The following is a 69,003-nucleotide window of genomic DNA, read 5'->3' on the forward strand; positions in this document are numbered from 1 at the left end:
CACGTCTGGGGGCCTAACCTTGACAATGAGTCATGCGATAGGGTGCGCGGACGCCCAAGCGGCGCAGATCTGCGAAGGCGGACCTGGAGGGATAAGCCCTAAGTCCGGCAACGGCCATCCTATGGTCCGAACTCCTCCCCCAGCAGTGCTTGGATAAGCCACAAACTCACCAGGGCCTCAGGGATTGGTGGGTGGCAAGGTCTAGTCCTTCTCAGTAGGAGACGATGTTCAGCTGTAGGTATCTTGGCGGTGAGACCCTAGTTAGGGTCTCGGGTGGGTTAAACCACTGAGCCTAGGGCTTGCTGATTAGAAGGTCGGCGGTTCGAATCCCTGTGGCAGGGTGAGCTCCCATTGCTTGGTCGCAGCTCCTGCCAACCTAGCAGTTTGAAAGCACATCAAAATGCAAGTAAATAGGAACCGCTACAGCGGGAAGGTAAACGGCGTTTCCATGTGCTGCTCTGGTTTGCTGGCCACATGACCTGGAAGCTGTACCAATAGAGTGAGATGAGCGCCGCAACCCCAGAGTCGGTCACGACTGGACCAAAGTAAAATCAAGGCGGTTGCTCAATTCCGCACACACTACAAACAGTTACTTAAACTCAAGAAACTACTCTTTGCCAAAGAACAATGGACCGAATTGGACGCTGCTACTAGACGCCGAGATGATAAGAAATTTTGGCAACTAATAAACTCGGGCTTAACCTCCCCTGCCCCCCCTGCAACAACATTCCTGCAGATAGCTGGCATACGCCGTGCCTCTTCCAAATAAAAACCCAATCCCTCTGGTTTGCTGCAGCTCCTCTCTCACCATATGGGATCCGGTCTCCTCAAAGAAATGCTTCCAGCTGATTGGTTTGCTAAAGGGTGGAAAATCACCCGGGGAAGACATGCTACCACCCGAGGTTTTTCTATCAAACCAACTTTGGTGGGCAACTACACTAGCCTCTCTCTTTACCACCATAAACTCTTCACTTACGCTTCCGACAAATTGGAAAAAGAGCACAATCATTCCTATCTATAAAAAGGGGAACCCGCAAGATCCTTCTAACTATAGGCCTATCAGCCTACTGGACATAACCTACAAGATCTACTCTAGATTCCTTCTCGAGAAGCTGTCCAGCTGGGCTGATGAAATAGGGCTTTTCCACCCAGAACAAGCGGGCTTTCGCAAAGGCCATAACACCTCAGGCCACTGTCTGGTTCTCCAATCATTGATTGATAAATACCAAACCAAGTATAACTCCAAATTATATGTAGCCTTCATTGATTTGTCCTCCGCCTTTGACTCTATTGACAGATCCAGACTCTGGCAGAAGCTTAGCTCAACTACTATAGACAAAAGGCTCTTATGCCTGCTAATGGAAATTCACTCAGACATATCGGCCAGAGTGAAATTTGGACCACACGGCGCTCTATCACGCCCCTTTCCACTAGCCAGAGGTGTCAAACAAGGCTGCCTTTTGGCTCCCTTTTTGTTCAATTTTTATATAAACGATATTGTACCAGCTATAAAAGCCCTTAACCAACCTGCCCCGTCTTTGAATCAGGCTAAAGTCCCCATCTTACTCTATGTGGACGATATGGCAGTCCTCTCGTTAACAAAGTTAGGACTTAACAACATGTTGAAAGGGCTTATGCAATATTGTGAGGAAAACTCATTGAAAATCAATTACTCCAAAACCAAAATCATACCCTTTGGCACACGGAAATGGAGTCCTTTGTGGACTCTCGAGGGCAACACCATAGAACAATGCCCAGTTTTTAAATACTTGGGCATTACTTTCCATCATAGGCTATCGTGGTCAGCTCACCTAAACACGATCATTTTGGCCGGCCGCCAAACCATGGAGGCCGTGGTAAAAATTTTCTATGCCAAAGGAGGCCAGCTGGTGGCGCCAATAAGAAAGGTCTACATCAGCAAAATCCCTCCAATGTTGCTATACGGGGTGGAAATATGGGGGTGGAATTTGAAAGCACTCCAACGCCTGGAGACCCTGCAAAACCTCCTGGTAAGAAAGATCTTGGGTCTCCCCAACGGGACCATCCCCGCCCAATTAAGAATGGAACTGGGACTGCCATCTATTGTGGCAAGAGCTCACACCAGGATAATCACTTATTATAAATCTCTTGCAGAAGCCCCCAACTTGCTTCTTGCCAAACAAGCCTTTCTAGCCTTTACTGGCAGCCACATTAGGTCAAAAGGCATGGAGGCCATCTGTGAACGCTATTCCCTCCCAACTTTCTCCGCTCTGATCGCTTGGGACAATGATAAAATCCGTAAATGGATTCTAGATAGGGACGAAGCATTGGACCTGGCCCTATCTAATGCGGCCAACCTATCCACATGGTATCGTGTGAAGGCAGTAAGAACTATGGCTCACTATTTGAGCGACCTGACGAACCCTTCACAAAGAAGGGCCTTCACACTTGCCCGCTTCCATTCCATTCCCACAGCATTTTTACAGGGTATATTTTCCAACACTCCCCCCGATCTCCGACTCTGCCCGTGCAACAAGGGAAAGATAGAGGATTTTATCCATTTTTTCTTTCACTGCCCCTTATATGACGCAATAAGACCAAGGCTCCTCACACTAATCCCTTCGCTTATCGCCTTGGAAGATGACCGCATGAAATTTCTATTGGTGGACGCTAACCCCAGGGTTACCCGTGGAGTGGCCATCTATATCTTGCAGGCCCTGAAACTCAGAGCTCTCTCGACTGGCTAACTTTCTCTAGACGCGGATTTCACTAAACATTCCCCAGTGCACAAAACACACATGATGCATCCTAGTTTTTACCAAATTCTGTTTTATATTGCATGTTTTTATATGCAATGTTTTGTAAGTGTTTTATATGTTCTGTATAATAGCGGTAGGTTACCGCTATTAATTTATTATTATTATTATTATTATTATTATTATTATTATTATATTATTATTAATGTTTTATGTGTTATGTGCTATGGCCAACCGGCTAATGCAATAAAATTTTGATTGATTGACATGTAGCAGGGGACCTACATTTTGGGGGCCCTGAATCTTGAACGGTCTTGGGGAGGCCCTTGCAAGCAGCAACCAAGTCTGGGTAACCCCTGTTCTCTTCTTCAATGCTGCTTGTCCATGACAGATCACGGCACCTTTACAACATCTGTGCTACTGACTCTCAAACTTTGGGATTGTTGAAATATATGCAACAAAAAAATTAATCAATTTGAGTCGTTTGACTCAAATTGGGTCTACTAGACCCCAAGTTTTAAAGCAGTGTGGAATAAAGTCGCTTCTGAGGCCTCTCCAGGATTAGGGGCCCTGAAGCTTAAGCTCCATTAGTTTCAGAGTAGACCCCCGCCCGCCCGCCTACATGATTACAGCAGACTAAGGGGAACCAGGAGATCTGGGACAAGCCCCTGGTCACTGCTAAAGAAGAGCAAGTCAGAATCAAACACTAACCAAAGATGCAGAAACATGCCAGAGCCCAGGAAACCCCCACTGCTTAAACAAGGCTCAGCTGGAGGCTCAGGCCAAAGACTTCTCTATGCCTTCCGACCCGGAAGGATCCAACGGCCTGCTTCCCATTGCCTCTCCCTAGGCGCCACTGTCAGCTTCCTCCCATGGACAGCTTGGGGCAGCTGCTAGAGACTAGACGAGGAGGAGAGGCTGCAGCTGCCCGATGGGGCACCAACTCTGAGGGGCAGGCAGAGGGCAGGGCATCCCCAGGTGGGAAGGAAGGGGGAGTGGAATGCAAGGAGTCTTGATTATTATTATTATTATTATTATTATTATTATTATTATTATTATTATTATTATTTAAAAAATGCTTTGTGCATCCATGTCTAACCTTGTCCCCTTCTAAAATTTATTGTTACAGGTAGGTAGCCGTGTTGGTCTGCCGGTATCTGAAGAAGTGTGCATGCACACGAAAGCTCACACCAATAACAAACTTAGTTGGTCTCTAAGGTGCTACTGGAAGGAATTTTTTTGGTAAAAATTTATTGGTGTGCATTTTTCTTCTTGCAAATCTACTAAAGAATAAAGTGAAATAAAATCAGGATTAAGGGGTTTTCTCAAGAGAGAGGAGGGTGTGTGAGCTGTGTCCCATTGGTGTAGTGGTGGCGGCGCTTGCCCTTATTCTGATAGGGAATGCTCTGTGGGTGGGGGACAAAAAATGGGTGTGTCAAATAGGGTCAGTTGGGGGGGATGAGAAATGTCCCTATTTTCTTCTGAAGAACATAGGAGGGTACCTGCACCTGGCACCTTCAGCTCCAGAGGATGCTGAATATGCCCCCCCTTACCCTGGCCTTTTGTCACTTGAGGTCTCTTGTTTTTAGGACCCACCTTGCTTTTATTATTCCAGGTTGTTTTGGACAAATTTCCAATGTTGTGACCTGCTCTGGGACCTTAAGGTGAAGGGAGGGGAGCAAATAACACAGTGTTTCTCCAAAAATAAGACACCGTCTTATATTTATTTTTCCTCAAAAAAAAACCACACTATGGCTTATTTTCAGGGGATGTCTTATTTTTTTCCTCCTCCTCCTCCTCCTGCCACAGCTGGCATTGCTGCTACGCCTATCACTATGTCTTATTTTCAGGGTATGGCTTATATTCCTTTAATACTTAAAAATCCTGCTACGGCTTATTTTATGGCTACGTCTTATTTTTGGAGAAACAGGGTATCATTTATTACCGTATTTTTATTTAATTACCTTCTGTGTTGCTTTTGATGCTTCCTGGCCATGGGAATTGCTTATGGAATCTGTTACATCAGTTTCGATCGTCACAGATAGCAAAGCCAATTAACGTTTTAGCTGAACTGCAGCAGGGCGGAAATAGCAGAGATTGCAACCAACTCAGGATGGGGCCGAAATCACAGCCTCCTTAACATCCCTGCTGCCTAGTAGTTGACTCAGAAGCTGCCAGCAGGGGGCTTCCTAAGCTTATTGAAAGTCTAAGTGCACCATGCTGACTGGATTGCCACTATCTAAACACTTGTGGACACTCTTGGAAAACTAATAAATAGGCGAGACAGGATTTGCCTCTGCCTGATGGTTCTCCTCCAGCAAAGTTGCTGTTCTCATCCGTGGTATGTAGTTCTTGCCTATTTATCCATGCTTTCCACCAGTTTTCCTGAAATCTACTCCCTATCCGCTGCATTCTGCACTTCCTTTAATCTTGCTGTTGTGTCAGTCTTCAGGCTAGTGGGTTGTTCCCATTAGGTACAAGCCTAACACCAGCAGCAGTCCAGCCCCCATTCTGGCCCTTGTAGTGGAAAGAATAGTACAGTATAGATGCTTTGATATGCAAAGGTAAAGGACCCCTGGATGCAGCGGTGCAGCTAGCCACTTGGGTGCCTGGAACTGGGGTGGGTGGGTATCCTGCAGCCAGGGGGGGGTGATCCACGCCCATGGGGGCAGGGTGAGTGTTTTGTTGTAGAAAATTATGGGGGGGGGGGAGAATCAGGACACCATTATTAATGAACAGAGAGGGGTGACCGAATTTGACAACTGCAATACCCAGAATCCTGTTCAATGCCATCTTCCCCGTCTCCGCTCTGCTTCAAAGACCCTCACCCCTCCCGCTTGGACTCAGCCCTGCCTTGAGGAAGGCTTAAGGATCAGCATATGCACACATTTCCAGATGACTAGCAACTTGGAAGGACAGATCGTGAAGCTGAGGCTCCAAGACTTTGGCCACCTCATGAGAAGAGAAGAATCCTTGGAAAAGACCCTGATGTTGGGAAAGATGGAGGGCACTAGGAGAAGGGGACGACAGAGGACGAGATGGTTGGACAGTGTTCTCGAAGCTACGAACATGAGTTTGACCAAACTGCGGGAAGCAGTGCAAGACAGGAGTGCCTGGCGTGCTATGGTCCATGGGGTCACGAAGAGTCGGACACGACTAAACGACTAAACAACAACAACAAGCAACTTGGGAGCCATAATTCCCTGTCAATGGTATCTCATTCACAATGGAAGACTCCTCTGAACAAAAGACAGTGATCAACTCTTACAAAACTCTTACAAAAATGTTAATTTCTCTTTGTATTTAGGAATTCACACCTGGGAGGGGTGATAGGAGGACTAGGAGAGGTGTCAAAAGTGCTCAGATTTCTACCTTGAACCCTCCTTTTTTGTGAGGTATTGATTACATAGCTGTGATGTAGGAATGATGTATTGGGGGCGTTTCTTGGTGATGGGGAAACTGATAAAAGTGGAGGTTCTCTTTTGTTCTGGGTTCCTTCCTTGTTCTCCTGCGTGAGGGGAAGGACCCTGATGCAACAGCAAATAAAGGCTTTGCTTCTCAAACTTCTCTGGTTGGCCTCTGTTATATATTCTCCGACCGATGGAGAACCCAATAAGGCTCTTGTGTACCCCATAAGGGAATAAGAGCAGATTTTTGCTTAGAAGAGATTCCAGCGCTTGGAGCCTCTCCACTGCCTCCCTCAGGGCAGCTGAGGGAGAGGCAGTAGACAGACGCAAGTCGCACACTGCCGTTTCAGGCAGCACAGAACCTGCAGGCACTTAAGCCACCACGCCACTCCCAAAAAGTTTTGTGAGCCCAATTTCAAAAAAATTAACTCATTTTGTAAAAAAAAAAAAACCCAGTGATGACACCGGGGGCAGACCACAACCCCCACCCCCCACCCCTTCCTCCGCCACTGCCTGGACAGTTGAGTCGATCCATTCAAAGGCGACTATGGGGTTGCACCGCTCATCTCGCTTTCAGGCAGAGGGAGCCAGTGTTTGTCCACAGACAGCTTTCCAGGTCACGTGGCCAGCAGGACTAAACTGCTTCTGGTGCAACGGAACACCGTGACGGAAACCAGAGTGCACGGAAATGCCATTGACCTTCCCGCCGCAGGAGTACCTATTTATCTACTTGCACTGGCGTGCTTTTGAACTGCTAGGTTGGCAGGAGCTGGGACAGAGCTATATATTTGACTTTCTTCAGAAATGTTTGAGTCTGGATTGTTTTATTGATTTAATATGCTGTAAACTGCTTTGAGATTTTTCTTTAAAATATAAAGGGGTATGGAAATGAAATGAAAAATAATAAACATTTTCTCCACCTGCATTACGTTTGGCGGCCTGGAGGCAAACTGGACTCAAAAGAAAAAAAATCCTTCCAGTAAGAATCCTTGGAAAAGACCCTGATGTTGGGAAAGATGGAGGGCACTAGGAGAAGGGGACGACAGAGGACGAGATGGTTGGACAGTGTTCTCGAAGCTACAAACATGAGTTTGACCAAACTGCGGGAGGCAGTGCAAGACAGGAGTGCCTGGCGTGCTTTGGTCCATGGGGTCACGAAGAGTCGGACACGACTAAACGACTAAACAACAACAACAGCACCTTAAGAGACCAACTAAGTTTGTTATTGGTATGAGCTTTAATGTGCATGCATACTTCTTCAGACACCATAGGATAAGTGGATTGTAGAGGGTTCTTAATTCTAAGACCCTTAGGTATAATGCCCAGGTTCTTGCATTTAGTCAGAAAGATGTCATCTGTACCTGTGGAAGTTTCTTGGTATCTGAAGAAGTGTGGTATCTGAAGAAGTGTGCATACCAATGACAAACTTAGTTGGTCTCTAAGGTGCTACTGGAAGGAATTTTTTTATTTTGTTTCATCTATGGCAGACCAACACAGCTACCTACCTGTAACTGGACTCAAAAGGCCTCAGAACAAGCAAAAGCCTATGATTAAAAAGAGTGAGGTGAGGAAATTTAAAATCAGAGATACAGAAGCAAATTCTAAAATTGCTTATTTTAGGAGCTCTTGGTGTGATTGAAGATCTTTCCCCACTCCAACCCCTTCTAAGATGTTTCCCTATGAGTTCTTTGATGCTTAGTCAGGGAGCTACTCTTGTCACACTACTGTACAGTCATACCTCATGTTGCATCCGCTTCAGGTTACGTGTTTTCGTGTTGCGTCCTGCAGCAACCCAGAAGTACCAGAACAGGTTACTTCCGGGTTTTGCCACTCGCGCAGAAGCGCTAAATCGCACCATGCGCGTGCGCAGACGCGGCGCTTTGGCTTCTGTCAGTTCCATGTTACGGACGGGCCTCCGGAAGGGATCCCGTCCGTAACACGAGGTTCCACTGTACTCCAAACATTTGTAAGGTTTGTTTTTTGTAGGAGTTACTTTATGTCTAGAGAGGTGACTACTCCGAATGAAGCTCTTTCCACACTGCAAACATTTAAAAGGTTTTATGATGCCATAAAATCGTAGTTTTCGCGTGGTTCTGGAAATTGTGAATTGTGTGGGTTCGCCTTTAAGTGCAAACTGGATCAAGTATCTTCTTGCTAAATCAGGCATCCAGCACTGATAATTCCCCGGACCAAAATAAAGCTGACTCGTGTAGTAGCTGAAGAAATCCACAACACACTATTTGCATTCGATTTCAATCACATTAGGCATCAAACAAATGAAGGTGAAGACAGAAATGGAAAGCTAGCCCCCATTTGTTTTCTTTGCAACATCCACTGGCAAAGGGAGAGGGAAGAAATCCAGCGTCTTACCCTCCCGCCGTCCCATTTCACTAGAGAGACTGCCAGGTTTCAAAGGGTCCTGACCTAGAGGAAAGCCCCCAAGCCCCCAAAGGAGCAAGCTCTTTCTCACCACAAACAGCAATGGAAAGAGGCGGGGGGTGACCTTTTGCAGTTAATAACACACCAGATTATCATCATCATCACCATCATCATCATTTCTTTATTATTATTGGACCATCTTCTGTCGGCAGCGGAGCAAAGCAAGCTTCAGAGGCAGAACTCCTAATGGGGCAGAATGTCGCTCGCTAGACCCTTCAGTCAGAGCATCATTACATCGCTTCCCCAAAAACCAGAAAATGGGTGAGCGGAGGCCATTCTGTCAAGATGGAAACAGACTCCTTTTGTAGCAAAGGAGCAACTTAGTGGGCAGGAGAGAGCGCTCCTTACCAGAGAGGCATGAGTTAAAATACAACACTTCCTTAGATGGGCCTTGGCCATACTGCTCTCCATCTTCCTCTCAGGGCTGGCTGTTTCAAATATTAAAACATTTGCTGCTCCGAAATCCCAGCTGAGAGCAAATGGGATGAATCAATACAAAAGCAGTTGCACCTTTCTGTGCCGGCTGCCCAAGGCCTCGCCCTGTCGGCCTCCAGGAACACAATTCCTCTGCTATTTCAATCCTAAACTGGGCCAACAAGAGTCCAGCCCAACCCCATTCCCCATGCTGAGATTATTTTATCGGAGCCCAAAGATTATCTCAGGAACCTTCCACAAGCACACAGCAGGCTTCAACAGCCAACAAACCCCCTGAAGGGTCAGCAGTCCAGTCAGGAGGGGCCTAATCCGGCCTTCCACAATGGCCTCCTCAGCCTCACCAACGGCAAGAGGCAGGGGTTGCTGAGGGCCTGGTGGCCAAGACACAGATTCTTGCAAAGAGGTTTTCTTCCGGAGCCACACCCTTCAGCCCAGGGCATGATGGCAGAGGAGCTAAGGCAGCGCCACATGCACCGAGGTGTCCGGCGTGAGCGACAGGCTCATCGGTGAGCCGGGCAGGGGCTCCCCGGGGGTCTCCGTGGTGGGGCCCGTGGTCTCGGCCTTCGGCCTCTGCTGCCACACATGTGTGTAAGAGGAGCTGGCCCCCTTTTTGGCCCAATAGCTGGCAGAACGGTCCATGGCCTCCTGGAGGCGGGCCCAGGCGCGGAAGTCATTGCTCTGGACGGCCTCGCACAGGAGCTGGGCGTGCTCCCGCAGCTGGGCCAGCTCCCACTGGGTGCTGTTGTTCTGCCGGATCAGCTCCTTGGTCCTCAACGTGATGCCCAGCAGGCCTGACTTCCGTAGGACCTGCACCGTGTTGTGGAAGCGGCGCTGCTTGCCCGAGCTGCTGCAGCCCAGCTTTTTGGAGGCTCTGGAGATCATCCTGCCCTCAGCCAAGTCCAGTCCTGTGGAGGACGATACCGTGTTCTGGGAAAGCGCCTCCGGGCAGAGGAGGGTGGAGGCGAGCTGGCCAGAGGAAGCGGGGGGCGCTTCCTTGCGCTGCTTCTCCCTGCTGCCTTTCGGGGTGGCGGCTTCAGACGACGACACCCAGGCCTCCTCCAGGCAGAAGCGTTTGTTCTTGCTGGCCCCTCCTGCCGGGGTGGACCCTCCTCCTCCTCCCCCTTCCAGGCCCTTGACCTGTGGGTCACAACCCGGGTGAGGAGCAATTTTGGGGTATGTGCTGAGGATGGGGAGGTAGGCAGCCTCCTTGGCGGGAGACTTCTGGCCAGGAAACAGCGGCTTCAAGGGTCCTGACGGCGGCTGGATCAAGAGAACGTGGGTGGGGGAGCCTTGGGTGCTGCTGAGAGGGTGCTGGCTGTTCCAGGCTAAGAGCTGGGTGGTGGGGGACGCTGCGTGGGGCTGCGAGGAGGAAGAGCAAAGAACCAAAAGTCAGGAAAAGGCCACCGGGTGGGTGAAACTCCACCCCTCCCCATAATCCACTGGGGGGGGGTCCCATGACTTGCACACCCCTCGGGGCAGGAACCTTCCCTCCTGTACTTTGCAAAGCGGACCACGACAATGAGTGGGTCACGCCTGGGAGTGAAAAGGGGCTACCTGTTTGAGGATAACGTTTTTGACGATGTAAACGGGGGTGAGGCCAGGGAAGGCTCCGCCCGCAAGCCCCCCATGCGCTTTCTGCGCCGCCCGCTGCAACGCGCCCCCCTGGCGCAATGGGTAGGCTGGCTGGTCCTCCGCGTCTGTCTGCTCCACGGCGCTCAGGTGCTCCGAGCTCTCATCTGCCAAAGAGGGATGGGGGAGAGGAGGGGTTAAGGCAGTCAGGAAGGAAAAAGCAGGGCAATCATTAAAACCTCGGCAGCAGCCAGCAGCCCTTCCCCATTTCCTCATCCAGGAGCCCCTGACCCCTGTCTGCTGAGAAGCCCCTGCACTAACCCCCAAGGAGGACGGCTTTGCAAGAGATTAGACGGGTGCCTCTCCTCCGATCTAAACCGGGCAGAAACGTATCTGAGAACCAGTGTGGTGCAGTGGTTAGAGTGCCGGACTAGGACCTGAGAGACCAGGGTTCGAATCCCCACTTGGCCATGAAGTCTCGGGTCAGTCACTGCCTCTTAGCCCAACCCACCTTGCAAGGTTGTTGTTGTTGTGGGGACTGAATGGGGAACCATGTGCACAACCTTGGGCTCCACGGTGGGGAGGATGCGATGTAAATGTCAGAAAGAAATAAAAATAAAATCCAGTGCTACATTATAAGGGGAGTCGACAGACCAGAATGCCAAATCTAAGACACTGACAGTTCACATCGCCATTTACCCCGTGAGCAACTCCTGTGGCCCATGTGGAATTGCTCTAACTTAAGGAGACGGCCAATCTAAGAGCGTCTTAAGTATGAAACTCTCTCTTGAGCAGAGGTTATCCCTGCGAATATCATTACACCAGCCAAATCCAACCTCCGAGACTGGAGAGAACCGCTCTTCTTAGCAATGCACCAAGCTGCGAAAGGAAACCTGTGATTTGCAGGGTGAACTTGCTCAACAACCTAGTTGACCCACAAGATAGGTATTTTTTAAAAAAATAAAAATAAACTTCAACCGGTTGCAGCTGCACTTGTGTGGTTTATGCAAAACATGTTGGTCAGACAACAAAAGCTTTGGAAAGGGTGCAACGCAGGGGACCCATGAATAGCACCCACAATTGCAGATCATGGTGCTTGGTGTCAGGCCTTTGAAATCAATCTCTGAAGTTGCTTGCTCTCTCTTTTTCTCAAAAGTGGCACTTTCTCAGGTCGGTGCTGCAGGATGACAGGGAAATCCTTCGCCCCCTTATCAAGTAAATATGAACCAACATTCCCCTCTCAAATTATTCAGCTTCCTCTCCTTAGAAGCAGGCCATCGAGCAACCAAACCATTATTTCCAGGGCGACATTCATTCTGGGGCCTGTCTCTGGCTGCCCCCTTTCCGCACGTGCTCAGGCTGAGACGTGCGGGTGGGAGCCACATACAAATGCAGTTTAGAACTCCCTGCCTCACGATATCAGGCAGGTGGCTTCACGGTGCACTTTTCGGCACCTGCTAAAAACCTTCTCACTTGGGCAAGCCTACCCAGATGAGAGTTCCAATCTGTTTTTACCGTTATTTTAACTTTTTGAAAAGTTTTTAAATTGTTGTTGCGTTACTTTTTCTTGGTGACAAGTGTGTTACAATCTTTTCTTGTAAACCTCTTTAAGGTTTGTTTGTATTTTTACTCTAGAGCGGTGTAAAAAAATTATAAATAAAACGTCGGCCAAAGAGGATGCTGCCATGCTCGAGTAGCCAGTCTCTCTGCCTCTGGGCTGCAAGGAGCTAGACAAGGAGGCCTCTCGGATGCCAGAGCTAAAGCAGCAAGGGGAGGGGAGGGCCTCCTTTTCTGCTCACACTGCAGCCCCATGGTCCGGCTCTCAGCCTGACAGCAAGGGGGCAGCTGCTGGGAGGGTCTGTACCTGAAAATCCAGAGTCCTTCTCCCCTTCACTCGCAGGGGGGCGAGGCCTCCTACCAGAGCCTCTCATCATCGTGGGTTTGGACTGTCCCATGTGGCCCTCAGAGTTGGAGCTCTCTGCCTTCAGGGACCCAGACAAGGTGGTCTTTTCCTTCCCAAGCTTAGAAGGGTGCACAAGCGGAGAGGTCTTGTCTGAAGGCATGGTTGAGACTCTCCTGGGTTCCTGAGGGGCAGAGAGACAAAAGCAGGATGTTAGTGGAACAGGAGAACTTAGAATCGTAGAACTGTTGAGTTCGAAGGGACCCCGAGGGTCATCCAGTCCAACCCCCTTGCAATGCAGGAATCTGAGCTAAAGCATCCATGACGACCACCCAACCTCTGCTTAGAAACCTCCAATGAAGTAGAGGCCACAACCTCTCGAGGGAGTCTTTAAGGGATCTGCAGATTCACTAACCGTGGGGAAACCACCTGCTTTATTCATTAAAGAAGAAGAAACTAGGTGTGGAAAACTCAAGAAGAGCTGTGAGCCTGGATCAGGCCAAAGGGGGCCCATCTAGTCCAGCATCCTGTTCTCACAGTGGCCAATCAGATGCCCTTTATGGGAAGCCAGCAAGCAGGATCCGAGCACAAAAGTGGTCCCCTCCTGTGGTTTCCAGCAACTGGTCTTCAGAAGCTTTGCTGCCTCCGACCGTGACGGCAGAGCAGAGCCATGCTAGCTAGTAGCCATCGATAGCCCTCTCCTCCTCCATGAATTTGTCCAATCCTCTTTTAAAGTCATCTACAGGTGAAACTCGGAAAATTAGAATATCGTCGAAAAGTGAATTTATTATTACAGTAACGCAATTTAAAAGGTGAAACCAATATATGAGATAGATGCATGACATGCAAAGCAAGATTATGTCAAGCCTTTATTGGTTGTAATTGTAATTATTTGTCATTAGGCAGGTCAATTATAAATGGAATGTAATTAATTAAATGTAATAGCGATATTTATTTTTGCTTATTTTTGTATTGTTGTAACTATTTGTTTTATTACCATGGAATTTCCAAAAGAAAGCATTTGTAAAAAATAAAAAATAAAAAGTTGCATTACTGAAATAAATGCACTTTTAGACGATATTCTAATTTTCCGAGTTTCACCTGTAGGTTGGTGGCCCTCGCTGCCTCCTGCAGGAGGGAGTTCCATAGTTTAACTTTGCGAGGAGGTGACGGAGGAGGAGCAGGTCAATGCAGTGCTTGGCACTTAAAAGCTGGAAGCATGCATGTGCTCCCAGGACCAAACACTCCTCGAATCACAGAACGGTGTCATCAGGAAGGAACCCAAGGGTCATCCAGTCCAACCCCTTTGCACACAGAAGATTTGAATGATGGGGGAAGTGACCATGCTGGATCCCTTTCACACACACACCCCATTTTTTCCCCTACTGACAGGTTTCATTTTGTACGGAGGAGCAAGCTGTCATGAAAGGCCTTCCAGAAACAGGCTCCATCACTTCCTTCTCTGCTGTTTTGGGAGAAAGAGGTCAGAGAGAGAAATCGATAGTGGCTTCTGCAGCTGCCAAGAAAGTGTAGCAGGAGGCGAAGGGGGGGGGGGAAATATAGTCCGGCCCCCCACAAGGTCTGAAGAACAGTGGACCGGCCCCCTGCTGAAAAAGTTTGCTGACCCCTGAGCTAGGATGATGGGAGTAGGACCTGAGAGAGACCAGGCATCAAATCCCCAACTCGGCCATATGCTCAATGGACTGTCACTTGCTCTCACCCTGACCTACCTCGCAGGGTTGTCGGTTTTGAGATGGTTTAAAGGGAAAGGGGGAGGAGAACCACGCGAATGGCAAGTAAATAATCATGGCTCGCTCAACCAGCCCTTTGCCTGCTCTCCAGGGTGAGCACGGCAACCTGGTTTCAGCCGGAGCACTCTGCGCAAAGTTCCACCTTGCCAGCACCAGCGAGGGAGGGAGGGAGGGAGGGGCAGCGGAGCACATGGCCCACAATGTGTCTGCCGCCTCCTCCTCCTCCACCACCTCTTGCCTTGCCATGTGCTCAAGGACAGGGGGAAGGAAGGGCCAGGCGGCAGAAAACCAAAAGCGGGAGCAGGCTGCTCTGCCCTGCGCCTCCTGCACCGAAGGCAGGGAGGGCTGGCTATTACATAACAAGGAGGAGGCAGCTGCTGCTGCTTCTGCAGAGCCTCGCACCCAGAGCTGGGCGGATGCTTTCTGGGACTTGGCCACACAGCCTCCCCCGGAAGGAAAGAGGAAACAAGTGTCTTGCTTGCATAGGGAAGCGGCAGCTCCATAAGAAGGGCCCGGCTGATGATCAGGCCAGCGGCCCACCTAATCCGACGTCCTGCTCTTGCAGTGGCTGACCGGATGCCCCTAATGGGAATGAAACCTGCAAGAAGGATCTGGGCCCAAGAGGGGTTGCCAGTTACAATCTAAGCAGGAGAAAGTTCCTGGCTAGCAATGTGAAATGAAGGGTTCCTCTGGGATTTGGGGAGGGGGGGGGTCATGGGCATGTTTTAATTTCAACCTGTCGCAAGGGGTCTGTTTCTTTTCTCTTTTTTCACTTTGCTATGCCATCGTACATGGGCACCCACTTCTGTGGATCCTGAATTTGTCCCTTGCACCCTTCTGCTCTGCGCCACGTTCGGACACCTGACACTCTCTCTTTTTTTCCCTGCAGACATTTAACACCAGAAACCCCAACTTGCTTTGTGTTATAGACATGTGGAATTCTAGAGTTGGAAGGGACCTCCGAGGGGCATCTAGTCCAGCCCCCTGCAATGCAGAAATCACAGCTAAAGCATCCGCGGCAGATGGCACACACACACCCCTCACCTCCGCTTAAAAACCTCCACGCTTCCAAGGTACCGTAGTCTGTCTCACTCCTGAACCGCTCTCACAGTCAGGAAGTTTTTACTAATGTTCCGTTGGAATCTCCTTTAATCCTTCGGTTTCAGAGGATGCAAACACATGCGAGCGTTCACACATTCGGCACCTGTAAGAAGGGGATTTGCGCAGACACCGAGTGAATACGCAGGGGATCTTGCTCACAAGCCTTGCACACCTAAGAGAGGCAGTGCCACATAGTGGTCAGAGCGCTGGACTCTTGACCTCTTGACCAGGGTTCAAATCCCACTCGGCCATGACTAATTTGTTTAAGTATTTTGTCTTTTGTATGCTTCAATGTGTGGTTGTTTGCTTTCACTGCTTTACCTTTTTTTAAACTGGTTTGAGGTTTTGTTTTTTGTTTTTTTAAAACAAGCTTCATGGAACAAAGAAGAAAAATAAATAAATTTAGCTGAGTCACTGGGCGACCTTGGGCCACAGTCCCTGCCTCCCAGTCTAACCTACCTCACAGGGTTGTTGTGGGGAGGAAACCCATGTTTTACCACCTTGAGCCCCTTGTAGAAAAAGGTGGGGTAGAAACCCAATCAATAAATACAGTGGTACCTCTGGTTAAGAACTTAATTCGTTCTGGAGGTCCGTTCTTAACCTGAAACTGTTCTTAACCCGAGGTACCACTTTAGCTAATGGGGCCTCCTGCTGCCGCCGCGCCACCAGCACACAATTTCTGTTCTCGCCCTGAAGCAAAGTTCTTAACCCGAGGTACTATTTCTGGGTTAGCGGGGTCTGAAACCTGAAGCGTCTGTAACCTGAAGCGTCTGTAACCCAGCTACCACTGTAAAGAGAATTTCAGTGAGGAAGAAGTAGAAGGGAAAGAAGACACTTCCCCACCACAGATGGCAAATCACAAAACTGCAGGGGGGTTGGAAGGGGACCCCCAACGGCCATCTAGTCCAACCCCCTGCCATGCAGGAATCGCAGGGTTCACGCTGGACTCGAGTTGCATGCAATCCTGGCACTGGTAGCTGGTAGGACAACTTTCACAAGCGCACGTCAAAACTGCTTCTAAGTGGCACCTGCGTTAAATCTGCCTACATCCATCCAGCCCCCCCCTGCAGTGTTGCACCAACTTAATTAATTAATTAATTAATCAATCTGTTTGGCCAAAGATACAACAACAACAACAACAACAACCACAACAACAACAACAGAAAGAAAGCATTACACAGTTAAAATAACTATGCATTCTCTCAAATAAAAAATTGCTCTCCTGAAGGATTTATTTTTTCGAGCTCCTTATGGCCTACAAAGTCCTACACCGCTTAGGTCCAGGCTACCTGAAAGACCCTATTCCCACATAAGAACCTGCCCAGGTTTGGGGATCTTCGTGGGAGGCCGTTCTCTCAGTCCCCACACCCTCTCCGGTCCCCTTGGTGGGAACGCAGGATACGGCCTTCTTGGTGGTGACTGCTCCCAGGCATCCTCGCAATTCCCTTTCAAAAGAAGTCAGACCGGCTCCCTCCTCATTGTCCTCTTTTATTCTCTTTTATTCCAAGAGGTCTTTGGGAACGGACTGGTTTGAGTGAAAGGGCTGGTGCTGTGCTGTTTTTCAGGTGGCTTTTAGAAGACACCTGAAGACAGCCCTGTTCAGGGAAGTGATTAAAGGGGCAGAATATAAATATTAAAATTATCATCATTAAGCATTGTTGTTGTTGTTGTTGTTGTTGTTTCTTGCAATTATATTTTAATAGATTCAAATCATTGTAGACTTGGAAAGGGACCCCAAGGGCCAACTAGTCCAACCCCTTGCAATGCCACTTCCATATATTTTATATGTGCATATTATTTATATATGAAACACAGTTTTAATTGTATTAGTGTTTAATTGTTTTTTATGATTTTTATTCTATCTCTCTGTTTTTAGCTGCTCTTATTTTATTCCCTGTCAGGGAAAAAGTGAGGTATGTATGTATGAATAAATACAGGTGAAACTTGGAAAACTTGGAAAACTAAAATATCGTCGAAAAGTGCATTTATTTCAGTAATGCAACTTAAAAGGTGAAACCAATATATGAGATAGATGCATGACATGCAAAGCAAGATACGTCAAGCCTTTATTTGTTGTAATTGTAATTATTTGTCATTAGGCGGGTCAATTATAAATGGAATGTAATTAATTAAATATAATAGCGATCTTTTTCTTTGTTTATTTTTGTATTATTGTAACTATTTGTCTTATTACTGTGGAATTTCCAAAAGAAAGCATTTGTAAAAATTAAAAAATAAATAAATAAGTTGCATTACTGAAATAAATGCACTTTTCGACAATATTATAATTTTCCGAGTTTCACCTGTAAATAAATAAAATGGAGGAAAGTGAATCAAGTACCCTGTCAGCTGGGAGAATTAAATCTTTGAGCAAGGCTCCACTTGAGTCCTTATAGATGGGGGAAGCCCTGTTTAGGGAAGTTTTTAATGACTGATGTTTTAATGTATTTTTTTTTAATCTTTTGTTGGAAGCTGCCCAGAGTGCCTGGGGAAACCCAGCCAGATGGGCGGGGTATAAATAATAAATATATAAGCAAACAACTAAATCCTCAGGCACTTTATCCCACCCCATTTCCTGCAGAATTCAACCATGATATGGACTTTTGATCAAGTGGGGAGAATGCTGCTTCCTCCTCCTCCTCCTCCCTCCAGTCCACATGCTTCCTCATGCCACAGCAGCCAGGCAGCAGGCAAGGGTTCCTCCTCCAGCCAGAGTCAGCTGGCCAGCCATGTGCTTTTGTTTACACCCCGCCCAGACTGGGGGGAGGGGAGAGAGGCAGGCTCAACTACTACGTTTCCCAAGCAGAGCCAAAGATTACGCAATGGTGTACAGCGCGTTCCCAGCACACGGAGACCCACACGCACCTCACGCATAGGCGTGCGTCCCTGTGTCCCCCCCCCCCCCGTTCCTTGGGGGGAGGGAGGGAGGCTGCACTTTGTGGGGCTCAGCCTGGCCTGTGACCAAGGGGGCTCAGCCTCTGCCCCACCCCCCTGCCTCCGTGCCACAGTTATAATTTTATGGATACGGCCAGAGTGGAGGCGTGTCTCAGAATTGCAGAGCTGGGAAGGGACTCCCAAGAGTCATCTAGTCCAACCCCTTTGCAATGCAGGAAAGCGGCAGCGGGTTTAGGCAGCTGTGTGCGCTCGGGAAACCCACCCTCGTCCAAAACCACCAGGGCAGACCTCCCAGACGAGTTCCACCTCTTCTGCCTCACACACACATACACACCCTACCTTAAAAAGCAAAATTCACCCGCTGCCCTATTTCACCAAGCCAAGGGTTCCCATACTCTCAGCCCCTGTGGCGTTCTGGGAACTGTTATAAGAATTTTGAGGTCATATCTATATATATATAATAATTGTTCATAAAACATGTACATGAATGTACAGGCACATGTCTGAAGCAGCACAGGAAGACAGGCCTTTCTGACACCATTTTGACTCTCTCTCTGACCAGGTGTTCCTCTGCAAGGAAGAAGTGGGGTGGGGGGAACCTTCTCATTGTCTCAGGAATTAAAGTGATAATCCCTGGCATCCTGATACCTGACTGCCAGACAAAAGGGTGTGATTAACTTGGCTGGGAAACAGGGAAATGTAAATATCTCTCAATTTTGTTGATTAGGTTTTGGGGGGCAGGGGGCAGGGTCCAGACTGCTCAGATTACTGCCACCAGACCTCCCCTTTCATGATGTACCTATGATGAATCTAGGGAGGGGGGTCTTGGGCTACACCCCTTCTGTGACATATGGATGATGCTTCTGGGGGGTGGGCTGAAACCAATTTCAAATTTCTTTTTAAGGGCAAGACATCTTTGTTTGGGGTTCCTTCCTTGTTCTCCTGTGTGAGAGGAAGGACCCTGTTGCAACAGCAAAAATAAAAGTGCCTTGCTTCGTACGTCCTGGTTTGGTCTCTGTTATTTGGTGGGCAGGAGACGCTTAAATTCGTCTGCTTGCCTGGATCCTTGAGCTCTCCCTGGGTCAAGATCCATTTCTCTGGGTTCATAGGAACCAGCTTAAATTTTACAACAATTTGGCGACCACTTCGGGGACCCAGTTTTGCCTTGAGCTCCGGGTTCACTGAGGAAGGGGAGCCCAGCGCGCCCTTGCCTCTTTTGCAGGGGGGTAAACCAACCTCAGGACCCGAGGCACTTGGTAGTAATTGAGAGTCCAAGCGGGACCCCCAGGACGAAGCAACGTTTAAAGGGACAAGGCTGTTTTTTTTTCAGGAACCAGTTGGAAGCTGGAGACAACGGGATTCGACTGAAAGGATCGGTCGTGAGTATTAAAAGGGGACACCTTGGGTGAGCTAAGAACCACAGCAACTAAAAATCTATTTCTCCACTTGGACTATCCTTTTCTACTCTCCTCTTTGGACCTTAGTTGCAGCAAGGCTGCCAGGCACAGTTACAAGGTAGAACTGAGGTCCAGGGCAACAGTCTTTACGTTAAACGCAGAGCTCAGAAAGACTGTCCCAGCTCCCTTCTGCCAAACTGAGCAGAAGTCTGAGCAAACTGTCGCTTTTCTACCAATCTGGGAATCTGGCTATCCCAGCTCTGTTTCCTATTCCTCTGCTCTTAATCTTCGGGTGAAGACGCCCCCCTGCCATGGCGACCTTTGTTAGGTATGACCCATGACCAGAGATTGCAAGTGCGCCCGTTCCTTTCCTACTACTCTGTATCTCTGTATTCCTCAGTTCCGACCTGACATTGCGTAGGCAAGCGTTCAGTAGGATATGAGTCTAGTGTGTAAGAGGCAGGGAAGTTGCTGTGGAACCCTCAGGCAATTGATGACCAGTGGGAGGGTTCCAATAGGGTTTTAGCTGCACCAGGCCGCCTAGTAGTTAGTGCACGCGAACGGCAGGCAGGAACACCACTAGGACGTGGGGGTGAGTCATAGACTCGGGAAGTTAAGAGTGTCCAGGAACAGGGTCGGGGACCCGAACTGCAGTATAAAAAGGCTTAAGTAAAATGGGTGCAACCCACTCTAAGGAATTCCTTTCCCAGACTCCCAACCGAGGCAAAGCACAACTGAGGCTTGGCTCCGGTAAGGACTTTGAGGATGAAAGTCCACTCCAATTCGTTCTCTTAAATTGGCACGAAATCCCCGGGGCGGACAAGCTTGAAGGGAACCAATTGCAAAAACTTTGTAAGAAAAAAACACTGGGTCCGCTTTACTATGGACCACCCAGATGAGGGGAAATGGCTACCAGGAGGTTCCTTTAACATACAGTCAATCTCCGCTTTAAAATTAACCCTGGTGAACTCTGAATGAGAAAAGTTTTGTGAGGAATCCTACAAAGTATGTTATGGTATAAAATTATATATGTTTGCATGTTACATGTTGTCTGTGTTGTCTGTGAAGTGTATGTGCGTCTGATCCTTGTGTCTGCTATAGTTCATTGTTCCCCTTAAAGTAAATGAGAGATATAATCCAGGTTTAGGAAATTAGGGGTTTGTGTAAAATTTGGCCATGACACCCACAGACTGCCTTTTTTAAAGCATGCATAGTTTAAAATAATATAATAATAAGGCAAGCTTGCTTAAATAATCTTATGTAAGGGCTTGATCAACCCAAAAACAATGGCAAATATTTAAAAGAGTGGAGGTAGTGTGTAAAGGTTTGTTTTAAAGAGGCTGTAGAAGGCCATTTTTTCCTCTCCAAAAGTAAAAAGAGGGGGCAGGATGAAGGAAAATAAGAGTAGTAAGTTTGAAAATGCTTGCTCAATGCTTTGAAAATATTTTGAAACTTGAAAATGTTCACTTCATGAGGTGTGCAAATGTTTGTTATTGAGAGAGGCTCTAAAAGGGAGTCTTCCTCCAAGTGACTAGAGGAATATTGACTAAAGGAAAATTGAACAGCTATTCCTATAAAGGTGAATTGTTTGTCAAAAGTAGAGCTTCCTTAGCCAGGAATTGTCTATCTGAGTCTAGTTTTAACTTCAATTGTGTTGGGCTCCTGATATCACCTCTTAAGGAAAAAAACTCATCTGCTAAAGGGTTCTATATAAAGTTGGTATTTTCATTCAAATCTTGTGAATCCTGTATCTTAGAGGGTTAGACTAAATGACCTCAGGGTCCCTTCTAACCCCCATTTTAGAGCTATGTGAAAGGCAATGTGTCTGATGTGGTGATGGGTTGAAATTCAGCCCAGCTCTGCTTTCTGGCAAGGAAAGATTATTGGTTTTCAGAGTTGGAACAAGAGTGTAATTGTTGTTTTTGTGGAGTGATTATATAAGTTTTTATCACTTTCTCTATTAAGGGTTAAAGTTTAAGCACATATGAAAGTCTTGAACAATTCCCCATTTGACTCAAATGTATGTGTATCCTAAGGGCAGTGATAGTGTTGAGATCCCCATATTTCAGAAGGGGTGGACTAGATTACTCAAGATCCCTTCCAACCCTTTCCAAACTTGCAAAAAGGAGGGAGAGAAAATGTGTTTGTAAGCACTGAAAAGTGAGTTTCTGTGTAAAATCTAACCCTATTTTAAAATCTACTCTTTCCCCTTCCCTTCCTTTATTCAGATGGTAATTTTGTCAAGAGGTGCAGCACTTTAAAAAATGGTACAATAGACTGCCGAATCATGAACTCTGTACATGCACAGAGGCTATGTCAGCTTGAAGAGGAAAATAGAGGAGAAAAATGAGGTTTTAACTAAGGGGCGAAAAGGTTATAATCTGCTCATGAAATATTATTCAAATTTCTTAATGTAAAGCTTTGAACCACTGAGGGAAAACAACCTCATGTGTGTTACTGGTCCATCAAGGTTAAGTGGTTGCCAAGTTCCAAAAATCTTAACATGCCAGATTCTTTCCACAGGTATAAATAGCAGAGTACTACTATAAGTCTGTCTCTTGAGTAGTTTATAAATTAATTAAGAGGTTCAAGGTTATGCTTTGCACATGAAACTTAAATTTAAATTTCCTTATGTAAAAATAAATAGATAAAGAACCATTGAGAACCATCAACTGTTTAGAAGCTGCCAATTCCAGTTCAACATGCAAAACTCTGTACATTTTAGGAACATTTCCTGACTGATTTTCACATGAAATAATTTTCCCTTTCCAGCAGAATACTGATGATTCAGGGTGTGGAGAAATTCTTTCAGAACCTTAATGCAAAATTATCTCCCAATGGGGGGGGGGGGGACGCCACCTAAACAAGCCCCTCCACACTTGGAAATTCATAGAAAATTGCTGTCTACCAGTTGACAGACTATGCAAACAAAAGGCTCCATTTCTTTCCTAGCAGGTACTCAGGATGGATACTTATCTCCCATTTGCATTTCACCCCGAAGCATTACCCTATGTTAATATAACCCTCCCTTTTCTAATGTAGCAATGATTGAGTGTTTTGCCAATTCTTTTCTTCCACAGCAAAAAAAAAAAAAAAAAAAAAGTGAGGAGTGAGGAGATACAAACAGTAATTTCATTTCTCTTTGGCGCTTCTCTTTAGCTTATAAATAATCTGCTTCCATTTATTATATCAGTTTTTCCATTATGTCTATGAAATTATTCTAACAATAACCAGGTAAAAATTGTTGTGTGAGTGGTAATCTAAATTTTATTTTGTTTTATTTTTGTATCTTTTTTTTTTGGTATTTCTACTTTTTCTTTCTGTACATACAAATGTAGCATCTAAGTCATTCTTTCCTGTAAATAATAATAATAATAATCCCTTTCAAACAAGATACATGAACCTCAAAGAGAATTCAGAACCACATAAGGAAAATGTTAATAACTTATCGATTGTGTCCTAATTAACAAAATTTTTGTCCTTTGTTTCCTCCACAGCCAAACTAGGTGAAGTAAATTAAACTGACTGAGTAGACAATAACAGCAGTAATTAAATAACTATGATCTTATATTATTTGCAGCTCCCCAAGAAGAAATTTCTAGAATATTCTCCCCTTTCTTGACTATTTATCATTATTATTTTTTAACTAATTATATCTTCAGGCCCCAACCCCCTGCAGGCCTATTTTCAAAAGGATGTTTTACAGGAAACCAAATTGACATTTTATCTCTTTGATCACAACCTAAGAAGGAGGACCTAGAAAGCTATAACGTTTCAGCAAGGTTTAGAAGTGCTGTTATAGAAGTACTGTTAACTTCCTCCCAGTGACTCGAAGGCAGACAAGAAAACCCCCTTGTTGGAGATACATGCAAAAGCAGCAAGAATTATCTCAAGTTCACCTGATTGCCTCAAGATATACAAATGGCGTATAATTAATAATTTGAAGGTTTTGTGCATTATGTGTTATATAGGAATACTGAAATGTGTCAAATGACTTTGGGACAAAGGGGGAAAGTGAATTGCAAGGACATTCTCTCTCCTTGACCTCAAGACTCTGTGCCCTAGGATTTAAAAGCAGCCGGAATTGTCTCAAGATCATGATGGCCTCAAGACATACAACTGATATATAATTATTAGGTCTTATGTTGCGTGATATTCGACAGAAACATTGAACTATGTCTGACAGTATGTTATTTCCACAAGGAGGGGGAGGTGAACCAATTTTGTGTTTAATTGTTGGGTTTTTTTTTTTAAAAAAAAATGTATAGTGTCCCAATGTTTTTTTTTGTATTATTGCCATGCATTGTATGCCTTTTAAAGGATCAGGATATTGCATAGTTCAGTATTTAGATTAGATCAACTTATGACCACATTTTCTTGTCCCACCTGGCACTCTGCAGTGTGCCAACCTTCTCTACACATTTTTTAAATTTGTTTTTACTCATTTTACCAAGAATAAGCTCCAAGATCCATGAAACACCAGATAAATGAAGGTATTTATGTCTTGATTTAACAGGAATGATCCCTTTTAGAGTTAAATTTGACTAATTTGGACATGTTTTATGGGGCTGTATAAATTTTAATTTGGCTTCAGTTCTAATTGGGCAAGTGTATCCAAGGTGCAAGTAGCTTTCTTCCTTTAAGAGCAACTGGGCAACTCCCTACAGTGCAAGGCCAGAGCCTATAATAAAGGCCCATAGAAAGCCCAAGGCAAAGGCATCTCTCTCATGACATGTCCAAACCTGTGGCAGCTATGGTGAGTGCCAGGCGACATGGTCAATATGAAAGCCCTAAGGGGATTCACCAGGGATTGTTGCTGTTGTGCCACGTTGGAGGTGTGCAACCAGAGGAGAGCTAGCTTTTGACACCTGAGAACACACAAAAGGGTAAACAAGCAAACTGCACTTTCCAGTCAATATTGGTGGACCATCCTGTTAAGTGTAATACATAGACCATTTTTGAGAAATGCTTCTCCCAAAGTACTAAAACAACACATCTGGTTATTCTTTTGTGGGGCAACAATTTTTAAGAAAAATTATAGCCCCAAATGGGGAATTGTTATAAGAATTTTGAGGTCATATCTATATATATATAATAATTGTTCATAAAACATGTACATGAATGTACAGGCACATGTCTGAAGCAGCACAGGAAGACAGGCCTTTCTGACACCATTTTGACTCTCTCTCTGACCAGGTGTTCCTCTGCAAGGAAGAAGTGGGGTGGGGGGAACCTTCTCATTGTCTCAGGAATTAAAGTGATAATCCCTGGCATCCTGATACCTGACTGCCAGACAAAAGGGTGTGATTAACTTGGCTGGGAAACAGGGAAATGTAAATATCTCTCAATTTTGTTGATTAGGTTTTGGGGGGCAGGGGGCAGGGTCCAGACTGCTCAGATTACTGCCACCAGACCTCCCCTTTCATGATGTACCTATGATGAATCTAGGGAGGGGGGTCTTGGGCTACACCCCTTCTGTGACATATGGATGATGCTTCTGGGGGGTGGGCTGAAACCAATTTCAAATTTCTTTTTAAGGGCAAGACATCTTTGTTTGGGGTTCCTTCCTTGTTCTCCTGTGTGAGAGGAAGGACCCTGTTGCAACAGCAAAAATAAAAGTGCCTTGCTTCGTACGTCCTGGTTTGGTCTCTGTTATTTGGTGGGCAGGAGACGCTTAAATTCGTCTGCTTGCCTGGATCCTTGAGCTCTCCCTGGGTCAAGATCCATTTCTCTGGGTTCATAGGAACCAGCTTAAATTTTACAACAGAACTCTGCCACAATTCCGGGGCGCCAGGGACAAAGTCGCACCTAAATTGTGGGGATGATTTATCAGGCAGGTACCCAGAAACTTGGCACAAACCCACCCCATTGTCCGTCTAACAAAAGAAATGGCGATAAGAACACCATACCCGGAGCTTCTAGGAGGAAAAATCTGGAAAGACAGTGTAGTGTAATGGTTAGAGCACCGGACTAAGACTTGGGAAACCAGGGTTTGAATCCCACCCCCCCACTCGGCCATGAAGCTTACTGGGTGTGACCTTGTGGGTCAGTCACTGCCTCCCAGCCTAGCCTACCTCACAGGGTTGTTGTTGCTGCGGGGGTTAAATGGTGTGGGGGAGAGGCATGGGTGCCCCCCTTGGGATCCTTGGAGGTAATAAAAGCTGGCATATAAATGCAATGAATAAAATAAATAATCAGTGGGCTCCAGCTGATGACGCAGAGGAGACCTGGGGGTCAACCGGGAGGGTGTGTGTGTCTGGGTTGCCCCCCACACACACACACACACGAATTCCCGAAAGCCGCAGTGAGAATCAGCAGAAGCCTGCGGAGAATGAGATGTCGAAGACAGAACGAGACATGCCAGCCGTACGCAGCCGTACCCAAAGGTCCATCGCAACCCCACAAGCCGCCAGCCTCCCCTCCTTCACTTGACGGAGCCCCACGTACCTGCTCGGCACTCACCCTTCCAGAAAAGGGAGAGACTTTGCCGTCCAAAACCCCTACCTCAAAGGCTTCGTCTCCCCATCATCTGTGGCGAGGGCTCAGCTCCCCTCTCCAGCCAAGCCGGGGAGAAAATAACCTTTCCGCCATAACCGGGCGCAGGGAGGTGTCTCTAGGGGCAGGGCCATCCGATCAGCCATGGGAAAGTTGTGGAAGAGGGGAGGGGAGAGAGGCGCCCAAGCCCACCCTCTCATGCGTGCTTGCACATGGAGGTGCGGGGGGGGGGGGGGAGAGGCAGAGACTCCGCTGCCTAAATATGGACACAGCTTAGAAGTACGGCGTCACATGGAGCAGCGCACACACACGAGGCGCAGCTGGAGGAAGGGAAAAAGAGAGGGCGCTCCATTCATTATCTTCCCCCGCACGCACCCATGCCACACCTCCCTCCCACCCAGACAAGGGGAGCAGCAGGAGGCAGGCGGAACTAAATCTGGATCAGGCATGAGGCACAGGCAGACAAAGGAGGAGGGAGGGAGGGAGCCAGGAGTCCCCCTTCCCTCCTGATGGGGAAGGCAGAAGCATCTTCCGGCTTTCGCTTCCGGTCCAAACAGTTTTGTGTTGTTCCAGGAGCACAACAAAATAAAATAGTTCTGAAGACCCAGCATGGTTTTTTCTATAAAAAAAAAAACAAGCGCTGCTAAACGAATCTCATTCCTTCCTTTCTTTTTCTGACGGAGCTGCAAGCTTGATGGAAAAGGGGAAGGCTGCAGAAGAGCTGTTCCGAGAGCGGAACAGATTCTCATGAAAGGTGGTGGACTCTCCTGCCTTGGAGGTTTTTAAGCAGAGGTCAGGTAGCCACCCGCCATGGGTGCCTTAGTTGTGATTCCTGCATTGCAGGGGGTTGGACTAGATGACCCACGGGGGGGGCGGGCCCTTGCAACTCTGCAATTTGACGATTCTATGGGGAGACCCCAACGGGAAGTGAAACTCTCGATTCTCTCTTGGAAAAGCCACTGCCTGCCTCCAGGCAGAAACATCTCACTTCTTCCATCAGGAAGCCAAGGAAGATTTGGCACGAGAAAACATGAGTCCCGTGGCACCTACAAAATTAAGCCCCCCCATCACAACACAGTGCACTGCTCTGGGGGTGCGGGGAGGACCCCACTTTGTGCCCCTTCCCCTTAGTTGTGATTCCTGCATTGCAGGGGGTTGGACTAGATGACACTCGAAGTCCTTTCCAACTCTACAGTTCCAGGAGTCTATTGTTCAAATCAGCTCCAGCCAGCGAAGCTTTTCAACACGCCTAGTCTCAGCAGCAAACTTTTCGAGACCCTCTGGAAGAAAGGATTTGAAATGCAAAGGATGCCTAGATATAAACAGGCAGCCAAGCCACTTGGATTGTCCCAGCTGTACTTTAACAGGATTGGGGGGGGGGGTATGCAGCGAAGGAGGCACATTTGCTGCGGCCAATCCCTCTTGCTGCTGGGAATTCCCAGAAAAAAGCCTGGGCCAGCTGTGCATATCCACAGTTCCTCCAGGATCCTAAGAAGAGCCTTCTGGATCAGGCCAGGGGGGGGCATCTAGTCCAGCGTCCTGACCAAGATGCCTGTGGGAAACCTGCAACCAGGATCCGAGCACAAGAGCCCTCTCCCCTCCTACAGGTCAGGAGGTATTCAGAAGGACTGCTGTCCTCCATCTAGCTTAGTGCCCACCCCTGCCTCCTGCGGGAGGGAGTTCCACAGTTTAACTATGCACTGCAGGAAGAAGTCCTTCCTTTTACCTGTCCTGTCCTGAAACCAGCAATGCCAACTTGAATAAAATATTGGGGGGGGGGGCAGGTAAGCCCCACCCTGCATAATCGCTAACAAGACACACACCATTTGAATGGCAGTGTCCATCAACTTGGGGGGTGGGGAGGGCTCAAATATTCTATTGAGGGGGGTCGAAGGGACCTCAGTCCTTAGGAGTTGGTTCCTATACTTGAAACGGGGAGTCGGATTCTGGGGAAAGAAAGGTTTGATCTTGCAGCCCCCAGACTGTACAGTGAATGTCATTGCGTCCAGAATTGGTGAAGCCACAACTTTTCTGGGCTGGCCTTTCAACTTGTAAGAACTTGTAAGAAGAGAAAGCACGTACGGAACGGCACTTTGCCGCCCCGGACTATTCCTGGAGCAAGAAAGAGGATTTTGTCCTGCAAGAGCTTCTGTTAAGCTCGGTCAGCTCTGGGCCATTACCACCCCAACCCCAGCCTAAGCAGGTGTGTGGCCATTACCACCCAGTTGCTGACAGCGATTCAGCAGGATCCCAAAATCCAGGGCGAGGAAAAAATGCAGCACAGAATAAACAAGCAAAGTCTAGCCCAGCCCATTATTATGAATCCCTCATGCAGCAATTTCCATTTGCAAAGCATTTCCCTTTAACCTGTATGGAATTTGCTCTTCCCTGCAACATCATAACACGTTTCTATAATTCACAGAAAAGAAATTGAGGGTGACAGATGCAGGAATGAAACCCAAACCATGGCAAGAGGGAGGATCTGAACCCACATATCGCAAGAAATGAAAAAGAGAAGAGCAGCCAATTCAAAATATCCAAGGGGATGGCAAAGAGCAACACTCCGTGGTCATCCATGCACATCAATAAGCTAAAGGAAAAGGTGATGATGATGCAAATATCAAATATCCCAGCCTAATAGCTTCCTTGAAGCAGAGGAATCGTGGCACCTCAAGGAGAGAGCTTTCCACTCAACAGAGGCCTTTCGCACATGCAGTTGCCAAGTCACCAAACAGATGCCCCAAGAGGAAGCCCACAAGCAGGATCTGAGCACAAGAGCAACTCTCTCCTCCTGTGGTTTCCAGCAACTAGGATTCAGAAGCATTGCTGCCTCTTGACTGTGGAGGGCAGAACAAAGCCACTGTGGCTAGTAGCCACCGATAGAACTCTCCTCCATGAATCTGTCCAATCCTCTTTTAAAGCCATCTAGGTTGGGGGCAACGACTGCCTCCTGTGGGAGGGAGTTCCACAGATTAACTATGGACTGTGTATGGACTTCCTTTTCTTTTATCTGTCCTGAATGTGCCACGTCTTAACTAAACATGGCAACTGGCGTTGGGGATGGAGGGCTGCCAAACCCAGTGATGAGCTGGTGACTGAGCAGGGGACAACAGCCTCTTGTGACGAACATCTTATTCCACTTGACGACAAACATCTGAGGCCTTGCACCCAAAAGACCTCACCGCGAGACAGGGAGTAGATCCACACAGGGCCATTCCGATCGCACAAAGCAGCAACTCAGAATCTAGCCAGGAGTTCACGGAATCATAGAACTGTAGAGTTGGAAGGGACCCCAGGGGTCATCTAGTACAACCCCCTGCATCGCCGAAAAGGACTGGAGCATTTGGGGTGGGGGAGCCTCATACGCATCATGGGAAAGAGCCAACTTACAGTGGCATAAAGCTAGTTGTGATGTTAATCAGGACCTTGACCTGGAATGGAAATGGAAATCATTTTGATGGCCCTTTGAGGACACCAGTGATACTGCCTGTTTGCAGCAGGCTAAGCAGGGAAATTAAAAATATTCCTGGAGTCAACATGAGAGCTGCCTGTCTGGTTCCCATAACTTTCTCCAACCTTCTTCTGCTTGTCCTGGGCTCATCCCTGCCCAAAAGCTGTCTTCTGGTTCAACTGGTTCCACTAAACAGTACCCACATGACGCAACCCTGGTCATGAGTGCGAGATCAGACACAGCAGAAGCGGCTGGCAGAGGAAGTCCTTGGGCTACTGGCCCACATGCAGAGCTGGGGAAACAGACACGGTCTGATGAATGGCTATGCATTTGGGAAGAAAAGCCCAGGGCTTCCACCAGCCCCACACGCTAAGGAAGGGTGTGGATCCCTCTACCTTGACTGGGGGGGCGCTCGGGGATTGGCCAGGATCTGCACACACTCCAAAACTGGGCGCCTGCAAAGAGAAGCGTCGACTTGCACATGTGAACTGGGCAGCCCGGGTGTTACCTCACATCACCCTGAATACACACACACACAGAGCAGATTCCCACATTCAAAGGTAAAGGAATCAAGGTGTGTGCATTGCCCCTTAGCGGAAGCTGCAATTCATGGTGCACTGGCTGGGGCTGATGGGAGTTGTAGTCCAAAATGCCTGGAGGGCACCAGGTGGGCACATACATAAATAAACACATGCAAAACAGGCCTAGGACACAAAATACTACAGGTCTGATCCCATACTGTCAATGACACTAACCTCACCAATATTCACAGGGCACCTGTTGATTTCTTGCAACCAAGCCTTAAAGGTGCACGCAAGACAATCTGCGTGCTTGTGGCATGCGCGGCTCGTATGCCATGTTTCTCTTCCTGCCTGAGAACGTGCAAAACCACACCTGCAGCAAGTGCAATCTGGTTGCCTTCCCGGAAGAGAAGGTACAGCGACTCCAGTTCCACCTATTCACACTTTGAGCCACCGGGTAAGATGACTAAATTCTCACTAGACAGGAATGGACTGACCTGGAAAAGAGACATAGGTGGGGTGCCCCTAGGGAGAAAGATCGCCCAACTCCAGAGGAATGTGACACAAAAAAGCAAAACAGTCAGGAGCCTTGCTGTGTCTCTGGAAATACAAGACTGATTCCATGCCCTCGCCTCGGACACCGGTTTTCGGCCAGAAGAGAGCAAGAACAGCAGTTTCCGAACCCCAAAACAAACTGAGGTAGCAGTTCCTGCTGCTCCCCAGAAAAAGGAAGACACATGCGGTGCCGGCAGGTAACTCCCTACTGATGTGGAGAGAGGCAGCAGTGTGTAGAGGAAGGACTCGTGATTTCAGCTGTGTCTATACTATTGCACAGAGTATGGAAACATGCAAGACAAATTGGATCACTTACTACAGGTTGACATGACCTAATAAACATTATTGAAACCTGGTGGGATAAGACTAATCGCTGGAATGTAGGAATTGAGGGGTATGACCTGCTCAAAAGAAATAGATCAGCAGGAAGAGAGAACCAGCAGCATTATATGTAAAGGATGTGTACACTTGTGAAGAAATCCATAGCCTTGAACATGAAAAGCAGATTGAGAGCAAATGGGTAAAATTTGTAGGAGAGAGAAACAACATTGATCTTAACTGTGGTTGTCTGCGATAGACCAGCAAGCCAGACGGAAGATTTGCATGATGCCTTCCTAGAGCAGATTACCAAACAATCACAAATGAAAGATATTGTAGTCAAAGGAGACTTGGACTACCCGATATATAGTCATACCTCTAGTTACCTTCGCTGAGGGTTGCGTATATCACGGGTTACGAACGCGCCAAACCCGGAAGTGCCAGAACAGGTTACTTCCGGGTTCAGCGATTCACGCATGCGCAGACGCGACGAATGACGTCACACGCATGCGCTGAAGTGCTGAATCGCGTGAGCATGCACAGATTCGGCGCTTCAGGCTGTGTACTGCTCTGGTTGCGAATGGGGCTCCGGAACGGATCCTGTTCGCATCCAGAGGTACCACTGTATGTTGGAATGCAAACTCTGCCAAGAATGTAAGATCCAGCTAATTCCTCCATTGCCTCATTGACAATTTCATTTCCCAGAAGGTAGAAGAAGCAACAAGGGGGTCATCTATCTTGGACCTGGTCCTCACCAACATAGAGGAACCGATCGACGAGGTGGAAGCACTGGGAACCTTGGGAGGAATTGATCATGTTTTATTGGGTTTCATTATACAGAAGCAAAGGAAAGATGAGTGTAGTCAGGCATGCACTCTGCACTTTCAGAAGGCTTATTTCAAAAAGCTTAAGGACAGGGGTGCCAACATGAATAAAATATGGGGGGAGGGCAGTTAAGCAGATGAGGGGATGCAGGTGACACCAAACTTTGGGGGGGGGGGTAGCTAATGCCACAGAAGACAGAATCAGAATTCAAAATGACTTTCACAGATTGGAGAACTGGGCCCAAACTTACAAAATGAGTTTCAGTAGGGACCAGAGTGAGGTTCTGCACTTAGGCAAGAACAGGCATCCCCAAACTGCGGTCCTCCAGATGTTTTGGCCTACAACTCCCATGATCCCTAGCTAACAGGACCAGTGGTCAGGAATGATGGGAATTGTAGTCCAAAACATATGGAGGGCCGAAGTTTGGGGATGCCTGGGCAAGAACAACCAGATACACAAATATAGGATGGGGACACCTGGCTTATTAGCAGCACATGTGGAAAGTATCTAGGGGCCTTGGTGGACAAGCTGAACATGAGTCAACTGTGTGATGCAGCAGCAAAAAAAGCTAACGCTATTCTAGGCTGCCTCAACAGACGTCTAGTGTTCTGATCAAGTGAAGCAATAGTCCCACTCTGTTCTGCCTTGATCAGACCATCCCTGGAATACTGTGTTCAATTCTGGGAACCACAATTTAAGAAGGATGTTGACAAGGTAGAATGTGGACAGAAGAGGGCAACCAAGATGATTCAAGGGTCTGGAAAGCAAGTCTGATGAGGAACAGTTGAAGGAGCTGGGTATGTTTAGACTGGAGAAGAAGAGACTGAGGGGAGATAGGAGAGCCATCTTCAAATATCCCCTCATGTTGCAAGGGAGTCCATTCCACAGTTGAACAACTCTTACCCTCAAAAATCTTGCAATCTGAATTCACTGGTTCAGGTCCTGTCCTGCAGCAGGAAACAAGCCTGCCCCAGGTCCTACTGACCTGGAAGGGTCCTGGGTGTCAGGCGGGGAGGCAAGAGAGCACAGATACCCTGGGACAATGACAGCAGCTTCTATAAGATGTTTAGCTGAGAGGCTTCCGGGTTCAGCGCCAGCGTCGATCGGCGGGGTTTCGTCTCGTCTCCGAGACGGCCCGTCTCTGCTAGGAGTGGGGAGGGCAGCGAGAGCAACGCTGCGCCCCTTAGAACCTCGGGAAGGGCGTCCCGAGGGCAATTTGCTCGGCACAGACCCAATCCGGACTCCCCAACTCTTCGGTTAGCTCTAATAAGAGCTCCGGAGCGAGGAGGGTAGAAGTCGCGGGGGCCATTTTGAGCGGCAACGTTATTCTAGCAGGGAGAAGCTTCAAGCCGAAGGCGGAGAGCGCTGGATTCTTCCGAAAATAAAACGATTGGAAAAGACTGTAAGTAACCTCACGATTTGGATTATAAAACAATTTGGTCTGGGAGAGAGGGGAGAAAAGAGGAAGCCACCCCCCCCCCCACGGCAACAAAGAGACAGTAAATAGAAACCCGAAGCCATAAACAGAAGATTTGTAATTCAAAAGGATCCCTCAAAGGCATCAAAGAGAATATCCCCTTTGATGCAGGGTGAAAAGGGGAGAGAGACTGTGGTTTATGACTGCCCTGCAGCAATGAGGTAAAGCCTAAGAAAAACCTTTCTTTCCCTCGGGAGCCGGCAGCCCAGGCAATCCAGTGAGTTGATCAGGATTTATAAGTCAATTTTTACTTCACTTTGTATTTCTGGACTTTGTGGAATTTCTTTTTTGGCTTAAGTGCTTGTGAAATGTGAGTTCGAACTTTATTGTTAACAAGACTTGAAGAATGCAGCCAGCTTGTTAAAATGGAGTCGAGAAAATAAACTGTGATCATATTCCACCCCACGTGATAAGTTTTGACCTTGGCAGGACTGAAATATGTCAACAAAAAAGTGTTCCCCTGAGTTCCAGCGGTCTGTTTTGACCTTAATGTGGGAAACAAGAATAGAGTTATGTCAAGAGGAGACACGACGACAGGAGTTACAGCAGAAATTTCAGGAGGTGATGGCGGAATATGATTTTCTAGGAGATGAAGCTTTTGACACTGAAAAAGAGCAATGTGAGAATGACAATGATGGGGAAGGAAAAGATGAAGATGAGGACTGTGATGATTCAACACAAAATGAAACACACCATGAAAAAAATGATGACTTTACTCTACAAAAAGTTGGATGGAGTGCCCTGCCTTTGAGGGGGGCACGACTGGTATTATTGGAACTCCAGAACGCCCACAGGGAAGAAGGAAAAAATATGCAGAGAAGAGAAGAAATTCAGGGGTCCTGTATGGTGACCTGGATGGCAAGAGACTGTAAACAGGGGGTGGGGTGAAGGGAAAGTGATGTTGTGATTATAAGGATGGATTAACAGGTTTATAACTGGTCTGCTGATTTTGGAATTTGCTGGATTGGGGGGGGTGGAGCCGGTAATCGGGGATGTAAGGTTAAATTGAGAATAGTTATAGTTTTAAAAGTGAATGGATTTTGGAAAATGTGAAAATATGGAGGCTTATAGAGGGAGAAAAAAAAAATTAGGCACGGGAAGAGAAAATGGGAGTTTGAATTTTCAGTGATTTGAATATTAGATGAAAATGTTAACAATTGATTTATAAGTTGTATAAGATACAAAGGTGTATTTTTATAAAGTAAGAAACTGTTGCAGATGATAAAAAAGGGATGAAAACCGGGGAAGGGGGGGAGGGGAAGCCCATAAAATATGGTTTTTCAACTATGAATGCAAGAAAAATTTTTCTGTTTTGTATTGTTTTTTTCTTTTTCTTTTTTTTCTTCGCCCTTTCTTTTTCCCCTTTTTTTCCTATTTATATTTTTCTCTTTTTTTGGTATAACAATAGATGGTTGGATGGATGTCCTCCTGCGTACTGCCCTGGTTTGCTGGAGCTCCCTGGTGGCAGGGGGGGGCTTTGGGGTCAGGGGAGGGGGAGGAGGACAGAAATCCAAGCATAAAATGGACCATTTCTGACTGTTCACAAACATGGGATACTTCTGTGGCAGGGGAGGACCCATGTGGGTGGGTAGGAAGGAGGTGGAAAAGGGGTTTAAGTATGTACCGTTTTTTTGTTTTTTTTGTATTTTGTAAAATTAATAAAAAGTATGTTAAAAAAAAAAAGATGTTTAGCTGAGATGCCTACATTGCAGGGGGTTGGGCTAGATGACCCCTTGGAGTCTCTTCCAACTCTACAATTTCATGGGTGTGTTTTTTTTTTAAAAAAATCCATGATTCCTGCTTCCGCCCACCAGCACTGAGGGGTCCTCGCAATGGGTGCCCTCACCTGCCCCCTCCCTTAAGAGGTTTCCCCAGTCCTGAGCCACAAAGTGGACACTTCTCCCAGGGTAATAATAATAATAATAATAATAATATATTTATACCCCGCCCTTCCCAGTTTAGAAACCAGGCTCAGGGTGGCTAACAACAAATATAAAACATTGATTAAAAACGACTTTAAAAACAGCATAAAATACAACATCAATGTAGCATTGCCAGGGCTAACTGTCCAAGTTAGTCCTGCTAAGGCCAGCAAGGAGACCAGGGAAGAGTTTAAATGTAGGGGCCCAGAAGGGTTTCTTCATAAAAAAGGGAAGGGGAAAAGGAATGGGGGATCAGGCTAAATTGAAGGCCAGGCGGAATAACTCTTTACTTACAGGCCCTGCGGAAGGAGATCAAGTCCCGCATGGCCCTAGTCTCATGGAACAGAGCATTGCACCAGGTTGGAGCCATCACTGAAAAAGCCCTGGCCCTTGTGGAGGATAATCTGGCTTCTTTAACCAGGAACAACCACAGAGGCCACCCGACCCCCCCCAAAAAAAGACCTCTTTGGGTCACCTCATGGAACACCACCAATCCCAGAGCCCAGGGGGTATTTAGCTGAACGGCAGTGGGGGCGTCTGGGGTAAAGGGGAATAGAGGCAGCAGGGGGCTGGGGAAGAGGGTGGGTTGGGTCCAAATGCCAGGCATCACCAGCAGCATCTCAATCCAGGAGGGACGGGCAGAAGATGAATTTGATGGAGGTCGTTTGGAAAACTATTATTATTGGGGGAGGCAAGAGACCCTGGCAACTGTCTGTCCATCAGTGGTGCAAAGCCAGCAGCCCCCTTTTCTGCCCCACCTGGGAGCAGCAGGGGGCAGCTCGTGGCACTCAAAGGAGAGGGGCTCCCTAGTCCTCATGGAGGAAGGCGAATCATAGAATCAAGAGGGTGGGAACTAAGGGTCATCTAGTCCAACCCTGAGTTGCAGGAATCGCAGCTGAAGAATTCCTGGCAGGTGGCAGCCCAACCTCTGCTTAAAAACAGGCAAGGAAGGAAGGAAGCCCTTTGAAGGGAGTTGGGGGGGGGGCGTCAACCAAACCCTGTAATATGGGGTGGTTCTAACACTCTTTGAGGGGGGTGAACGGGGGCGGGGGAGGCTGTCTAATCAGACTCAGTGACACGGGGATGGTTCTAGCCCTCATCGAGGATGCTGAAGGGGGGTGGAGCATCTCAAATCATGGCCCATGACATGGGGGTGCTTCTAGCCCTCATTGAGGATGCTGCAGGGAGGGAGGGGGCTGTGCAATCGTGGCCCACGGCGCGGGGGCGGTTCTCGTTCCCCCTGCAAGGCGCCCCCTTCCCCCGCGCCCTCCCCGGAGCCATGCACCCGAGGCGGAGAAGGGGAGTCTTTACCTGCGCCCTCCTGTCCGCTCTTCCTTCCTTCCCCGACACAAAGGTCGCGACAGCGGCGGCGGCGGCAGCCGTAGCCCCGTCCCTCCGCACTGAGCGGCGGCCCCGCCAGCCAATGGGCTAGGCTCTTGCCAGGCGCCCGGCCCTCCTGGGCGGCCTCACCAGCCACGTGCGAGGCGAGGAGCCCGGTGCGCGGGCACGTGACGGGGCGGGGACAGAACGCGGAGACATGTGCGAGGGCGGGGCCGGGCGCCTTGACGGGTGGGAGGGGCGGGGAGGCACGTGTAGGAGGGCGAGCGGCGGCGGGGGGAGGGGTCTCGGCTGCGCCCCGTTCACGTGTACAAAGACCGTTCCGACGTTACGCGAACGCCGACGCGTGGATTTCCTAGGCGAGAGGCGGAAGGCATCGCCAACGACCACCCGCCGTATCCTCAGGCTGCCCATGTCCTGCCTCGAGTCGACCCCGCTCCTTATAATCTGTGGTCACGAAGAGTCGGACACGACTAAACGACTAAACAACAACCAACTCATTCATAGAATCGTATACAGCACGTAGTTGGAGGGGCCCAACTGGAGGACCATCTAGTCCAACCGCCTGCAATGCAGGAATATTTTTGCGCAACGTGGGACTCGAAACCCAAGACCCCGAGGTTGATAGTCTCATGCTCCCACGAACGAGCTATTCCAGCTGTTCCTGGGTTGGCTGATAAGGCAGAAGGAAGTAGAAAAAGGAAAGAAATTGCACGGGTGCAGCTCAGCCAGATGGGCAGGGTTCAAAAAATAAAATATCATCGTTATTATTTGGAATAATAACCGTGGAATTGTAGAGTTGGACACCCACGTGCCCCTGCAATATTAGCTAAAGTATCCCTGACGGGGCCAAAATAACAGCAGCAGCAGCAGCAACAGCAGCAACAACCATAAAAAACTAATAGCAAACCTAAAAACAGCAAACTAAAACGGCAACCACCAAGTTGGCAAAGCCAGTGTGTTGTAGTGGTTAAACTTAAAGCTTGGCACTAGGACCCGGGAAAGATCAGGGTTCAAACCCCGCCAGTGGGCGTGCCCTTGGGAGCCCATCACTGCCTCTTAGCCCATCCTACCTCACAGGGTTGTTGTTGTGAGGATAAAACGGAGGTAGCGGCACCATACATGCCACCTTGAGCTCCTTGGAGGAAAGCAGGAGGGATATAAATCAAATAAACAGTAAAAAAGAAGAAAGTGCCTTGGTGGGGGTGAGGATGCCTTTCGGATTGCCTTGCGAAAAAGAGGAGCCACCACAGAAAAGGCTCCGTCTCCCCCTTCACCCCCCCCCCGCACACGTATTGAGGCAGCATCCCTGGTCTCTCCCAGTCCAACACACGGAGGCAGAATCCAGCCAGTCGCCAGACTGGGTGAGCTGAGGGGCCGCCCTCCATAAACACAGCCTGCGTTCCGTGGATAGGTGAAGAGGCTGCTCCCATCTGGGCTCTGATTGGCTGAGAGGGATGCTGCTTCAGGGATGCTCGGGGATTAGACGATCAGCCTTCCAGAGCAGCATCAGCTTGTTTTCAGAGCCTCGGGCTGCCTGTGCCTGCCCCCTCCTCGCCACGCTGCCCTCTGATGGGTGGCTCCAGGCAGGATGAGCAACACGGGGATCCATCGGGGCTACCTCCGCAAATATGGTGAGCTACTCCAATTCCTGCCCCCCTCCTGACCCTGGCACTTTGCTTCATCAGGTCAGAATTGAAATGCACCATCCTGCCCCTTTTTTGGGGGGGAGGGAGCAAGAATCCATGTTGTTGCTGTTGTTGCTGCTGTTGCCTAGGTCTCCTGCTCTTCCCCCACCCCCTCTTTAAAAATAAAAAGCTTTTTAAAGAAATAAATAAACCACTTTTGCTTGATGGGTGCTGAGCATTCTGCAAAGGAGCTCAATGTCATTTTCTTTTCCCTCTCCTCATTTCACCTTCACGAAAGCCCTGTGAGGGAGGTTGGGCTGAGAGCGAGTGGCTGCCCTAACCACTAGGCACTCACAGCCACTTCCCCACTTAATTGGCTCAAAAACCTGTATGTGTATGCAGATCGGTGGGACTTCTGAGTTGCTAGCAAAATCCCCATCTAGATTAAGGGACATGGAAATGCAAATGCTACAGCAAGCTGGGTGTTCTTTTCAGCCCGGAGAAATCGTTGGGACAAAAGGTATGGGGAGTGGGACTAAAAAGTAGCTGGAAATAGCACCCTCTCTGTCCCAGAAGATGCCTGCTTCATTTCCTAATCCCAGCTGTGTAGGATCTCAGGGTTGCGCAAAACAGCGCTCTGCACATGTTCAAGGGGCCCATTTATCTTTCCTAGCAGTTCATCATGCCTTTCCCATGACAACGGGTTAATAACCTCTCAACCAGAAGCCAGGTGCTCAGGCTGTGTAAAAATTACCAGCTTAAAATGTGCAAAGGTCGTTCTTTTTCTCAATTCTAATCAAAGCTAGGGGTGTTTTTTGGAGGGTGGGGCACATCAAAATGCAGCATTTTGCAAGAAAGAGGATAGATACGTGATTGTTATAGATCGTGGCTAATTTATGTGCTAACCCCACTTCCCAAATTGGCGATGTTAATGGTGAAAGTCCTATGCAACCATTTAAAATGTTCCCAAGTAGCTGGTCTTTCTGATGCTTGTATATTGTTGTCCCGGCCCATGAAAAGACAGTATTTTTGTAAATAGATAATATACAAAAGCAAGCGAGCAAAGGAACAATGAGGCTATGGGATTCTGCCTTGGAGACGACTTGTGCTTAGGCGGAGCCCTGGAAGGAGGTTTGTTGATTTAGCGTTTGGGGCATATTCAGAATTACAGTAGAACTGAGATTAAGAAGAGATCCCTTCCCTTTGAATCTGCCATTTGAGATTCCCTGGCTACCGGTAAGTGTAAACAAGTCAGTGGGGCAAGGAGCAGACCCTTGTTCCCAGCAAGCTCCTGTGTTGTTCCAGCAGCTATGCAGGCAGAAATTCAACAGGTGGAGGTTGCCTATCATTTCAGCCTTGCCGGGGGGCGGGGGGAAGCAGAATGGTTAGAGAGATGAGCTGTGCCTGTTGAATTTCTGTCAGCCACACTTTGTGGGTTATTTCACCCAACAGGTGTGGTAATTTTGCATTGTGGCAGGTACTAAATTTCTAGAAAGCAGTGAACCTCCCTCTCATCCTCAATGAGAGTGATTTACACTCTGTACCTGCTCAGAGGCAGGGACGGCTCCTCTTTCATACACCCCAGGGCTCATTCTTGCTACTGGTGTGGAAGCAGGTGCCAGGATTGAGCCCCAGCACAAGTAAATAAACCCCCCACCGTGGGTCATGATTCCTTTATAATCCCACCAGTCTTGCACCTCCTTCCTCCAGGCAAGGGATGCAACCGGTTGATTTTGCCCCTGTGGTGTGTCCCATTTCTCACAGGGAGGATTTTGGGGAGACGAACGCAAAGAGTTTTTCTCATTAGGCAGGGGGGAAAAACCAACTTTCTAGGTCAATCAGCATGCTTTTAAAATTACAAAAAATCTGCTCCTAGAGCTTTAATTAATTAATTGCATAGTTTAGTTGATTAAACCCTAAGCGCCAGGTCTCCCAGCTGTGCAAAAGGATCAGCTCGCCCCAAACCCTGATGACGAGGGTACCCCAGGCCCAAATTTAGCACGGTAATAACAACAACAACAACAACAACAACAACAATTTTATTATTTGTACTCTGCCCATATGACTGGGTTGCCCCAGCCGCTCTGGGCAGCTGAGTAATCTTCCAGGGAAGACGTGCCGCTGAGTGGCCTGCACAAATAGAGTCAACAAATAAATAGCTCTTACTGGTTACAATTTGAGGAGCTTTTAAAACAGGACGGCCAACCACTTCCTTTTTTTTTTTTTAGTCAGGCCCTGCTCCTATGCCTTCCAATGCTGCAGGCATAGCAAAAGACAACATCAGCCTCCAAGATTCCCCTGAGGATTTCTGTGTATGGAGCTGCCCCTAAAGGCAAAGGAGCCGGCTGGGGTGGCTTTAGGTTGATAAATTGACAGCACTGTTTCACACACACGAACCCTAAACTACCGGTAGTTCTGAGTGCGAATTCGTCCCAATGCCTTTCCTTCCACAACTTCCCCTCCTGCTTGCAAGATGAACCTTTTCCTCCACCCTCTGAAAGAGGGATGAAGGCTGCTTGAACCCTGTTGATTTATCCGAGCTGCTCTGCTGCACACTGGCTACTGCAGAGCCTCCGAGGTGCCCCTATTTTCCAGGGACAATCCCGGATTTACAGAAGCCGTCCCAGTTTCTGATTCGATCCTGGAATGTCCCGCTTTTCCCCAGGACGTTGGAGGGTCTGAGGTTATGCGACCCCTGAGCCGAGGAGATAAGTAACTATGCAACTTTTAAATGACATCTGAAGGCAGCTCTGTAAAGGGAGAGTTTTTTTAAATGTTTATTTTTAAAATGTTTTTATATATGTTGGAAGCCGCCCAGAGTGGCTGGGGCAACGCACTCAGAAGGGCAGGGTATATATAATAAAATTATTTTAGTAGTAGTGTTGTGGAATACGACATCCCTATTTTGAGGCACGTCCAACAGGTAGACCGTGATCTACCAGTAGATCACTGGACGGCTGTGGTAGATCAATGGTCCCCCCCCCCAAAGAAGCTCAACAAGTTTGGCTCCCCTAAAAAAACCTGAACCCCCAAAACAGGGCTTTCCTTCCTAAAAAAGAAAAGCTCAACAACTTTGACCTGAACCCCCCAAATGGGGGTAGATCACTGCCAGTCTCTTAGGAGAAATGTTGCAGGGTATGAAACTGCCTCCCCCCCCCCTGGCATTTTGGGATTATTGCCGCTAGCATTTGATTGAATCCTAATCCCAAAGCGCTCACGAGAGAATTTAATCATTGTTTTAATCTGTTTGTTGCTGTGCATGATGTTTGTCCCGTTGTCGGCCTGCGACAGATTGATGGAAAGGGAATCTCCTTAGAAGCGAATTACTCTCTGGGATAAACGAGCCATCCGTCCACTCAGTAATGAGAGAGCTTGATGAACAGCGGAGGACAGGGCAGAGAGGCATAATCCCCGCTTCTGTTCAAAAGGGAGCAGAGGACGTTGCTAGTCCCCAAGAGGCAAGGGTGCTCTGGGGTTGGTCTGAATGACCCCTGGGGGATCCCTTCCAACTCTACCATTCTATAACCAGATTGGGTTGCCAATGGAAAGGTCCCGGGGCTCATGTCTGCCTGCAAGTCACGCCCTCCGCCCTTGAAGCTAGTCGGCTGAGATTCCTCGGCCTTGAGCCAAAGCACCTGCTCTCACACTTCTGACTTCTATCTCCTTGCCAACCTTGACCTCAAGTGGTCCTTTGCAGGAGGCTTCCTTTTCAAGCAGTGGAAGGAGAAGTTCCTCGTCCTGTCGCTGGATGGCAGCCTGCTCATCTGCCCGGATGCCGACTCCCCGGCCGAGCTGGGCATCTCCCTGGGTACCAGCTGCGAGGCCATCCTGGAGGGCAGCGAGATCTGCAACCTGCCGCACCTTCCTCTGGGGGCCCAGATGGACAGCTGCCTGGGTCTGAGCCTCACCGACGGCAAGTTCCTCCTCTTCCTCGCCCCGGACGGCCAAGTGTGCAGGTGGGCCTGCCCTCCTTCTGTAGTTGAGGACGGGTGCTGGGAACTGTAGCTGCGGGAGAGGCCTTCACAAATTCATCCAATCCCCTTTTAAAGGCACCCAAGTCGGTGGTCGTCACTACAACTTGCGGAGGCGAGTTCCAACATTCCTAGCATTGTTGCACACCATGCATTTGCACAATAGTGTTGCGTGTGACTTAGCCATCATCAGGATTGACAGCAGAGCCAGAGAGAACGCTGGAGGCTGACCTTGTGTCTTCAGGTGCATTTCAGGTGTAGAGTGTTTTGCACAGGAATACATTTCGTTCAGGGTGTCTTGGTAAATATTTTAATGGATGCAACTAAAAGTGGCCCAGGAGTTAAATAGGTTTGTTATGTGTTGCCGTATTTTTGCATGATAAGCTGTTGACATTGGATTCTTATCTCATTATACATGATAAAGCTATCTTTAGCCATCTCACCCCTTGCTTTTTCCTGCAAGACCAATTGCAGTCGTTAACAGTTTACCACTCCTATCAGCCAATCACCCATTCCCATCACCCTTCTGAGTAATACCCCTCCCCACCCTCTGACTATACATAAGGGTCTGGTGACTTCTGTTTCAGTGTATCTGAAGAAGTGTGCACGCACATGAAAGCTCATACCAGTGACAAACTTAGTTGGTCTCTAAGGTGCTACTGGAAGGATTTTTTTTATTTTGTTAAAAGAGCAAGTGTGGATAAGCCCTGAGTGGGGGGATTTGAACCCTGATCTCTCCCAGGTCCTGGTCCAACACTCTAAGCCTTAGGCCAAGGCCACTGGCTCAGCACAGTTACGGCACCATAAGATGCCAGATGGGTCAAAGGAGTGATGCTTGCAGGGGCAGAGTACGTGACGAGGCACAGCGACATCCATAAGACAAAATCCTGTTTTCCTTTTTTCCTGCAGACTGTGGCTCAACATCTTGAGAAAAGTCAAAGAGGTAAGGATTTGAAATGGAAACTCTAGAGCACAGCTGGGGAGTCTCAGGCCTGGAGGTGGGGCTGGATGAAGCCCTCTAGACATTACCAGGCGGCTCTTGGGACACTCCCCAAGCCACACACCCTCCCTGACCCTGCCCTGCCCACCCCCTTGGCTTCCCAGATCTCTGATTTTGTCCAGCTGGAATGCAGCTCCTCACTGTGGGTTTGCTAACTGGATATTGGTTTCAAAGAAGAAGAAAAACCTCACTAGCAAACCCTGTCCTTGTTCTGTGTGTTTCCTTTCCTTGGCAGTTTCGTATCTTCTTAGCTGCAATTCCTGCATTGCATGATTCCTGCTGATGCAGAAATCATGGGCAACACCAGGCTTGTTGCTGTTTTAAAATCCTGATGGATCACTGGCCTGATCCAGCAGACTCTTCTTATGGATTTGGGCAGAGGTGGGCTAAACTGTAAGGGCATTGGGGGTGTAATTAATTGTTTAGGGGTTTTTGCTGGCAGTCAAGATTCAATTCTATATTTGTTAATTTTGCAGTTATGGATATATAAACATTTATTTTCAGATCTTACGGCTTATGTGGGGATCGTTTAATTTTGATGTGCAAATTTTGATGCGTTTATATTTATCACCTATGACGACTTTGGCTGTATTTTTTGTAATTACAGTCAAACCTCAGTTCTTGAACGGCTCTGTTTTCAAACATTTCAGCTTCCAAACGCTGAAAACTGGCTCCGGTTTTCAGAAGCCGAACGTGCCACACGCCTTCCGTTTTGAGCTTCTCCATTGTATTGAGGCTTCCGATTTCAGTTTTCGGTTGTCGAACGTTTTGGAAGTCAAACGGTCTTCCAGAACAGATTACATTTGACCACCGAGGTTGAACTGTATGTCAATCTTTTCATGTGGTAAGGTGCCTTGAGGCAGGGTTTTCACTAGCCACAATGACTAGTCAGCCAGGGGCAGTAATGCCGCTTCTGAAAGGCAGAGGGGGGAAATGGAAGGGGCACGGAATTTGGCCAAACATCCAGAGGGGGTGGGCTGGATTCCTGCATCTAGATTGACCCTCTGGGGTTCTTCCGGCTGTGATTCTCGGCTTCCCTCTGCAGAGCTTCTCCCAGGGATCCCCCTCCAGCTGCAAGCTCCACATCAACTCGCCGGTGAGAAAACGCTGCTGGAAAGGCGCTGGAGGCAGTGGGTCTCCCAGCCCCAGCACGGAGAGACGAGAAGGTAGCGGTTCCAGGGGTTGTGTGGGGCGCCGGTGGGCCACATACGGGCATCCCTCTTGGGTCAGGGCGAGGGAGGGGTGGCAACCATAATGAACACAGAGGAAGCTGGTTTGTTCTACATTCCCCAAACTGGTGCCTTCCAGATGTTTGGGTCCCAGCCGTATCTCCATTTCCTTGCGGAACTCGCTTCCGCAGTAAGCAGCAATGGCTACCAAACCAGATGGCTTTAAAAGAGGAATAAGACAAATTAATGGAGGAGAGGACTATCAATGGCTACTAGCCAGGGTGGCTGTGCTCTGCCCTCCAAAGCTGGAGGCAGCAACGCATCTGAATCCCAGTTGCTGGAAACCGCAGGAGGGGAGAGAGCCAGTGTGGTGCAGTGGTTAAGAGCGATAGACTCATAATCTGGGAAACCGGGTTTGCGTCTCCGCTCCTCCACATGCAGCTGCTGGATGACCTTGGGCTAGTCACACTTCTCTGAAGTCTCTCGGCCTCACTCACCTCACAGAGTGTTTGTTGTGGGGGAGGAAGGGAAAGGAGAATGTTAGCCGCTTTGAGACTCCTTAGGGTAGTCATAAAGCGGGATATCAAATCCAAACTCTTCTTCTTCTTCTTCTTCTTGGGCTCGGATCCTGCTCAGGGGTTTCCCATTGGTGGAAAGCAGGCTGTATGGCCTTCCGAGTGCTACCACAACAACCATCCACCACAACTGCCCAGCTAGGCTAACTCTCCTCCAATCCTCTTTCCTGGGTCTCACAGTCTCCTTGCAGATGCCAAGACCCAGGTCTGGGGCAAGTACTCTTTGGTGAGAGAACCTCACCAGAGATTTAACAATCACAAAATATGCAGCATAGGAAAGCATGGAAATTTGGCTGTAAAATCCTTTAAAAATATGCCCTTTCTAGTGAACCCCCAAGTATTCCCTAGCACACAGATAGACCACACATTTGGTAAGCTATGAAACGGTTTACTTACAAAACTCTTCAAAGGTCAGATTCATGTGCTTTTCCATTCAGCAGTCATAAAAAGTTGCACAGGCAGTAAAATGTTGCTTGGTAACAAAACAGAAAAGTTCCCAAACGATCAGGATAGGAAAAAGGCTGGAGTTTCAGACTCCATCCTTGTCTGGAATGAAAGAGGCTGGTTAAAGCCATGCAGCTGAAGAGAGCAGGTCAGAGCTCCTCACATGCCGAATCCGCATGTAGGCTGAGTACAACAAAAGGCTTCATTGCCCATTTCCTCCCAAGGTGAGGGGAAGTGACATAGGCAAGGCCTGGCAGGACAGCTTACTCTATGGCATTAACCCCTTCATGTGCTAATTAGACTCAAGCATGATGGCTATATGAGACCCCCCCCCTTGCCCTTTGCTTCTCTTTCCAGTTGCCAGGTCCAGCCTATGCCATGAAACCTGCTCCCCGCACTGCCTCCGCCACGGCCCCAAAGCCCCCACCACAGGGGTGAAGGCCGCCTGTCTCCTGGTGGGGGGCGCTGCCGCTGGTCCCACCATGGGTCACATGGTCAGCTCATCCACAGCCGGACCCCCTGCGGACCCCCACCCGCCGGACTTCAAGGAGCTGGGCTACCACCCGTCGGCTTGCGATTCCGAACCGCAGTACGAGGCCCCCCTGGATTACGATGGGATGGAGCAGGACTTAGACATGCTGGATTTTGGGGGGTTCGCCTTCTAGGCTCTGCCGTTGCCTGGGAGTCCCAAAGGGAGAGGTCTAAAGGGCTATATCGCGGGCCTTCTAATCTGGAGCTGGCAAAAGGGGGTGCTCTGCTCCCTCCCTCTCCCCCAGGACTCGTTCGTCTGGCAACCCCTCGCAGACTTTTCCTGCACATGCCCTTTGTTTGGAAAGGGTGGGGGTTCCTGCTTCAGAGATTTACCTCCTTTTCCTGTCCCCCCTCCCCATTTTTTTAAAAAAAATATTTTTTATTGAAGGATTTTTAAAACCAAGGCAACGAAATACAGTAGAATATAATGAGATCTTCCACAAAGTGAGTGTGGAAAGCACGAAGAGGGGTTCAACTGAGCACAAAGGACTTTCTCCATCGGGGTGTGTGGGGTGTGAGGGAGCCCAGAGCAAAAGGACTAAAACTAAGCATTGTGTAGCTACAAAACTACCACAAGGTTTGACCATGAATTCTTATGGAATTAACCATGCCCATTTGCACTTGGTCGGGGTTTCTTGTCCATGCCTTTAGTTGTTAACATGAGCAATAAATCATTACCAAACTAGAAGAAAACTATTTTCTTTTTCTTTTTTGCTCCGTCCTCTGGTGTGTTAACTTTTCCAACAGGAGTGTCTCCCATCCTTTAAAACACAAAACAGCCACGTCCACCTGCTTCAGATGTTTCCAGAAATGAGCTATAATGGCTCCAGTTGCAGCAAGAAGATGCGAAATCAACCCTTTAAGCTCCCCATTAAACAGATTTTAAAGGGCAGGTTGGGGGGAATAGGAGAAACTTCCTTTCCAATGATCTTCCTGATTTCTTTGAAAACTAGTAGCCAGACTTTCTTAACCTTGGCGCTTTGATGGTGTTTCCTGCTTGGCAGGGGGTTGGACTGGATGGCCCTTGTGGTCTCTTCCAACTCTATGATTCTGTGATTCTATTCCAGGGGTCAGCAAACTTTTTCAGCAGGGGGCCGGTCCACTGTCTCTCAGACCTTGTGGGGCGCAGGACTATATTTTGAAAAAAAATACGAACAAATTCCTATGCCCCACAAATAACCCAGAGATGCATTTTAAATAAAAGGATACATTCTACTCATGTAAAAACATGCTGGTTCCCAGACCGTCTGCGGGTCGGATTTAGAAGGTGATTGGGCCACATCCAGCCCCCGGGCCTTAGTTTGGGGACCCCTGTTCTATTCTATTATTCTTCCCCACCACAGCTAAAGAGTCCCAAACAGATAGCCATCCATCCTCTCTTTGAAAACTTCCAAGGAAGGAGAATCTGCCGCCTTCCAAGGACCCTTCACCCAGTCTAAGATGCATAAAGAACACTCCACATTCCCCTTATGTTCTCTAGCGCAGGGCTTCTACGATTCTGCATTCCGCTTAGGACCAGCAGGCCAATCTCTGCACAGCAGAACAAATGCACGCAAATCTGACATCAGAAATGGGAGTATCTGAAAAACTTTGCACCCTCCCAGTAGGACCCTTTGTTGCTGACCTCAGCGTGGCAATTCTTGATTTCCAGGAGGAGACTCCAGCATCAGCCACTGATTTGCACCTTTTATGGAAGTTCGATTCTATCGCCTCAGGCCTACATTGAGATAATGGCTCTCTGTGTCCTACTACAGCTATTGATTGACTTAGCAACGTTAGGGTGATTGTCTCATCACTTATTAGCAATCACTGCTGTTGTGAAACGTCACTAGACCCATCGCAAACTTGACATAGAGTTGGCACACGTTCCATTGCCATTCCGCACAAACACATTGTGTGCAAAGCATACATAGACCGGCCAACTGCAGATAACACATAATGAACCTGTTTGCCTTTGAAACGCCACAAGAGTTCGTAGTTGTGATGCTTAATGCTCGTAAGTGGTGCAGCGCTATGGGAGAACTGCTCAAAAGACGTCAGATCTCTCAATAATTTCTCAGAACTTTACCATTAATATAGCATCCCAGGTGTGGAGATTTTGATCTAAAAAGAGCCTTTCTATCCTAGAAAAACCAAAAACCCATTGGTAAGGCCTTCCAAGGTGGGACGCGGGTGGTGCTGTGGTCTAAAACACTGAGCCTCTTGGGCTTGCCGATCAGAAGGCCGGCGGTTCGAATCCCCACGACAGGGTGAGCTCCCGTTGCTCGGACCCAGCTCCTGCCAACCTAGCAGTTCGAAAGCACGTCAAAGTGCAAGTAGATAAATAGGTACCACTCCAGCGGGAAGGTAAACTGTGTTTCCGTACGCTGCTCTGGTTCACCAGAAGCGGCTTAGTCATGCTGGCGACATGACCCGGAAGCTGTATGCTTCGGCCAATAAAGTGAGATGAGCGCCGCAACCCCAGAGTCGTTCATGACTGGACCTAATGGTCAGGGGTCTCTTTACCTTTAAGGCCCTCCAGCTGCTAGGTAGGTGGGTTATTCATTCCATTCATTCATTCATTCAGATGTGGGGTGCTCAGCCTCTCCTGGTCAAAATTCCACCACTGATTGAGTTTTCTCAGACTTGTTCAGCCACTACAAGTGCTTGGGACTGCCCCTCTCATCAGACCCGGAATCATACGGCTGTGCAAACTGGGGCTGGTGTGTGTGTGATGTCATCTACTGGAGCAGTCAAGTGCAACATTCCTTGTTTTGCTAGAGTGGTCATGCAGGGGATGTTGGTCCAGCCAGTCGAACTTCCTGTTACACCTGGCTGGAGCATCTTTCCTTTGCATGTGACCAATAGGTGGGCGTGACCTTTCCAGACCTGGTAAAAGGCCAAGTCACGTAGCCACCTCCCTTCTTTTTCGTCCTGCCTGCTTCCTGTTTCAGCTGGACTGCACTGCAGATGGACTGCACTGGGCAGTGGCAGAGGAAGGGGGGTGCGGGGTGTATGGGCCGCCCCGGGTGTCATCACTGAGGGCAATATGACAAAAATATGAGTTTAAAAATAAATTGGGTTCATGGAACTTTTTAGTTCAGTGAAGAAACATAAACGTAATGAAACGTGGCTGGCACTGGTCGCCACACCACAGGGGCGGGCACTTACCCCTGGGGCCTGCAGTGTGCCTGAACCACGCGTCTTTCCTGGGAGTGACATGGTGGCTTGGGCACCTGCAGGCTCCACGCTGCCTGAAACAGCAGCGTGGGACTTGTGTCTGCCCTCCACCTCGCCCTCCAGCAGAGGGGGAGGTGGCAGAGAGGATACATGTGCCGTACCCGGCACCTGAGCAGCTAGCTCCGCCACTGACCCTGGGTTATCTCCCATATGGGGTAAACCTATTTCTATGTATTTGTAACTTGAAGCCTAAAGCCTGCCTTCAGGGAATCACACTGTGCTCTGCTTGACTGCGAGTCTAGTTATTTATTCTTTTAGGAGGGATTCAAGGGGTCTTAGCAGGAACATATCCCAATTTGGGCAAGCGAGATTGGATTGCTTATTGTCTTAAGAGACTCACACGAGTCTGCAACCAGCTTCCTGCTGTGTAATAGGGGAATGCACTCTGCTGTGTGAGGAAACTTGCTAGTGTGAGTGAGGAAGGATAATATTGATCAATACAGTGTCCTCTCCTCTTACCCACAATATTCCCGCAATGGGATCTCAGGACAGATAGAATGAAGTCCTCCTTCAAGCAGCTCAACTATGGAACTCCCTCCCACAGGAGGCCACCAACTTGGGTGGCTTTCAAAGAGGATTGGACAAAGTCATGGAGGAGGAGGCTACTAGCCAGGGTGGGTTGCTCTGATTTCACAGCCAGAGGCCGCAATTCTTCTGGACAGCAGATGCTGGAAACCACAGGAAGGGCTTGTGTTCAAATCCTGAGAAGAGGATGCTGGACTACATCAGGGGGACATGAGATGAAGGCACCTTTGCAATAAACACCCCTTAAGTACCACTTTATTCTGAAATAAGCAGTTTATTTTAAACTCCTTACAAAAGAGGCAGTATCATAAAAAGACGGACATCAATTGCTATCGTTAGCCTTTGTTTAAATACTGGGAAAGGTGTGTGAGCATGCAGGGGCCAGGAGCATCTTGTAAAAAAAAAAAGCAGTCACACCACCAGACAGACCAGGGGTTAGGAGGAGATAGATCTGGACCGCCTGGAAGATCTTTGGGTGATTTGCAGCAGATAAAAAAAGGGGGAGGAAGGTCCTGACTCTCAGCTGTTCATGACCAGAGACTGGACTTGGCCATCTTCTGACAGATGTACGAAGACTTTATGTCACATGATTCTTGTTTCAGGCCTTCTTGGCTCACTTGCACACAGTCCTTATTTCTTTTACCGGGAAGTTTAAGAGGTCTGAAAGAAAATTAATCAACAAAGCAAAAAGGTAACAGCCTGCCTTGTCGTTCGTAAGGCTCACATTCTGAAGTATCTGTAGTGACTTTGGAAGCCAGATTTGACCCTCGCCAAGCAGCTCAAATGTGACCCAGGTCAGCTGCCCTGGCCCCATCACCGCTCCCTCTGGCCCCATATCTATACGGCCTGGGTCCGAGCAGTTTCCCACTTGCCCTGCGCTTTCTAGGCATGGGTCCAAGTGCTTTTGCACCTGCCCCACCACTTTCCCAGCTCATTAGTGAGAATTTGGAGCAAACGTCAGTCCAGGAAAAACCCAAATGATAATTGCTCTGATTCAGCAGTAAAGATCAGGTTTCCCTGGGGGAAAGTGGCCTTGCAAGATCAAGTTTGGATGGAGCTTTTCCAGGGCCAATACTGATTTCATACCCTCCAACATTTCTCTGATGAAAATAGGGACGTCCTATTCCGTTGTTGTTGTTGTTGTCACCTTCTTTCAGACCAGAGCCTTTCGGAAACCAAGGCACTGCTTCCAATTGGCTGCAGGAGTGTCCTGCAGCCATCGGAAGCCGCGGAAGCCGTGCCGGACGTTCGGCTTCCGAAAATCGTTCAAAAACCAGGTTTCGGTCATTCGGGAGCTGATTTTTTGGGAGCCAAGGTGTTTTAGATCCAAGGTATGACTGTATATATTATTATTATTATTATTATTATTATTATTATTATTATTATTATTATTTTATTTATGTCCCGCCCATCTGGCTGAGTTTCCCCAGCCACTCTGGGCGGCTGCCAACAGAAAAAATGAAATAAAATAATCTATTAAAAGCCTCCCTAAACAGGGCTGCCTTCAGATGTCTTCTAAAAATCTGGTAGCTGTTTTTCACATCTGATGGGAGGGCGTTCCACAGGGCGGGCGCCACTACTGAGAAGGCCCTCTGCCTGGTTCCCTGCAACTTGGCTTCTCGCAACAAGGGAACCGCCAGAAGGCCCTCGGTACTGGACCTCAGTGTCCTGACTGAACGATGGGGGTGGAGACGCTCCTTCAGGTATACTGGACTGAGGCCATTTAGGGCTTCAAAGGTCAGCACCAACACTTTGAACTGTTCTCGGAAACGTACTGGGAGCCAATGTAGATATTTCAAGACTGGTGTTATGTGGTCTCAGCGGCCGCTCCCAGGCAGCTGTCTAGCTGCCGCATTCTGGATTAGTTGTAGTTTCCGGGTCATATTCAAAGGTAGCCCCGCGTAGAGCACATTGCAGTAGTCCAAGCGGGAGATAACTAGAGCATGCACCACTCTGGCGAGACAGTCTGCAGGCAGGAAGGGTCTCAGCCTGCGTACCAGATAGAGCTGATAGACAGCTGCCCTGGACACAGAATTGACCTGCGCCTCCATGGACAGCTGTGAGTCCAAAATGACTCCCAGGCTGCACACCTGGTCCTTCAGGGGCACAGTTACCCCATTCAGGACCAGGGAGTCCTCCACACCTGCCCGCCTCCTGTATCCCACAAACAGTACTTCTGTCTTGTCAGGATTCAACCTCAATCTGTTAGCCGCCATCCATCCTCCATAATAAACATAATAAAACTTTAAACATTTTTTTAAAAAAACCTTCCTTATACAGGGCTGCCTTCAGGTGTTTTCTAAAGGTTGCATAGTTACTTATCTCCTTGACTCGGGGGTCACATAACTCCATACCCTCCAACATTTCTTCAATTAAAATAGGGATTCCCTAAGGAAAAGCGGGACATTCCAGGATCAAATCAGAAGCCGGGGCGGCTTCTGCGATTCTGGGAATGTCTCGGGGGACACGGGGACGGGGGGACACGGGGAGGGTAAGTGATTTTGCACTATGAGTTGTTGCTCCTTGGAGGCACCTTGCAAATGGCCAGTGGGCCTCTGCTTGGGAGAGAATGGAGAAGGGCAACCATTCAAAGTAGATTATAAAAGGCCAAGAGTCTGGCTGGGCATTAAAAAGAGGCAGAACCGTGTCATCATTAAAGGGATGCCGGACAATCCATGTTGAATTACTGTAGAAATTGGAGTTCTTGGTGAAGTCCAGAAATAAACAGTAAATTGTAAGAACTCGGTCCAGTAGGAAGATGAATTTCAAGTAAATCTTTAAAAAGGTTTTATTTATGTAATGATGAATTCAAATAGGAATCACTTGGTACACACTAACCATTAAAACATTCCTTCAGTAGCACCTTAAAGACCAACTAAGTTTTTATTTTGGTATGAGCTTTCGTGTGCATGCACACTTCTTCAGATACGATTCTGGGAATTATCTGAAGAAGTGTGCATGCACACAAAAGCTCATACCAAAATAAAAACTTAGTTGGTCTTTAAGGTGCTACTGAAGGAATTTTTTTTATTTTGCTTCGACTCAGACCAACACGGCTACCTACCTGTCATTAAAACATTGCTGATGAAGAATTGTCGAAACAGGGCCTTGTCCTGGGATTTTTTCACTGGAATTTATTTTTATTCGCCTATCATACTGGAATTGATTCCTATCTGAATTCATCATTACATAAATAAAACCTTTTGAAGATTTACTTAAAATTCATCTTCCTACTGGCCCGAGTTCTTGCAATTTACTGTTTATTTCTGGACAACCCATGTGTCACGTTCTGCTCCTTAGTGAGTGGCAAACAGCTCAGTGCTTCTCTACTTACCCTGAATAGTATGTGTTATCCACCCATGCCTTTACTCCTTTTAGTCCAATCCAAAGTGGCGTTGAACGCAGAGAGTTCTAGAGTTACGAGAAGAAGCAAAACACTGAAGTCCTGAGTGACCAGCTTCACGCCAGATCTACTGTGGGAAGGAGGGCGGGAGGGGGCTGCTAGTTTGATGGCTGGGTGGGAATGCCTTCCTAAATGGGGCTCACTCAATTTCCCTCTCAGCGGGAAGACAGCTGAGGGAAACCCTCCCCGCACCCACCCCAAAGACAAGAGGGTCATGTTGAGGTCTCACAGAGCTCTTTGCTGCTGTCTGTTCTACTACTTTCCTGAGGTTGAAACTGTAGGGAGAGGGAATGTGTTTCCTGCTCTGGGACAAGAGGAGCCACAGGTCGGCAGAAGCCTCGGAAATGGCACATCCTTATCACAGCCCTTGCCTCATTTCGCAGCTCTCGCAGGTGGCAAGAAGGAGTGACAGAAAGAGAAAAACCAGGAAGGCAGGGGCCCAATCCTTCCCTGCACCCTTTCCGCTCTGATCTGCAGGCAGTCTGCATCCCTCAACAGAGGGGCGGCAAAGTTGCAACAGGATCCCTTCCGCTTCTTAAGATTGGCTGTGATGTGAACACAACATTTCCCTCACCCTTTCTCCTTTCTGTGCTATGAACATGGAGTGGCCTTCAAGTTCCCCCTTCAGGACTGACAGTGGAGCCCCTCCCTCACCCCACCCATTAGGCCATGCTACCCATTTTCACCAGACCATTAAGACTTGGGAACGCTGCAGCTCCTCAGCACTCCAGGGGTCTCTCAAAACAAGCAGCAGGGATCCGTTCCTCACACAGTCAAAGAAGCTTTCCCACCAAGTCCTCTTTTCCGTTGAAACCCACAGGCATGTCCATCGGAAGAGCTTCCACTGAGGGGGGCAGCAGCCTGGGAAGGAGACACAAAGGGGCAGGAGAGGGTCTTGGCTGCAGCTCTTCCCAGCTGGGCTCAGGGCACCTCAGAGACCCCCAGCCGATGTGGTGAGATCCTATTTGTTCAGAGGCCACAACAGGGGCGTACCCAGGATCAAAATTAGGGGGCGGGGGGCGGGAGGGGAGGGGCCACAGTGGGAATGTGGGCGGGGCTACGTGGCCTGCGTCCTCCCAGCTCTTCTGAGGAGGCAGCCCCAGGCTCTTGTTCCCGGCGCGAAGCTCCAGAGGCGCGCGGGGAACGCAAGCCCGGGGCTGCCTCCTCCGCGCCTCCCAGGTCTTCCGAGGAGGCGGCCCCAAGCTCCCGTTCCCGGCGCGAAGCTCCAGAGGTGCGCGGGGAACGCGAGCCTGTGGCTGCCTCCTCCACTTACACTCCCCGCTCCCGCTTAGCGCTCCTCCAGAGGTGCGCTGGGAGCCGGAGCCTGGGGCTGCCACGCTGCGCCCCTTAGCCTTTTGCTTCTAGGGGGGGCAATTGCCCCCTCCTGCCCCCCTGCCCACGGCACTGGTCGCCCCTCTGGGCAGCTCGCCCCATCCCCCGGGTGCGCTGTTTCTGCCCCGAGCGCAGACGGCTCAGCCTCCTCCTCTGCTTCCCACCCGGCTCCCCACTGTGCCTCCTGGGCTGGCTCCGCAGCCACTGTCCCTGGCTGAGCTGCCCCTGCAGCTGCTCTGCATAGACATCAAGGCACCCAGCCAGAAAAGTGAGTGTGAGTGCCTCCATCCGGGGAGAAAGTGGGGGGAGGGAGGATCTTGGAAGGGTTGAAGGAGCCTGCAGAGTGTGTGTGTGTGTGTGTGTGCGCGTTTGCTGCTGCTGACTGACTGTATTTCGAATTGGGGGAGTGTCTGTTTCTCCTGCTGCAGGGGAAAAACTACAAAGAAGTGACTTCTTGGTGGGGGTGGTCGGGGTGGGGTGGCGAGAACAAGCGAGGATCCCTCCGTCTCTTAGGTTTACACCCCACCGCTTTTGCAGCTTTATAGTGGGAGGGGGAGAGGAGAAAGTGCGATGGGTTATGGAAAGGGGAAAGGGGGGAGGGCTGGTCTGTTTCTTTCTGGCTGGGGCCGCGCGCCCCGCTTTTTGCATTGAGATTTCTTCTTTCTTTTTAGCTTGGGGGGGGGCAGCTGGCTTCTAGAGTAGGGCAGCTGCCCTAACTTGCCCCGTGGTGGGTACGCCCTTGGGCCACAAGCTCCAGAAGCTGATCTGTGCTAGGTCTGCAGGGTGGCAGGGATCATTTGGGAACAAATGAGGACTCATCCACACTAACCTTTTGCCCCTCACTTCCTGGGCAGAATTTTCCCAGTCTGTATCCAAGCCACTTTCCCCGGGAAAATCCACTCTTTAATGCTGAATTGGAACAAATGGCAATTCGGGTTTTCTAAAGATTGCCATTTGCACCGATTCAGCGCTAAAGAGCGGGTTTTTGTAGGGAAAAGGGGAAAAACATACACTCTTACGAACTCCTTGCTTGACTGCAAAGCCATGCATTTAGACAGATGGAGGCATCTGTGAGACATTTAATTTACCCCAGAGCCCGTACTTGGGTGATATTAGTAGCAACCCAAAAACCACAAAGGTTAGTCCTCTCTAGGTTCATCTCAGGCCAGAAATAAAAGTCCCTGCAATCCAGCTCAAATTTATTTACTACCCTTATTGGCATGCTGCATAACAAAAGCTCTTACAATAAATAATACAATTTGGGAGGGAAACAGGATAAAGGTAAAGGTAAAGGTACCCCTGACCATTAGGTCCAGTCGCGGACGACTCTGGGGTTGCGGCGCTCATCTTGCTCTATAGGCCGAGGGAGCCGGTGTTTGTCCGCAGACAGTTTCCGGGTCATGTGGCCAGCATGACTAAGCTGCTTCTGGCGAACCAGAGCAGCGCACGGAAACGCCGTTTACCTTCCTACCGGTATTTATCTTCTTGCACTTTGACGTGCTTTCGAATTGCTAGGTTGGTAGGAGCAGGGACCGAGCAACGGGAGTCACCCTGTCGTGGGGATTCGAACCGCCAACCTTCTGATCGGCAAGCCCAAGAGGCTCTGAGGTTTAGACCACAGCGCCACCGGCATCCCAAAAAATAGGATATAAAACTGTAAAATCAAGGGATGTGTTAACCCTGATGGCATTCTCCTAAGACTGCCAGTCATTGTGGCCAATTGATGTTTGTTTTGACCTAATGTTGCTTGATACTTTAACATACCCTCCAACATTTCTCTGATGAAAATAGGGATGCCCTATTCCATGTTGTTGTTGTTGTTGTTGTTGTTGTTGTTGTTGTTGTTGTTATTATTATTATTATTATTATTATTATTATTATTATTATTTTATTATATGTATCCTGCCCACCTGACTCAGTTGCTGCAGCCACTCTGGGTGGCTTCCAACATACTGTACATAAAAAACATAATAAAACATTAAATATTTTTTAAAAACTTTCCCTATGCAGGGCTGCCTTCAGGTGTCTTCTAAAGGTTGTAAAGTTACCTATCTCCTTGACTCAGAGGTCGCATAACTCCAAACCCTCCAACATTTATTTGATGAAAATAGGGACATCCCAGGGAAAAGCGGGACACTTTGGGATCAAATCATAAACTTGGATGGTTTCTGTAAATCCGGGAATGTCTGTGGAAAATAGGGATACTTGGGAGGGTCTGCTTTATTCCTTCTGCTTCCATAATTTTTTGCCCCTGGGCTGGACCCAACGGTCAGGGGTCCCTTTACCTTTACCTTTACCAGCAACATGGAAAGATTCTTTAGTTTGGCAAGCACTAGTAAAAGGAGGGGAATCTCCAATTGCGGTGGGGGCAGAACGGGGGAATCTCAGTCTGGTGATTCATGAACCCTAGCCCAGCGCAATTGAGGATTCCCTTCCCCCCCCCAGCAGAAAGAATGTGGTTGGTCAAAGGAGCTGTGGGCTCAAAATGTTGAAAACCAGTGTTCCAGGGGGATTCTGGTAAGTAAAACAGTTGCCACTAGAGAGAAATCAGCAGCTAAAAAGAAATGAAGAGCAACATGTGAACGGATGGTAGTTTTGACAACAGAAACGAAGGCAGAGATTTATCTCATCGCCCACATTTGCTAGAGCATCAGAGCATGAAGAACGCTCAGCCGCCATCACACAGACAGTGCAGGAAGTGTGAGCACATGTCTTTTGTGTGCAGGTTCTGCAGGGCAAGAATCATCCGCATGCCTGAAATAGTACGTGGTGCAATGCAGCCCCATAAGAGGAAACTCGTGCTGAATTTCCCATCTCAAACTGGCCAGTAGAGGCAACGAGCAGGTATCCGAAAAAGTTAGGAAAACGTTTCCGAGTATAACGGCCGTTCGACAGCGGAGCAGACTCCCTTGGGAGGTGGCGGGCTCTCCTTCCTTGCAGGTTTCCAAAGAGAGGTTGGACGGCCATGGATTCTATAGCTGCGATTCTTGCATCGCAGGGGGTTGGACTAGAGGACCACTGGGGGTGCCTTAAAAGGTAAAGGGTAAAGGGACCCCTGACCGTTAGGTCCAGTCGCAGACGACTCTGGGGTTGCAGTGCTCATCTCGCTTTACTGGCCGAGGGAGCCGGCGTACAGCTTCCAGGTCATGTGGCCAGCATGACTAAGCCGCTTCTGGCGAACCAGAGCAGCGCACGCAAACGCCGTTTACCTTCCCACCGGAGCGCTACCTATTTATCTAATTGCACTTTGATGTGCTTTCGAACTGCTAACCTATTTATCTACTTGCACTTTGACTTGCTTTCAAACTGCTAGGTTGGCAGGAGTTGTGACCGAACAACGGGAGCTCACCCCGTCGCGGGGATTCGAACCGCCGACCTTCTGATTGGCAAGCCCAAGAGGCTCAGTGGTTTAGACCAGAGCGCCACCCGCCTTCCGACACTACAACACTACAATTCCATGATTCCCGGCAGCAGCAATCAGCAAGGGGAGCTCTCCCAGCCTGGCTAGGAAAGGGGGCAAACTGGACGTACCGATCTGCTGGCATGATCTGGCGTGAGTCAGATTGGTCTCCATCTCCAGGTTTTTCTCTTCCAGTCTGCCCTTGTCCTGCCGCAGGAGGGTCTGGTTGCTCTCTGCTTGCCTCAGCTCTTCCCCGGCGAGCTCGAGTCCCGCCTCGGCCTCTCGTAGCATCTCCCGGGCCTGAGCCAGGCTCTCCTCCTCGGTTCTGATCCTCTGGGCCAAGGTGCTGCTGTTTGCCGCATGGGCTTGGGAAGCCTCGTGGAGCTGCCGGGAGACCTGCCAGTCTGCAAAGCACAGGCCAGGGGAGGGAGATGACAGGGGGGGGCAACAAGGCTGTTCCCGCTGGGGCTCTGAGCTGGGCTGCAGGCAGCAGGGCAGAGAGGCTGGATTACCGCAATGCACTCTCTATGGGGCTTCCCTTGCGTTTGGTCCGGAAGCTGCGGTCACTGCAAAATGCTGCCGCACAATTGCTAACAGGCGTGAGGCCTCGTCGGCTTAGAAAGTTTTAATCTGTTCAAGTATTTTAACTGTTTGTATGTTTCAAAGTATGGCTTTGAATTTTTTTCTTGATTGTCTTGTTTTGGGGTTGTTGTTGTTTTTAAAAAAAGACAATCCAGCGGTGTATAAATTTTATTAAATAAAATAATAAATAAATCCCCACTTGGCCATGAAGTCTACTAGGTTTGACGTTGGGCCAGTCACTGCCTCTCGGGCTGAAAGTTTTTAATCATTGCTGTTAATTTTGCCGGGGGGTGGGTTGGGTTGGGGGAGTGTTTTACAGTTGAGCGATGCATACATTTTATAAAATAAAAATAAATAAAGACACACCCAGAGCTGTTCTGGGTCCATTTTGAAGAAATCCTCACTTAGGCTATGTGAAATTGCCATTTCCCCCCTCTCTCATTCCCCTGGAGGGGAAACTGTTGGAAGCTGGAGGCTTCCTGCCTCTGAATACCACTGAGCTGGTGTATTCAGGTCCTGCCTGCAAGCTTCTTCCCACCATCTCTGATTGACCACTGTGCAAACAGGATACTGGACTTGGATGGACCACTGGCTTGACCCAGCAGCTAGGCTCTTCCTATGGAGGCCTATTGAGATAGCAGAACCTCCATGCCCAGGCACAGTCTACCTCCGAATACCAGATCATGGGGAACAACAGTTGGAGAATACATTTGCACACAGGACCTGCTTTGGGGCCTCCCTTTTGGGCACCTGGCAGTCCACTGTTTGAATGTTTGGCCTGATACAGCCCGAGAGCTCTTTTTAGATATTGGTGCTCTCATGGGAACATAGCTGCTACTGAGCACCAATGGCTCCAGGTAAATATGAGGCTATTTGAGCAGGCATTTGGCCTCTCTCGGCTCATGCAGTTACGTTCTCTGTATTATTATTATTATTATTATTATTATTATTATTATTATTATTATTATTTATTTGTACACTGCCCATCCAGCTAGGTTTCTCCAGCCACTCTTGGTGGCTTCCAACAAAGATCAAGATACATTAAAATGTCACACATTAAAAACTTCCCTAAACAGGGCTGCCTTCAGATGTTTTCTAAACGTCAGGTAGTTGTTTATCTCTTTGACATCTGATGGGAGGGCGTTCCACAGGGCAGCATAGCTGCCAACTCTCCTGTATTCCCTGGAAAAACCCCGTTTTTGTTCGCAGCTGAAAACACGGATTTTTTTGTTTTTTCCCGGTTTATTCTGGCGCAACGGCCATTTTGGAACTGGGCGAAGCATGCTCAGAAGTGACTTTTGATGCAGCTCTGCCCAGTTCCAAAATGGCTGCAGTGCGACTTCTGGCGCGGCGGCCATTTTGGAACTGGGCAAAGCAGCATAAAAGTCGCTTCTGAGCATGCTCCGCCCAGTTCCAAAATGGCGGCAGCGCTACTTCCGGTCCAGTCCCTTATTTCTCCCACACAAACTTGGTAGGTATGCAGGGCGGGCGCCACCACCGAGAAGGCCCTCTTCCTGGTTCCTTGTAACTTTGCTTCTCGCAGCGAGGGAACCGCCAGAAGGCCCTCGGCACTGGACCTCACTGTCCGGGCAGAACAATGGGGATGGAGACGCTCCTTCAGGTATACTGGGCCGAGGCCGTTTGTATATTGCTTGATTCCACATCAGGCTGTGTTTCGGTTAAATACCGTGTTGCTGAAAGTTGCTCCTCAACCCTGTGAATTCTGAAGAGCGGCAAGTTACCAACAACTTAAATAAATACTCACAACGGACTGCGAATCCGACAGTGGTGGCAAAGAAGAAGAGGGAGGCAGCCAGGAGGGCCACAGCAGCGTAGTAGGTTTGACGTCTCGGCCCTAAAAGAGAAACCCGGGGAGGGGATAAACTCTGGAACTCCCTCCCACAAGAGGGTTGAGAAACCCAAAAGAGGGTTGGGAAAATTCATGGAGGAGGAGAGGGCTATCGAAGGTTCTTAGCCACAGTGGCTCTGCTCAGTCTCCACAGTTGGAGGCAGTAAATGCTTCTGAATCCCAGTTGCTGGAAACTGAAGGAGGGGAGAGTGTTGTGCTCAGATCCCGCTTGGTGGTTTCCCTTTGGGGCACCTGGTTCTTAAAAGAGGTCTTATGGCTACCTGCCAGGGATTCTCGAGTTGTGATTTCTGCAATGCAGGGGGTTGGACCAGAGGACCCTTGGGCGCCACCTTCCAAATCTACAATTCTATGATCCCTCCCCCTATATAAGAATACGAATATAAGAATAAGGACACTGAACTCAGCAGCAAAACAGAGAAGTGTACAAGAAACCTCCTATGTATGCAGAACATTTAGTTCCTAAGAGTTCAGAAGCTGTGCAGGTCCCCTGTTGCCACAGGGGCTGTTGTTATGCTTTTATTGGAAAGATAACCTACCACCCTCCCTTTCCTAAAAGATAGTCCAAGGCAGCAAATGACATCACTACTGGAATAAGAACTAAAGCATTAAACACAATAATTGCCTCCTGTGTCAAGCCCATGTAGTCCTGCAGACACTTCTTTCATTACCCAAACGTCTCAGGGAGGGTAATATCAATTACTGTAGAGTGCAATGTTTAAAACAGTTTAAAACAAAATACAGTCACACAAAAATAAGGTGGGTTCTTAAAAACACCCACCGCCAGGGTCAAAAGCCAGGGGGAAGAGGTGTGTCTTCAGCATCCTCTGGAAGCTGTGCAATGAGGGGGCCACCACAAAGGAGGCCCTCTCCTGCTTGACCACCCCAGAAGCCTCAGAGGGGAGAGGAGCCACCAAGAGGGCCCCCTCTGCCAATCTCAACACCTGAAGGGGTCTGCAGGTAGGAGGCAGTTTTTCAGGCACCTTCCACCCAGTCCTCACGGGCAGTAGGTCTCCCTGGCAGGAGCAATACCTACCTCACCAGGGCAATACTCAACACTCACCTTTTGCAGGCTCTAAGCTGCTTGGGGCCTTTTCTTCCTCAGGCCTGGGCCCCTGGACATTCTCGTAGGAAAGCTCCTCCTCAGTTGTCTCTGGAAAAGGAGATCGGGGTGAGGCCCGGCCCGGGAGGGGAAGGGAAGCAGCAGCAAACTTTGCAGTAGTATTTAAAAAGCTGCAAAGGAGTTGGAGGTCTGGACAGAAAGTCTCACAGTACCTTGCCACTGGATCTTCTCCAGAGGAACCTTCCCGAATCTCAGGTCAGCGTAGGTCACACCCTGAGACATCCTGGGGATGGGAGAACCCGGGTCACTGCTCTCGCAGCGGCCGAGAGTGATTTATGGTACTTTGGAGGGAGTGGGGAGGAAGCCCTCAACCCACTGGGAAGTCACTTGGTCTCTGCTGAAACTTGTGGAGACCAGGTGGGGTCAGCCATGCATGAGTAGAAACCCTCCCTTGACTGTGCTGTCATTTGAGAAGTGAAAGTCTTCTCTCATCTCTAACTTTCTCTTCATTTCTGTTTCCCAGGGGGAGCGGGGGCAGCAAAAGGCTGCTGAGATTGGCAAGTGATTCTCCGATGTGTAGTTTTTGAGATGTGCTGTAGGAGTCTAAGAAGAGCCTGCTTGGCTAGGCCAGTGGCCCATCTGCCCCGGCATCCTGTTCTCACAGTGGCCGGCCAGAAGATGCCCAATATGGGAAGCCAGCAAGCACAGGAGCCCTTTCCCCTCCAACGGTGGAGGGCAGAGCACAGCCATCATGGCCAATAGCCATCAATACCCTTCAACAAGCAGGATTGAAACACAAGAGTGCTTTCTCCACTCTCGTGGCTTCCAGCAACTGGGATTTGGAAGCCATCCTGGTTAGTAGCCGTCAGTAGCCCTCTCCTCCTCCATGAAATTCCCTTGTCCTCTTTTAAAAACCATCTACGTTGTCTCCTGTATGAGGTGTTGGAATTTGGAAGGGAGCAAATCTGTAATTAAAATGTAAACCTCCTGACCCACGTGTGCGAGACAAGCGGACGGAAAGCCTTTCAGCAGAGTAAAATATCAGTGTGTTTTTCAGCTTATTAAGAAGCTTAGGAATATTATTTGTTTAATTAGTTTGTATACCTCCCTTCATCCAAAGTTCACAGGGTGGTTCACAACTGGCTATTATTATCTGTTGATATTTCCTACAGGAGGGAGTTCCGCAGATTAACTAAACACTGCACAAAGTCCTCTCTCTTTTATCTGTCCTGAATCTTCCAGCATTCATTTTCACTTTCCACGATTTCTACTACTGCAAGATAGGCACAAAACCCTTTCTCTACTGTCCTTCTCTGTTCTATGCATCAGTTTACTAACTTCTATCATGCCGCCACCTGCTCGCCTTTTCTCTAAACTAAAAAGTCCCCAATACGGCAACCTTTCCTCATAGGGGAAGCCTCTCCATCACCCTTGGCCATTTTGGCTGCCCTTTTCTAAAACCTTTTCCACCTCTACAATGCCCTTTTTGAGGGGAGGCGACCAGAACTGTACGTGGTATTCCAGCAGTCACACCATAGATTGCATAATGGCAATTGGGAAAGTCGTAGAAGAGTCCTTAAAATCAGGGATTAGATTACAACTGTGTACATTACTGGCAAAAAATGCAGGCTAGGTCATTTTCTCAGTTTGGATTGAAGCTGGTTGGGGGTGAAATCAAAATGCAGTATTTCGTAAGAAACATGATAGATATGGATTGTGGCTAATATGTGCACAGTGTTTCCCAAACCACCGATGAGAGCACACTGCATGCAGAGCAAACAGACTTGGTCTCAGATGGAGTTTCAGAACTGAGGCAAGTGCTTTTTGAGGTAAGTGCCTAGACCAGGGGTTCCCAACAAAATTTTCTCGAGGACCCCTCATCGAGCCGGTATTGTGACAAGGACCCCCATTAATTCCTAATCCTAAAATTAAAAAGTGAGCGCGCACCAGGGAGGAGGGAGGGGAATGGAGAAGACAGGGTATCTGCGCAGTAGCGCACAAATGGAGCAGATGCACGCAAAGCATCTTGGGGAGGTGAGCGTTAGTAGAATGCGCGCGCTGCCTCTTTGCAAAACAGTAGTGTTTGTAAAGCGCCACCTAACGGCATACAGCAGAACTACTGCCTCTATCTAATTCTAGTTTTGCGCTAGACTCTGCTCATGCAGGAAGCGGCCAAAACAAAAAATCTGTTATCATACGAAATATATTTAATATATTTTTAAATATATTTTTTATTCTAATAGCATCTTGCGGACCCCTCTAGCATAGCTCGCGGACCCCTGGGGGTCCTCGGACCAACTGTTGGGAACCACTGGCCTAGACTTTGAAATTCCCTTCCTAGAGAAGCCAGGCTGGCTCCCTCCTTGCTGCCAAGATCTTATTCCAACAGGCTTTTGGGGAATGACTGCTTGTAATGAGGAGAATGGTGCCATGTTGATGTCTCTATAAAATGTTTTAATTCTATTAATGTTCAATTGTTTTCTTACTGACTGGCTCTCCCCTTTAGGCTTTTAGCTGTTCTTATTTTTTATCTGTAAGCCATCGTGAGTATAAATAAATATATACTAACAATAATAAATGCGGGGTGGAAGGAAAAAGCATTTGGGTTGCAGCATTTTGCTCTTTCTTGCCTTTTTGAAATACCTTCAGTTATTTCAAAAGCTTTGTTAAAAATAAAAGTGTCTTGGCAACTTGCTGCTCCTCTCTGAAGCAGGGGGCTCCCTATGGAGGGAAAGAGGCAGGCAAGAGAGGGCCTCCTTCAGACCTATGAATTACATTTACTTTATTTATTTATTTATTTATTTATTTATTATACTGCACTTCATCTGAAGATCAGAGGGCGGTTCACAACATTAAAATACAGAATAAGAGCACGAAATACATAAAATAAAAGCAGAAGCAGACCAAGAAGCCCCCACCCTCCCACAACACATTTAGGAGGACATTGAATGTTGGTCCGCCCAAGGCCTGGCTTCGCATTTTGAGCATTTGTAAGGTCTCTCTTCAATGTGCATTCTTTTACGATTAAAAAGATTGAAAGGATTTTTTTAAAAAAAAGATTGAAAGGAGAAGCAGAACCCTTGTCGCAGGCCAAGCATTCTTATGTCCTCACCACTTCATGGGTTCTCTGGTGTGCAATAAGCTGTGTGCTGAACTGGAAGCCCTGCTCACATTCCGAGCATTTAAAAGTCCTTTTGTTAGTGTGAACAAGTTGATGTCTAACAAGGTTTGATTGAGAACTATACCCTCTACCACAGTCTGAGCACTTGTGCAACTTCTCTCCTGTGTGGCTTCTCTGTTGTGCAGTAAGCTGTGTGCTAAGCTGGAAGCTCTGTTCACATTTGTAAGGCCTCCCTTCAGCGTGGATTTTTCGATGTTTAACAAGGCCCGACAGAGAAGTATACCTCCTATCACAGTCTGAGCACTTGTGTGGCCTCTCCCTTGTGTGGCTTTTCCAATGCACTTTAAGGCTGTTTCTGTAATAGAAGCTCTGCCCGCATTCTGAACATTTAAAAGGCTTCTCTTTAGTGTGGATTCTCCGATGCACACTAAGGTTGGAATGAGAAGTATACCTCTTGCCACAGTCTGAGCACCTGTACGGCCTCTCCCCTGTGTGGGTTCTCTGGTGTGCCTGAAGGCTGGTGCTGTAATTGAAGCTCTGCCCACATTCTGAGCATTTATACGGCCTTTCTCCAGTGTGGGTTCTTTCATGTTCGATAAGCTTTGCCTTGTAACAGAACCCTTTCCCGCACACTTGGCACACGTACGGTCTCTCCGCGGTGTGGGTCACCTGGTGTACGGTAAGGCTTGACTTGCGCATGAAGCTTTTTTCACACCGCTCACATTTATAAGGGGTCTCCCCCGTGTGAATTCTCCGGTGGTCCGTAAGGGCAGAATTGCGCTTGAAGCTTTTCCCACACAGCTCGCACTTATAGGGGGCCTCTCCTGTGTGCACTCTCTGGTGCTCCGTAAGGTTTGACTTGGATTTGAAGCTTTTCTCACACAGGCTGCACCGAAAGGGTCTCTCTCCCGTCTTCTGGGTTCTGTGCGCAATGTTCCCATTCGCCTCTCTGGGCTCATGTCCCGCTGGCAGCATCGCACAAGGTCCTCCTTCGTGCATATGATCACCTGCCAAACTTCTGGCCTCCCCGTTGCCGTTTTCCTTCTGCGGCTGCCTCTCTTCGACCGAACACAGAGCCTGGCCTGCCTCTTCATCCTCCTCCTCCTTTACTACCACCTGGAGGGAGCGCAGGACTTCTTCGAACTGCCCCGGTTCTCCTCTCCAGGCAGGATCCGAGGGGTCCGGGGAGCTGCTTCCTCCCAGAGAGAGAACATTTGCGTAGTTCTCCAGCGTGACCTCCTTGTATAGAGCCCTCTGCCACGGGCCCAGGAGGTCCCACTCGCCCGGGCTGAAGCGCACGGCCACCTCCTCGAAGGACACCCGGAGCGAGGAGCGGGACAAGGCAGGCGCTCCGGGAAGCGAAGGCTCCGGCATCGCTTCCTCGGGCGCCATGGCTCAGGGCGAGGAGTCCCGAAAGACCTCTTCCCCCCTCCGCTTCACCCTGAGGGACGCTTCCGGCGGAAGCCCAACGCGGACTGCCATAGAGGACGGGGGATAGAGTGACTTCCGGCTCCTAATTGGGTCTATGGCGGGGCCCCAAGTTAAAACCGGAAGTGGGTGTAAATTAGTATTTCCTGAGTCAGTTGACTGTGAGGGAAATAAATGTTTGAGAGCTTTTTTATACGTATGTATATTTAACATTCTGGAGGTGGAGTCGCCACAGAGACAGGAAATGCCTTGACTAGCGGCTTCTTAACCATAGAGTTGGGAGAGAAGGAAGAGGCGTGCCCATGGCTAGAGCGTCCGGAAGAAGAAACATCCGGGTTCCTCTCGGGAAACGATAGCCGCCGGAAAGAGCGGCCTCGGCGTCGCCTCACGCGTTGCCCGCCCCGCGCCCCTTTCCACTACTGTATTCGGATTAAATGCATTGGCGGCTAAAGAAGACTCGGTGGCCGCTCTGCGCTTCGCTTGGCGTCGGTGTCTATCGTCCGGGAGCCAGAGAGGCCCACATGCGGAGAACGAGCCAGCTGCCAGCCGCGGGAGCTGATGCGCATGATCAGGTGAGCCCTCGCCGTCCAATCAAAAGGCAGAATTTATGATGGACGGCGCGAAGGGGAAGGGACGGGCGTTTCCCCGTTACCATAGTGATTCTGACAAGACCCAAGTTTGGAGGTTGTGACCCCTCCCCATTTCCCAATAATAAGCAACACATAAATTTTAATTGACAAAAGAGCAGAATGGAAGGTCCCTGCCTGCAAAGAGCTCACAGTTGTGGGCATTTGAAAGAGGGAGGCTGGGGAGGGAGCGCCCCCCTCCCAAATATTCTGATTTTAATGCTTTTTTATCCTTTTCCTGTCGAGGGTTTCCCATAATGGGCATCTGGTCGGCCACTTTGAGAGAAGGAGGCTGGACTAATATGGGTCAATTCATTGGCCTGATCCAGCAGCCAGGCTCTTCCTACGCTCTTATACCCTGGCCTCAGTCACGGTTATAGTTTAGTCCATCTCTATCCTGCCTTTCTTGCACCACAGAACTCGAGAGACTTTATGGTTTTTTCCCAGGCAGTGTCTCCTCCAACCACTCCAAATCACACCCAGACCTGTTTAGCTGGAGCAAAAGGGCAGCTGCCCTCATACCCTAAGAGGAACATTGCTCCCATTTAATGGGTGAGAAAGCCGAGGGCCTTGTAACAGTAGTGAACGTCCTGATTAAACAAACAGTGCCTGCTCCAGCAGGTCGTGTGGCATGCACAGCCAAAAGCATTTCAGCAATTTTCACTCAAGACAAAAACACATTTGCCTGGAATGCAGAAAGCATTTAGTTGTCATAAACATAAACTTGTTTTCATTGACCTTCTGCAATTGCATATATAAACTATTGATTTATGTTAATTCCTAGCCTGCCCCCCATGCCTAGGTCTGCTTCTCACATAAAATGACTCCCCCCCCCAAGTAATTCCTTCCTTGCAGAGGGTTGGGCTAGATGACCCTGTTGGTCCCTTACAACTCTGTGATTCTGTGCTTGAGAAATGGATGTGTGGCTGGTGGGTAAGGTATTCCTCCTGGATTCTGGCAGCTGGTAATCATAGTGAAATAAGAGGAGAATCTTTCAGAGCTGTGCTGTGCCAGCTTTTAGCCTTCTGCTCTTGTAAAACACATGTGCCGCCATAGGGCTACAAACTGGCACCCCACAGCAGCAGGTAGAGACTGAGAGAGACTTTCAGGTGTACCTTCTTGACTCTTGCCAGGAACTGGAGACATGGAGCCCCCAGCATCTGAGAAAGCATTGGAAGGGAGGAAGAAGTTCACTGTGAAGATGGACGATGAAGACATAGCTCCGGTACGACAGGAGGTTTTGGGTGAGGTTGTGAAGATCCCTCTTGGAGGACTATTCCCCTCCCCCCCCCCAAATAAAATCTTACGGGACATCAGTCTGACCCCTGTAGTTCATGCACTGTAGTTCCAGATTGGATTGCTGCAATGCGCTCTGGGTGAGAATGCTGCAGCATGGATCAGTTTACCTGCGAGATCGCCTTACCCTACAAGTGCCCACTCGACAGCTTTGATTGGTGGAACTGGCCCTGTTACATGTGCAACATAATACCCATTCCACATTTGTAAGAACAAAATTTTTAGTGTGGAGGCATCTACACTTGGGAACTCCCTGCCTATGGATATCCGGCAAATGCCTTCACTGAACACTAAAAGCATTTTTGTTCAGACAAGCCTACCCAGAGATGCAAAATGAGCATGCAGAATGTTGGTGCATGTTTTAATCTCTTTTGGGTTTATTGCTGATTTTTATAATGATACAATAAGTTGTTTTTACTGATAATTTTATGGTATTATTCCCATTGTCAACCACTATGAGCTTTGTTTGTTTTTATGAAATAATCAGTAAATAATCTTCACCCGTATGCTCATACTGAAAACCCAACACATGCACAGAGCTCCCTCCCTCACAGAAGCCACCGTCTCTCCTCTCCAACAGAGCCAAAATCAATTCCTCAGTCACCCAACATTCTCTCCCCACCCCCTCTATTTCCAGGTGAAACTTCTTTTCAAACCCTCTTCTGCAGCCACAGCCTCGCCAGCCTCCGAGGCCCCAGTTGTGCCAGGGGGCGCATCGTACGCAGACTATGTTGTTGGACAAGTGGCGGCCTCTTCAACTCCTCAGGTGAAGCAAGGAGCACCTGTTGCCACAGCCTCTGCTCTCCCAAGAGTGCCCCCTCCACATTCCGAAAACAAGAGCCTCCCTGTCGTGCAAAGTGCAACGGAAGACAGAGCACTCCCCTTGAACCTAGTGCCAAAACCAGGAACCAAACACAACAGCATCATCGTCAGCCCCCGTCAGGTGAGAGAGGGGAGTGGGCAAGCAGGCAAGGGACTCCTCCTCCCCTTCTCTCAGCCCCTGCCCCTTTGGACAATTCTGCTGGCGTTACGTGGCACCCAGATTGGTAGGTCAAGCTGTGGTTGATTTCAAACAGAGCCCAGGGCAGTTCCGAAATCTCAAGTGAATCATAGAATTGTAAGGGACACCAAGGGCTATCTACTCCAACCCCGTGCAATGCCGGAATCAGAGCTAATGTGTGGAACCGACTGCGCTTACTGCATAAATTTCCATGGCTTTGCATGAATTCCAATCCAGACCTGTTGTTGTTGTTGTTGTTTAGTCGTTTAGTCATGTCTGACTCTTCGTGACC

The 69,003-nt window shown here is 48.6% G+C and overlaps 5 protein-coding genes and 1 long non-coding RNA gene across 14 annotated transcripts in view; 3 read left to right on the forward strand and 3 right to left on the reverse strand.

Annotated features, from left to right (window-relative positions):
* Positions 1-8,682: 8,682 nt before the first annotated feature.
* On the reverse strand, positions 8,683-36,595 carry CIPC (CLOCK interacting pacemaker). Of its 7 annotated transcripts, none has more exons than XM_088672821.1 (5): positions 36,505-36,595; positions 15,281-15,440; positions 12,450-12,669; positions 10,571-10,752; positions 8,683-10,375 (listed from the first exon to the last, which is right to left on the reverse strand). In XM_088672821.1, exons 3-5 carry the CDS (start codon positions 12,646-12,648, stop codon positions 9,470-9,472), a joined length of 1,287 nt encoding a protein of 428 aa, XP_088528947.1. In that variant the 5' UTR covers positions 12,649-12,669; positions 15,281-15,440; positions 36,505-36,595; the 3' UTR covers positions 8,683-9,469. The 7 variants fall into 7 exon arrangements, with proteins under 7 accessions (XP_088528947.1, XP_088528946.1, XP_088528945.1 ...); XM_088672820.1 differs by lacking the exon at positions 36,505-36,595 and adding an exon at positions 26,134-26,346; XM_088672819.1 differs by lacking the exon at positions 36,505-36,595 and adding an exon at positions 26,077-26,255.
* A 1,153-nt stretch (positions 36,596-37,748) lies between these two features.
* Positions 37,749-46,657, forward strand: LOC148685484 (uncharacterized). Of its 2 annotated transcripts, none has more exons than XM_088672797.1 (5): positions 37,749-38,165; positions 41,844-42,115; positions 43,040-43,073; positions 44,176-44,296; positions 45,676-46,657. In XM_088672797.1, exons 1-5 carry the CDS (start codon positions 38,163-38,165, stop codon positions 45,981-45,983), a joined length of 738 nt encoding a protein of 245 aa, XP_088528923.1. In that variant the 5' UTR covers positions 37,749-38,162; the 3' UTR covers positions 45,984-46,657. The 2 variants fall into 2 exon arrangements, with proteins under 2 accessions (XP_088528923.1, XP_088528924.1); XM_088672798.1 differs by having other exon boundaries at positions 38,102-38,165; positions 41,857-42,115.
* Positions 46,658-49,847: 3,190 nt separating this feature from the next.
* Positions 49,848-61,977, reverse strand: LOC118086283 (B-cell differentiation antigen CD72). Its single transcript, XM_088672796.1, has 7 exons — positions 61,453-61,977; positions 61,241-61,330; positions 60,076-60,165; positions 57,860-58,132; positions 53,688-53,857; positions 52,928-53,004; positions 49,848-50,253 (listed from the first exon to the last, which is right to left on the reverse strand). The coding sequence occupies exons 1-7, from the start codon at positions 61,520-61,522 to the stop codon at positions 50,121-50,123; spliced, it is 903 nt and encodes a 300-aa protein (XP_088528922.1). The 5' UTR covers positions 61,523-61,977; the 3' UTR covers positions 49,848-50,120.
* On the forward strand, positions 53,862-58,525 carry LOC148685485 (uncharacterized). Its single transcript, XR_015950720.1, has 2 exons — positions 53,862-54,596; positions 57,642-58,525. It is a non-coding gene; the product is annotated as an uncharacterized LOC148685485 (long non-coding RNA).
* Positions 61,978-64,021: 2,044 nt separating the features above from the next.
* On the reverse strand, positions 64,022-66,137 carry LOC118086268 (uncharacterized). Its single transcript, XM_035117690.3, has one exon. The coding sequence runs from the start codon at positions 65,751-65,753 to the stop codon at positions 64,341-64,343; it is 1,413 nt and encodes a 470-aa protein (XP_034973581.1). The 5' UTR covers positions 65,754-66,137; the 3' UTR covers positions 64,022-64,340.
* The window catches only part of ERCC1 (ERCC excision repair 1, endonuclease non-catalytic subunit), a 9,863-nt gene continuing 6,982 nt past the window's right edge, over positions 66,123-69,003 (forward strand). The window contains exons 1-3 of one of the 2 annotated variants that reach the window (XM_035117718.3): positions 66,123-66,361; positions 67,549-67,640; positions 68,349-68,654. In XM_035117718.3, coding sequence (XP_034973609.1) covers positions 67,560-67,640; positions 68,349-68,654 — 387 coding nt within the window. In that variant the 5' untranslated portion in view covers positions 66,123-66,361; positions 67,549-67,559. The remainder of the gene's footprint in view (positions 66,362-67,548; positions 67,641-68,348; positions 68,655-69,003) is intronic. The other variant, XM_088672795.1, reaches the window with a different exon arrangement.

Source organism: Zootoca vivipara, chromosome 6 (genome assembly GCF_965207765.1).
Source record: "Zootoca vivipara chromosome 6, rZooViv2.hap1.1, whole genome shotgun sequence".
Classification (NCBI taxonomy): domain Eukaryota; kingdom Metazoa; phylum Chordata; class Lepidosauria; order Squamata; family Lacertidae; genus Zootoca; species Zootoca vivipara.

Coding starts and splice junctions, on each gene's coding strand:
- CIPC (XM_035117697.3), bottom strand. CDS start 12,648: ATGCCTTCAGACAAGACCTCTCCGCTTGTGCACCCTTCTAAGCTTGGG. Junction 10,753..12,449: donor GAAGGACTCTGGATTTTCAG/GTACAGACCCTC, acceptor CCTCTTTGGCAG/ATGAGAGCTCGGAGCACCTG. Junction 10,376..10,570: donor AAAACGTTATCCTCAAACAG/GTAGCCCCTTTT, acceptor TCCTCCTCGCAG/CCCCACGCAGCGTCCCCCAC.
- LOC148685484 (XM_088672798.1), top strand. CDS start 38,123: ATGAGCAACACGGGGATCCATCGGGGCTACCTCCGCAAATATG. Junction 42,116..43,039: donor CCGGACGGCCAAGTGTGCAG/GTGGGCCTGCCC, acceptor TTTTTCCTGCAG/ACTGTGGCTCAACATCTTGA. Junction 43,074..44,175: donor TCTTGAGAAAAGTCAAAGAG/GTAAGGATTTGA, acceptor TTCCCTCTGCAG/AGCTTCTCCCAGGGATCCCC.
- LOC118086283 (XM_088672796.1), bottom strand. CDS start 61,522: ATGTCTCAGGGTGTGACCTACGCTGACCTGAGATTCGGGAAGGTTCCT. Junction 53,858..57,859: donor CAGATCATGCCAGCAGATCG/GTACGTCCAGTT, acceptor TCTCCTTCCCAG/GCTGCTGCCCCCCTCAGTGG. Junction 50,254..52,927: donor GATAACACATACTATTCAGG/GTAAGTAGAGAA, acceptor ATTTTCTTTCAG/ACCTCTTAAACTTCCCGGTA.
- LOC118086268 (XM_035117690.3), bottom strand. CDS start 65,753: ATGGCGCCCGAGGAAGCGATGCCGGAGCCTTCGCTTCCCGGAGCGCCT.